General features: G+C 41.3%; 2 protein-coding genes and 1 pseudogene across 3 annotated transcripts; 2 read left to right on the top strand and 1 right to left on the bottom strand.

Moving 5' to 3' along the window:
* Positions 1-15,139: 15,139 nt before the first annotated feature.
* On the bottom strand, positions 15,140-16,913 carry LOC109219146. Of its 2 annotated transcripts, none has more exons than XM_019383574.1 (2): positions 16,565-16,913; positions 15,140-16,076 (listed from the first exon to the last, which is right to left on the bottom strand). In XM_019383574.1, exons 1-2 carry the CDS (start codon positions 16,713-16,715, stop codon positions 15,265-15,267), a joined length of 963 nt encoding a protein of 320 aa, XP_019239119.1. In that variant the 5' UTR covers positions 16,716-16,913; the 3' UTR covers positions 15,140-15,264. The 2 variants fall into 2 exon arrangements, with proteins under 2 accessions (XP_019239119.1, XP_019239120.1); XM_019383575.1 differs by having other exon boundaries at positions 15,140-15,926.
* A 17,630-nt stretch (positions 16,914-34,543) lies between these two features.
* Positions 34,544-35,625, top strand: LOC109219145 (annotated as a pseudogene).
* An 827-nt stretch (positions 35,626-36,452) lies between these two features.
* Positions 36,453-38,623, top strand: LOC109219144 (ubiquitin-conjugating enzyme E2 34-like). Its single transcript, XM_019383573.1, has 6 exons — positions 36,453-36,509; positions 36,977-37,031; positions 37,243-37,281; positions 37,451-37,514; positions 37,642-37,703; positions 38,610-38,623. Exons 1-6 carry the CDS (start codon positions 36,453-36,455, stop codon positions 38,621-38,623), a joined length of 291 nt encoding a protein of 96 aa, XP_019239118.1.
* The last annotated feature ends 24,701 nt before the right edge of the window (positions 38,624-63,324 follow it).

Here is a 63,324-nt window from a genome sequence, read left to right as displayed (position 1 = left end):
AAAGATCTTTATGCGTATGTGCGTGTGTGTTCCGTTGGCGAGGCAACAACGTTCTATGGCATTAGGGAGTCATTTGGGGTGGTCGTTTCTAGTTAACGTTGCTGAAGCTTAGGGGTGTTCATGGAGTTCTGTGGCGGAGATGGGGCGGGGATATGGAGGAGTCCCGTTGGTGGATCTGTTATTAGAGTGTATAGGTCTGTTATTTTTGGTTCTTCAGCTGAAGAAGAAGAAGTCGTGAGGGGAGGTCCTTGTATGGTGTATTGCGACTGTCTCTAGTCTAGAGTCTCTCTCCCTTTTTTTAGTTGTTTTGTGGTTATAAGGTAAAGGTCTAAATTTTTTAGTTTTTTAATTGTTTTGGTTGTTTCTTGCTCCTATTTGGTTTGCATGGTCGATACGNACGGGATAAACCAACCTAAAACTAATTCTTTCTTCTAAAATTATGTACAACTATAATATAAAAATATAAGACTAATTTTAATTAATTGAACTAAACTATAAAACATAAAACTACTTTTTTTTTTGTGTTTTCAAGATTATAAAAATAAAGATAGGGTACTATTTTGGTAACAATTTTTTTTAAGATTAAAAATGACTATAAAATATTAATAAACCTATTTTTTTTGTAATTTTTCATTTTCTTGTAATAAAATAAAGTAAAATAGTAAAAATTAGTTGAAATGGCAATATTAGGCCTAAACTAAATATTTACATGCTAAAATGGGTAAAATTTCGGGGAGGGTCAAAATCACATGTCAACACCTACTTGGACAGTTGTGAACCATGCACTTGCAATTTATCAAAATTCAAAATCCTTTACTCCGTCTCATGCCCATAATTTAACTAAAAAACTATAAATGCGTAGGGGGAATCTGTTTACCCTAAAATTGGATAACAAATTGAATTTATATGCGATTTTAAGGCACACGTGATATAACTTGGTACAAATTAAGAAGAATAAACTAGTATTGATATCAATGATGAAAGAAATAATGCAAACCACACGAATTGAACAGCCTTGGCCATCGAGTTCAGTCACCCTAGAACCAAATATGTTTCAATTTGCTTATGAACAAAACAACAAGATAATGAAAGCTAAAAAATGGCAGTATATTGCTTGGTACTGCGTGAATATAATGCCTTTACAAATGATCAGACCCCTTTATATAGTAGGGGAGTCCTACTAAATCCCATGATTGGCTCATTAATCGGCCTCTACTTGATACGTGTCGTAATGCGCGCCGTGATACCCGTCCGATTGCAGATATTTCAGCTTTTCGCTATTCGTCTCGGTAGCTTCCCTCAATCTCTATTTTGTTTAGTCTTGATCTTGGTCGATCTCGATCTTAATCGGTCTCAGGGTCACGAGCTCGACGATCTAACTTTGTATCATGGTTCGATATGATACGAGGCTGAACCTTGGCTTATCTCGTTCCAGTCTCGATCAGTCACACAAAAAAGGCAAGCCCAATTTTGACCGTATACAGATAGTCCCCTCGTTTCTCAGAGAGAAAATGACGAGAAACGATATGAATTTTTCTAATCCCGTCTCGATGTGCCATGACGTAAGTGACGAGACCGACTATGACGTCAGCGACAAGTGGATACTGAAACGTCTAATCGGTTCAGTTACCGAGGCATTAAATGCCTGTCAGTTGCTGTCGGCCACCACCGGTTTTGAACCACCACCAGCAAGCTATAACTATCTCCACCTTCTTCCATTCAAACTTTACGCTCAAAATTTCCCTCATTGTTGCTTTTCTTCAAAATCTCTTTGTTCTGCAACTCTCGCTCCCAAATCTCTTGAATCTTAAGCAAAAAGAACATCACCCTAATTCCCTTCTCTTCTCTTTTACAATGGCGAAACATCTAAAATCGTACGACAAAAGGAGACAACCTCTTCTTCACAGCCCGCCGGCGACGGAGCTATGGCGGAACCTCCATTTGAGGATTTTGTTCCGGGAGGGTGCCCTACTATCGCCGATTTTAGGGTTGAAAAAACCTCCTCAGTACCTGGTTGATGTGAACCAGTATCGAGGTATATATATGCACGATAACCGATGAATTCCTTGACAAAGTTAAAGAGGAGTGCCACTGGGTCGATAAACATGTCGTGGTACCTTCGCTCGAGGAGTCGATCACTACCCATCTGGAGGGTTTCCTAAGTGTTTACACTTATCCTTTCACGTTGGGTCCCTTAGACCCTATCATCGTTGCCTTCTACAAGAGGCATGGCGTGACCCTCAGTCAGATCCATCCTTCCCTTTCACCCTCGATCACCTTATAAGCCTTTACAATCCCCGACTCTATCGAGGAGGACTGATTAAGCTTGCTTGTCGGGCCGTCAAGGCCCCGTTGTTGAGCATAGATGAGTCTCGCGATCGAGGTTGGATGTACCTATTTCCGAATAAGGACTTCGGACCTGATCCCCACTGAAGACATTCCGTTTCCGGAGAAATAGAACATGAATCATGAGTAGTACTTTGTCTCTCTAATTTTGCTGTTTTACCTCTTATCTTCTTTCCTCATCTGTATTTTTTTTGGTGTTGCAGCTGTGACCCAGGCGCCGGAGGTAATCCCTGATCTCAAGCAATGGATCGAGAGCCTAGTATCACAAAGACCTTACTCTGAGCGCGCTTGGACGAAATTGTCAAAGGGTCGGTGGGAGGCCCGCAATCGTGGTAAGCTTCTTTCTTAGAACGGTTATCATTCGAGCTACTTTTCGAGCTTACTCGTCTTTTTTCCTTTGCAGGCCTCGGGAAGGATGTGGAAATGAGGCTCCCATCTGAAGATGAAATCCTTTCCCAACCACCTGCTCCGAAGCAGGCCAAAGAGAAGAGGAGAAAAGGGGCTCCGAGTTCCCCGAACTCGGAAAAGCAAAAGCCAAAGAAAAGGCAAGCCCGTAAAACCAAGGGGAGCACCATTGCTCTATCTTTAGACTCAGTCCGTCGGCTAAGGGACGAGCCCGAAGATGAAGATAAAGATGAATCAAATCTGGTAGCCCGTGTGTGGGCTGGGGCTTCGATACAAAAGCCCTCCATACCGGAGGAGGTTAATGAGGGAGCTTCGGCCGAGGTTCCTAAACCAGAAATAATTAAGGCCACTCCATCCCAGGCTGATATGGTTGAGAGAGAGATCGGGGGTGAGGCTTCCTGAGTGGCGGAAGATGTTTCGAGGGACGATCTTGGAGTGATCTAGATTTTTGGGTCCCCTCAAATTTTGGATGCCATGATCCGTGAGGCTAATACGTTGGGGGGTCGCCCTTGCGAGGGTCCTCAGGGAATGGTCAATATCCATGGCTTTTTGTATGGGGTTGAGTTTGATGCTTTGGGAGATGTCACTGGGCTTGGTGACTTACCGGTTCTGAAGAAAACATCATCCCGGGGCACTATTGGGTCTTCGTCGAGCCCAAAACTGGTGGACCGATTCCCGGCCCCAAATGTTAACCTCGACCGTAGGCGGAATATAGTGTTTTTCGTACCGAAGGATGCCTGGGTCTTCTCCCCCCTCCCTCCCGTGGGGATTTCCAGCTATCTGAGGTGCTTGGTGACTGGGGAGGACCAAGCTGTGATGATTGGGTGGGAGCCGCTTGGCTGTTCAACGAGGCCCAACATGCTTTGAATCGGGTAACTTCGAGGGTCATTCCATTATCTCTTTTAAACTTGGAGTCATAGGTAATTCTAACATTTTCTTCCTTGCTTGTAGGCTTCGCTGTTACATCACGAGGCTTTCCTTCGAATTCGGGAGGAGCGCGAGGCTGAGGTTCGGGACCTCACTGAGAAAAATGACACTTACAAGCTTCTTAGTGAGAAGCTTCAGGCAGATTTAGTGACGACTCGGGATGAGCATGTTGAGATGGTCGAACAGGTATTCCGAGTACTTCACGATAGTGAAGATGAATTGGAGATAACGACTAACGATATGATTATGCAGGTCCGGTAGAGACTCGAACAGATCGGGGTTCTTCAGAAACAAATAGATGTAATTCGAGCCGAGGCTGAAGAGTTCAAGAAGAATATGGATATCTTAGCCTCGAAAAAGGAGGTCGTCCAAGCAGAGTTGGAGTCAGCCGAGTCCCAGCTCTGGGTTACAAGAGAGAGAACCTCAGTGCAAGCAAAGAAAATCGAGGAGCTGCAGTCCCAGTTAGCTAACTTGGCTAATGAGCTTGAGGCGGCCAAATCCGAGGTGGCCACGGCCAACACTAAAGCCAATGCTACTATGACCCAGTATAAGGTCGATGTTGGGGCCATCCAGGCGTAGCCCAAAATCATGGTGGATCATGCAAAGTGGAAAGCTCGAAAAGAAGCCTTCGAGGAAGTCCATGCTCAGGGCTTCAATATACAGGCTGCACTCGAGAACGCAAAAACAGAGGAAGCTAGGGCTCGAAAGCTAGCCTTTCCTGAGGAAGACTCAGATAGTTTAAGTGAGTCTGAAGGTGGGGAAGATCTCGAGGATGGAGATGCTGCCTCTGAAGAAGACCAGGCCACTTAGGCCTTTATATTTTTTGTTTTTCCTTTGCGTTTTTTCTGAGGCTGTTTTGGCCGTTGTAAATTTTGTAATAGGCCGATTTGGCCTTTGTTAAAAACTATTGTATATAAATATAAGGCTTTTCTTTCCCTTTCGGCTCTCAAATTTTTTCCTTTGCTTTATTATTTGTATTCACGAAGGTTGGAATGCCTTAGCATGAAATAATAAGGTTGTGTTCGAGGGTTCGATGTTACCAAAGTTTTCTCCCAAAAAATATCTTAAGTTTGAGATTCAGCCGAGGGTAGCCTTTAGAACCGGTTGTGAAAGAATTTTCTTTTTTTTCTTTTCCGAAGGCCTATTTTTGTTACGAATTATGGGAACCGTGTTAAATTGGCCGTAGCCTTTTAGTTCGGGCGTAGCCCAGTGAGCTTGCTTTCCCCAGTTATCCAGGCTTGCCTAAGATAACAGTCCCCGAGTGGGTATGACCGTGGCCTTTATAATTCAGTGCCTAAGAGGTCTTATGCCCCCGATGCTCAATATTTCGATCTTTTCGAGTTTATTTTTTGGACGGCAGTCCCTGAGTGTGGGAGTGATCATCCGAACTCTATTTATAATCGTCCCTTGAGCTCGTTTCCATAATAGTTCGAAAGTACGGTTTAAAGTAAAAAAATTTCTAAGACATGAGATAATTGCAAGAAAAAATACTTCTCTTTATTCTTGTGAAAAATGATTACACATGCGTACATATTTTGTGTCAAGGCTCGAACAACCTGTGTAGGAATGGTCCGTTTGACCGTTTGGCCCTTACAACAAATCTCACCTACCGAGACCTCCGTTATTATGAAGTAATTTCCTCGCAAAAAGTTGACATCCAAATGCAATGCCCCCAGTATTCGAGGTTGATTATAGAGGAACCTCGGATACTTTTAGTGTTGTCTTTGACACCAATTCATGATCGGCCTTCAATTCTAAGTTAGCACTATCCACTGTTGCCTCATTAAAAACCTTGCCAAAAAACCCAATTGGGACAAAAACGGTTCAAGGGAAAAAGAGTGCAACGCGTGCTTTCAGACCTAAAGGCTTCGTGCCGCTCCTTGTCGATAACCTGCAAGTGTTAGTAAAAAATAAAAAGAATTGAAATGGGGTCATACCTTAGCAGTTGTATCGTTTAAGATGAGTTACGTTCCAATTGTTTGGTAGTTGTTCTCCGTCCATCATTCTGAGCTTATAGGACCCTTTCCCTGTGATATCGAGAATCTGGTATGACCCTTCCCATTTTGGACCCAATTTCCCTTCGTTTGGATTTCGAGTGTTTAATGTGACCTTTCTTAGCACTAAGTCCCTTACTTATCGAAGGTTGGCCCTTAGACTGTAATACCTTTAGATCCGTTGATTTTGGGCAGCCAATCAAACAAAGGCAGCTTCACACCATTCGTCGAATAGCTCCAGGCTTGTATTCATGGCCTCGTCATTCGATTCCCTCATTGCATATCAGAATCTGATACTCGTCCCCCCGACTTCGACCGGTATTAAAGCTTTGGCGCCATAAACCAATGAGAACAGGGTAGCCCTGGTACTGGACTTTGAAGTTCTGCGATACGCCTAAAGAACTTCGGGCAGGATCTCTCTCCATTTCCCCTTGGCGTTGGTAAACCTTTTCTTGAGGTTTTGGAATATGGTCTTATTGGTGGATTTAGCTTGTCCATTCCCACTAGGGTGATAAGGTGTTGATAAGATCCTTTTGATATTCGAGAAATTTGGTCACTTTGCTGCCGATAAACTGTTTTTCGTTGTCACGGGAAATTTTGGACGGTATTCCGAATCGACATATGATGTGGTCCCAAATGAAGTCGATGACTTCCTTCTCCCTGATCTTCTGGTATGCCTGTGCTTCAACCCACTTAGAGAAATAGTCAGTCATAAACAAAACAAATTGAGCTTTACCTGGTGCTGATGGAAGAGGGACGACGATCTCCATCCCCCACTTTATGAACGGCTACGGTGATAAAACCGAATGCAGAAGCTCCCCCGGGTTGATGAATCATCAGAGCATGTGTTTGACGTTTATCACATTTTTTCACAAGCTCCTTCACATCTTTTTCCATATCGATCCAATAATAGCCGGCCCTGATTACCTTTCAAACCAATGATTCGACGCTTGAGTGGTTCCCACATGTGCCTTCATGGACTTCTCTCAAAACATACTCGGTATCTACCGGTCCTAGACATATTGCTAGCGGACCGTCGAACGTTCTCTTGAGTAAGGTTCTATCTTCGGACAAGCTAAATCGGGCTGCCTTCGTGCGCAGGGCCCTCGATTCCTTCAGATCTGAGGGAAGTTTTCCGGTCTTCAAATACTCTATGTATTTATTTCTCTAATCCCAAGTCAAGCTTACGGAGTTTATTTTGGTGTGACCTTCTTCTACTACAGACCTCATAAGTTGTACGACCGCCCCCGAGTTTAGCTCGTCGTCCTCGACCGATGATCCCAAGTTCACGAGGGCATCAGCCTCACTGTATTGATCTCGAGGCACTTGCTGCAAAGTCCACTCTTTGAACCGATGTAATGTTACCCGTAGCTTGTCCAGGTATCTTTGCATTCGCTTATCTCTTACTTCGAACGCTCCGTTAACTTGGTTCACTACAAGGAGGGAGTCACACTTAGCTTCGATCACCTCCGCCCCCAAGCATTTGGCCAGTTCGAGTCCTGCAATCATCGCCTCATATTCGGCCTCGTTGTTAGTGAATATTATAGTTCTAATAGATTGTTTAACTATATTGCCTGTGGATGGCTTCAGTACGATGCCAAGTCCAGACTTTTACGTTCGCGGCACCGTCCATAAAGAGGGTCCATATTCAAGAAGATACCGAGTTTATCAACAAATATCTTTCAACTTCGAGTATCAGGGCCGGTATAAAGTCGCCCATGAAATCTGCCAAATTTTGAGAATTGATGGATGTTCGGGGTTAATATTCATTATCGACCTGTTGAATTCTACAGCCCATTTGGCCAATCGTCCCGAGAGTTCGGGTTTATGCATTATATTTTGTAAAGGATAGTTTGTCACAACACATATAGGATGGCACTGAAAATACAGTTTCAGTTTCCTAGAGGCACTTAGCAAGGAGTGTGCCAATTTTTCTAGGTGAGGGTATTTAGTTTCGGCCTTACCTAAGGTCCTACTGACATAATAAATTGGAAATTACGTACTTGTTCTTCTCGGACCAGGACTCCACTTACTGCTATTTCTAATACCTCTAGGTACAAGTATAGTCGTTCGTCTACCCTCGACGTGTGATATAGTGGTGGGCTCGACAAGTATCGCTTAAGTTCCTCTAAAGACCGCTGACATTCTGGGGTCCATGTGAAGTTGTTTTTCTTTTTCATCAATGAGAAAAATCGATGACTTTTATTGGACGACCTCGAGATGAATCGCCCCAGGGCTACAATGTGCCCGATTAGCCTTTGTACAACCTTCACATTATCAACTAACGTGATATCCTCGATAGCTTTGATCTTGTCGGGGTTGATCTCGATCCCTTGATTGGATACCATAAATCCAAGAAACTTGTCGGACCCGACCCCGAATGCACATTTTTCTGGATTAGCTTCATGTTGTACTTCTTCAATATACTGAAGGTTTCCTGCAAATGCTTTAAATGGTCCTTTGCTCGCAGGGACTTAACTAGCATATCGTCAATATAAACTTCCACGGTCTTTCCTATTTGTTCTTCGAACATTCGGTTTATTAGTCGTTGGTAAGTGGCACCGACATTTTTTTAATCCGGATGGCATTACGTTATAGTAGTATGTGCCATATTTAGTGATGAAAAAGGTTTTTTCTTGGTCTCCCGGGTTTATCCGTATTTGGTTGTACTCGGAATAAGAATCAAGAAAACTAAGAGTCTCGTGGCCGGCCGTGGCATCGATCATGCGATCGATGTTAAGTAAAGGGAAAGAATCAATGGGGCATGCTTTATTTAAATCTTTATAATCTACACACATACTTAGCTTGTTCCCTTTCTTAGGGACAACTACTACGTTTGTTAACCATTCCGGGTATTTGACTTACCGGATGAACCCTATTTTAAGGAGTTTGGTTACCTCGTCCTTAATGAAGGCATGCTTGATTTCGGACTGGGATCTCCTTTTCTATTTTATCGGGCGGAACTTCGGGTCCAAGCTTAGTTTGTGAGTAGTGATTTCCGGTGGGATCCATGTCATATCAAGATAGGACCAAGCAAAATAATCCATATTAGCTATAAGAAATCGAATAAGTCTTTTCCTAAGCTCGGGAGTTAACCCCGTGCCCAAGTACACCTTCCGATCGAGCAGATGTTCGATCAACACGACCTCCTCTAGCTCTTCGACTGTTGACTTGGTAGCATCGGAATCATCGGGGGCAATAAAGGATCGAGGAACCCCGAAGTCTTCATCTTCTTCAATCCCTTGCTTGTCTGATTGGGTTGAAGCTAGCATTAATGATTGCTATTTGGCTTCCTATTTCTCTTTCGAACCTGAGTCCTTTGTCGATGAAACTGTTGATATCAGAATTACTTCATCGACTACAAACATTTCCTTCTGGCGGGTTGTTCCCCGTAAACCATCTTTATCCCCTTTGGTGTTGGAAATTTTAATACCTGGTGAAGGGTCGAAAGTACAACCCTTATGTTGTGGATGCATGGTCTCCCGAACAGGGCGTTGTATCGCATGTCCCCCTCGATTACATAGAAATTGGTTTCCTGGGTGGTACCGGCAATGTTTACCGGCAACGTTATTTCTCCCTTTGTAGTTTTGAAAGCCATGTTGAATACGTATAGCACTCGGGCCGCAGGTAGGATCTGGTCCTGTAGGACGAGTTGTTTTACGACCCTCTACCGAATGATGTTGGCCGAGCTACCTGGATCAATTAGCACACGTTAACTCTAGTTTTATTCATAAGGATAGAAATTACCAGTGTATCGTTATGAGGCTGCATGATTCCTTCTACGTCCTTATCGTTGAAGTATAGAGTCCCTTCTGGTAAGTAATCCCGAGTCCGTTTTTCTCTTGTGATTGACACTTTGGTGCATTTCATCATTGGACCTTGAGGAATATCGACCCCTTCAATGATCATATGGATGACGTGCTGGGGTTCGTCTTGTTCATTTTGTTTGTTGGATTCCCTATTTCTAAAGTGATTCTTAGCTCGGTCACTTAGATATTCTCGAAGATGACCGTTGTTGAACAACCGGGCTACTTCTTCCCTTAATTGTCGACAATCCTCCGTCCTGCGGCCGTGTGTGCCATGGTATTTGCATATTTGGTTGGGATCCCTTTGTGTTAGATCAGTTTTCAAAGGTCGAGGCCACTTGGTTTCTTTGATGCACCCAATAGCCGAAACGATGGCAGCCACATCAACATTAAAGTTATATTCTGACAATCGTGGTGCTTCTTTGGGTCCCATAGATCTATCGAAGCTGTTCTTGCTCATGAGACCCCGTGAGCTTGAACCTCGATCATTTCTTCTTTCGTTTCGTGCAGGGTTTGGCCCAGACCCGCTGTTGTTACGGTCTCCATTATACGGTTGATATCGATCTCTATTCGACCTTAGTTCTCGGTCGATATCCCTCTTGATTCTATCTACAGGTCTGATAGGATAAACGGACCCAGAAGGAGCCCCCAGTTGGTCATCCTCGACCACGATCTTCGACCGATACTGATTGTGCACATCGGCCCAAGTGACTGCTGGGTATTCGATGAAATTCTGTTTCAACTGCTGTGAAGCCACTGAACTTCGAACGTTGAGACCTTGAGTGAAAGCTTGGACAGCCCAAGCGTCGGTGATCGGTGGCAAGTCCATCCGTTCCATTTGGAATCGAGACACAAATTCTCTGAGCATCTCGTTGTCCTTCTGCCTTACCTTTAAAAGGTTCGACTTCCTGGTTGCGACCTTAATTGCCCCGGCATGTGCCTTTACGAAAGAATCTGCAATCATAGCAAACGAGTCAATAGAATTATGCGGTAAATTATGATACCATATCATAGCACCCTTCGATAGAGTCTCCCCGAATTTCTTCAGCAAGACGGATTCGATCTCGTCATCTTCCAAGTCATTTCCTTTGATAGCACACGTGTAGGAGGTGATGTGTTCGTTTGGATCAGTAGTCCCATTATACTTAGGAATCTCGGGCATACGAAACTTCTTGGGGATTGGCTTTGGAGCCGCACTCGGGGGGGGGGGGGGGAAGGTTTTTGTACGAACTTTTTGGAATCTAGTCCTTTCAATATTGGTGGTGCCCCCGGGATTTGGTCGACCCTGGAGTTATAGGTTTCCACTTTCTTGTCGTTTTCCTCGATCTTCTTTTCCCCTGTCTCGATTCGCTTTGTCATTTCTTTGAGCATCTTTATGATAGCAGGATTGGTCTCCGATTCCTTCTCGTTCGATTTCCTCGAAATCGATTCGACTCTATGTACGATTTCCTGAGATGGCTCGAGTTCGACTCTGCTCGGTGTGTGGTTTTGATTTTGGAGCTGGGCTATTGCTGCCTGTTGAGCCTGCAACATTTCGAAGATCACCCGTAAGCTGATCCCGCAATATTCACCACCAAGTGGGCTCTGAGTAGATGATCGGGCATACCCGCGGACGCTGCTTTCGGGATCGACGACCGAATTTCTATTGATGGCTACATGTGAACTGATGTTGATTTGATCTACAAACGGGAATTCCATCGAGGCCAACAGGGGGTACAACGTTTTCTGGTGCAATGTTCTTATTTTCGCCGTGGTGGGAGAGATCATTGTCAATGTGTTGAGGTGCTGACTGAGAGTTTGACATTTTTTAATTCTATAATCAAAGATACTTCAAAGAACAAGTGTAAAATAGTGTGTGTTACGAAAGTTTATATCAGGTAACTACTATTATCCTTAGCCCCACAGTGGGCGCCAAACTGTTTACCCTAAAATTGGATAACAATTAAAACGCGGGTTTAAGGACACGTGATATAACTTGGTACAAATTAAGAAGAATAAACTAGTATTGATATTAACGATGAAAGAAATAATGCAAACCACACGAATTGAATAGCCTTGGCCACTCGAGTTCAGTCACCCTTGACCAAATATGTTTCAACTTGCTTATGAACAGAATAACAAGATAATGAAAGCTAGAAAATGACATTATATTGCTTGGTACTGCATGAATATGATGCCTTTACAAATTATCAGACCCCCCTTTATATAGTAGGTGAGTCCTACTCTAGGTACAATTCTATATGAGGTAAGAAATCCCATAATTGGCTAATTAATCGGCTTCTACTTGATACGTGCCGTAATGCACGCCGTGATCCCCGTCCGATTGCGGATATTTTGGCTTTTCGTTATTCGGCTCGGTAAGCTTCCCTCGATCTCTATCGTGTTCGGTCTCGATCTTTATTGATCTCGATCTTAATCGGTCTCAGGGCCACGAGCTCAGCAATCTAACTTTGTATCGTGGTTCGATATGATACGAGGCTGAACCTTTGCTTATCTCGTTCCAGTCTCGATCAGTCACACAAAAAAGGCAAGCCCGATTTTGACCGTATACAGAATGATTAGGAGATAATGAAAAGAGTAATGTAGCACCGAATGAGAAGCATGAGTATAGCGCCTCATTTCTTGGAATGGAAAATAACTTCCCTAGCCCCTAGGAAAGTCATTTTCCACTAAGGGTGTGTTTCGTGGGAAGAAAAATATTTTCTTGAAAAAGAAGTGATTTTCTTATTTATTTGTTGATATTAGATTGGTTAGTAGAAAATATTTTTTTTAGGAAATATATAATCTACACAAACACTATTGGAGACGAAAATTAGTGAAGGTGGGGGATGAGCACGGTGGGAAACTAGTCCGGGTTCGGGGGTTACGGTTTGGTGCCGGGATCGAGATCTAGGCCACCCCGACCCTTGACCCCGATCCAAAACCCGATCCTGACCATGATGCTCGATCACAAATCCAAACCTTGACAATGAACCTCAAACCCTGATACCTAGATCTTTGTGTTTGAATTTTGGGTGACGAGGTCCGAAGGCAGAGGGTGCGGTGGTGGGGGTGGATCAAGGGTGGTTGGGGTGAGGTTGTTGAATTGGTAAAAATAGACTTAACGAATATACCATTCAGAAGAGGACATGTGGCAAGAATTGATTAGTAATCTTACGCGACAACTAGAGTTTAAACCGAGAAGCTAGAAAATCGGAGATAGATGGAAGAGTCTTTGGAAGATCAACTAAAATACTCGGAAAGAAAGCCAAATATCCAGAGAATTTATAAAGATTAAGGAGTGCGCATATAAGCAGGATAGCAGATCAACAGGCGCCAAAGTATCCGAGATTCATCATCAAAACTACAGTTACGAGATTCAATACTAAAGCAGCTGTTACAAATAATTCAAATGACCAGAATAAAATGAGCGTAACGGCAACACAACTCAAAGAAACGGCAACCCAGATTCATCGCTATGAAAGCTAACGTTTTGTTTATTTTAGAGACAATTGGCACTCACCATAACCACTATTTATATTAGAAACCTTATCTTTTGACAGTCATACAAAATTCTCTGTAATAAAGCTCCATGCACTCAAGTCTCGAGTGATCATCGAACAACATCTCTCTTATTATTTTTTTGCTCTCTAATTCTTTATTTTGTCTTGAATTTTATCTTAATTGTCTAATTATTATTTAGATTGAATATTTTACTTTTAGCCCTCAATTATAAATTTAATTATTTTATCTTTGAATTAGTTTTTGGATTAAATAAGTTGACGTCCACCGTGGGGTTAGAGCAATTTTGATATTCATCCAAATATACTAAGTTACTAACAGTGTTTTCCTTTTGTATTTGCTATCAATTTAATCTAGCAACATGGTCGGAGATTTTCCGACCATTAATGCTAATGAGAAGAACCAAGTGGAGGATGGTTCCACTGAACATAACAACAATAACGGTAACCAATTTCCAAGAATTGATGGGTTGTCTTCCCCGAGAAATTCCCCACCATGATGTTCAAGGGAATTATAACCAGAACGAGCCGCAGGAGAGACATCCGAAACATAGATAGGCCTCTGTATCCACCAAACATGAAGGGCCAAAGCTTGCAATGCATAACTTGTTCGAACTGACTTAGTGAGTCGAATTGAGCATTAAAGTGTACAACCCTCAGCCCCAGGAGTAGTTCCTCAAATTGACATTAATGCAAATGCATTCTCTGTCACTTCTATTGTGTCTTTAGTACTGTACCATTGTTATTGCTTTCTCTCTAATTTCTGATTATTACGTTGCTGACATTATCTCTCTTTCTTTTTTGCTTACTCTGATATTACTACGCCACTGTCTCTTTTCATCTTCTTTAGTCAGGGTCTATCGAAATTAGCCTCCCTACTCCTTCGGAGTAGAGGTAAGATTTGCGTACACATGACTACCCTCCCCAGACCCCAATTATGGGATTTTACCGGGTTGTTGTTATTGTTTGTTGCATTCTCTGTCACTTGTATTGACAATGGTGTACTGGTAAGAAGTAAGACATCCAACAAATTACCTGGTGAGTGGTGATAAGTTGATATGACTTATGAAGCATTTTCTGTCATGTAAAATTCATGCCAATTTTACCTCCAATTTCTCATGCAAATCAATGAGGGAAGCTGTGAATGAATGAAACAGGCTGAGATAAATCGTCAAAGAATTTGCCCCAGGAAAGAAGAGTGATGTCATAGAACCAGGCATGTTTTGTTGTCGACCAGACTGAGAAGCAGCTTGAAGGAACTTGGACAAATTCATGGACCATGAGGGGGACCAAGTTTAAATTAATTAAGGCGATTTCTTCACATCTATCAAAATAGAATTACCTAACACCTGTGTTCGAGGGAGGTAGCAAGTACATAATGTATTAGTCAAGGTTCTCAAAATGACTCGAGTACCACTTTTATATATAAAAAAAATTTAGAAAAAGAAAGATTTAGTTGGGAATTCGTGATAGCAAAGGAAAAAACATCAAGCCCATACACATCTAGAGATTTTAGCAATAATGCATTATCTGAGAAAGTTATATTGAAGAACTGCTTGTATTAGGCTTCTATTTGTTCTTCACCCTCAGCCCCGAAACCTACTTATAGATTAATTCCGGTTGCTGATTTGAAATATTTTTGTTCTTCTCCTTAATATTTATTTAACAGTTGGGTTGGAATTCGTAGTGTGTTCAGTGATTGAATTTCGTCACTACACCTAAGAATAGTACTCTGCATATATGAAACTCAGATAGAGTTAAAGTCGATCATCTGGGCAGAATTTGATGATGATATTGGCAAATGCTAAGATAAGAATATGAAGCTGGGAAAAATAGGATATCTGAGGTGATGACCTATTGCAGTGAGGTTCTTAGGCATATGCTTATTAGAAAAATGCAAACAGCCATAATGTATGAAGGGGACCCTTGGCGTAACTGGTAAAGTTATTGCCATGTGACCAGGAGGTCATGGCTCGAGTCGTGGAAACACTCTTGCAGAAATGCAGGGTAAGGCTGCGTATGATAGGCCCTTGTAGTCCGGCCCTTCCCCGGACCTCGCGCATAGCGGGAGTTTAGTGCACCAGACTGCCCAAACAGCCATAATCTATCTTACATTGGTGTTGTATATAGTATATAATCAATGTCGACAGCCTTTATAGAACATGAAAAATTGATGCCCATTTCATTTGATGATATACGATAATAGTATGTACTGATCAGAAACACTCCACAAACATATGTACAAAAAGAGAGGTGAAAGTTGTTCCGGAGAGAGAAATGGAGAATTCAACTATCTGTTGATCCTGCAAGGGGACTTAGGGAATGGGGACTTGGAGAAAAGCTACCATTTCTTTTGTCCACAGGAGAAAGACTGTCTGTTCTTTCCCCATAATCCTCATAATGCATACATCCATTGCCCCGGTTGTGGTTGTGCCTCGTGGTTGAATGGTAGTAATGTGGACTATTATGATCCACATGGTATCTCATCCCCTCAGCTCGCCCCACAGACCTAACGGAGATAAGTCTTTCCGGATCAACGGGTGGAGGTTTGGCAAACTGATGGACTGGCGGCTTGTAGTTGTGGAATTGATGATGGAAGCCGTGTCGTTGTTGTTGGCTAGTCATATTGAAAATGCTCGGGGAGCTATGAACTTTGTGCATTTGACTTCTATTGTGATAGTTACTTTGCGTGAAGTTTTCCTGATTAACAACGCCTTCAGTCGTGCAACTCTCTGGAGACCTTGGGGAGGAACAGGCAGAGGAAATGCCAAAGGACGCGTGGCTTATGCCTGGAGGCGGATGTAACCTGAAAATTCCTGCTTCTGATATACGAACAATGCCATTGACAGCATCAATGTATCTCTGTTCTAGAGGTTCTGAAGACGCGACGTGGTGGTCCAGGACAATAGGCTTTACTGGGAAGAGAAAGGCTCGGAGCCGTGGGACTCCTGCAATTTCACAACGATCATATTCATCAAGCATGTGGCGTAGATCTTCGTCCGATTTTACTGAAACAAGGGCATCCAGGTCTTCAGGCACTAATTGATATTTCAGAACCATGTCACCCTCAATTGGGGCACTCAGTTTCTTCATTAACTCTACAAATGTACAAGCAAAACATGGTTCATTGCAAAATTTGGATCAGAGAACGGGGACTTTTAAGATTAATGCAATAGAATCTTGAAGCAACAACAACAACAACCCAGTAAAATCCCACAAGTGGGGTATGGGGAGGGTAGAGTGTACGTAGACCTTACCCCTACCCCGGAGTGGGATAGAGAGGCTGTTTTCGAAAGATCATCGGCTCAAGAAGAAGAAAATAAACAATAGACAATAGATTAGTGACAACAACAAAAGCTAGAAATATAGTATCAGCATCGTAAGCAACAGAAAAATAGATATAAAAGCGATAACAATAACCAGCCAGCAATAGAATCTTGAAGCAAAGTCAAGAAAGAGAGATTGAGAATGATGCCAATAGCTGGTAATTAGCAGACTCTAAGCCATCATTTTCCATGCATTAAATAGGAAATGGAATTACTATATACATGACAAAAAAAAAAGGCAAAAAGAAAAAGAAATGTACCATGAAATTTAATGTCCCGAGGAACGGAGATAACACGAGTCTCGCCTCCAACATACTTTAGGTGACCGTCGGCTGGCCGGGGAAGAATCTTGCCTCCATGGCTACATAAAAACTTTATCTTATTCTTAGGGGAGTTCGGTGGTGAAGACATAATTAAGTAATTAAAAAATAATCATGTGCTTTGCATAAGAAAAAGATTCAGGCTCAATCACACAATTCAACAATGGGATTCCTCCAACGTGATATGTCAAAAACAAAAAGGAGAAAAGATAAAACAAAAGGTGACAAAATTTATGTACACAACATAAGGATAGGGGGAGAAAAAAATAAAATGGTTTCAGAAATAAAGAACAGAAAAAAAATGTTCAGGCATGAAAGTGACTGGCTTGTTATATTTATACATAGAATTTGATTGGGTCCAGTTTCCTTTTCTATTCAGGCCACAGATTCTGTGTATGTCTGATTCTGACCCTTTGGAAAATGGTCAAATAATTAAGGACCTTCTGGTCAAATATTTGGATTTATTCTGAAGATTTCTTCATTAAATGTTGCTATACACCTGGTTTTGAGAGGGAAAATAATGGATTTTATACCTTTAGAAATCCCTGAATATTCTGGAAAATGAATAGAAATTATAGGATGCATTTTCACAGGTTCATTGTGTCTATTCAAGAAAGTAAACTATTCAAGAAAGTAAGGTATTAATACGGTCGTAATATTGCAAAATATGCATTATAGAAGGGGTCAAGAATGAAATGCAATTACTTAAATTAAAGGCTCATGAACCTTTTCACGTACCACTTTTTCTTTATGTCCCAACTTAATTAGTCATGAGATTTAAAACTCGTGATATTGTGAATTGAATTGACACCTTTTTTTCTATATTTAAATAATTTAAGGGGTTATCTTATATGGACCACATATGAATTTCTCTACAATTATCATTTGACAGAATAATAAAAATATGACACTAAAATTCCATGCACTCGTGGGTTTACTAATTAATTTCGATGTGAAGGCTATTGCTTCTTCAAAATTTTGGCTAACCCGCTGCAACAATGCCTTGCCACGCCAGACTCTTGTGTGGGTCAAAATTTGACCATGGGTTAATCATCCCTAAGAGGAACGATATGGAGTCGACCAAGTCGTAGTCGTGCCCACAAGGCAAGATGGCAAAGGACACCTCGGCCATCGTCGGGGCTAGACCGTAAGAAAGCTTACGTCGCGGAACCAGTGTAGCGATCAAGCAATTGAAAGAGGGCGTGGTATCGAGAAAGTACGCTGGTCAAAAGAAAGGGGGGAAATGTGGAAGCTGCTAATACAAATAGGGTAGCTGAACCCAAAAGAAAGGGGGGGGGGGGGGGAGGGGGAGCAGAATCAAGAGAACCTCTGAGGGAAGGACAACTCCTTCACTCTTTTTTTATTTCTCCCATATTCATGATACGAATCGGTTATAGATGTAAGCTTATCACATATGTTTGATATATAATTATGGTATGAAGAAATATTATCTGTGATTATTCTTCTTCTTCAGTTTTTCTCTATCCTGCATATCTAGATCTGGGATTAATTATGTTTAGCTAAGATTTACCTTCTTTAATTCTAACAACTAGTTCGATAAGAGGGTTTTATATTTTTTTGTTCAAACAATTTGGCGCCGTCTGTCGGAATTTCTTAGCCAAATTTCTTAGTTTCCTTTAGATCTAGAACCGGCGAAACGCCACCACCGACTTGAAAAAGCGGTAAATAAACCATCGAAGACGACAATACTAACCCAGGTCAGGCTGCCATATAAGAGCAGAAGTTAAAACCAATATCTCTGCAAAACCCACATCTCGCCAATAGCGATAGGGTTGGCACGACACACATACGCTCAAAATAGGATCATGGTCATCTGGCATGGACACATCCCCATTCGACGCATCTTACTTACCTATATTAGCTCGTATTCCTAACCTTTATGAAAGGACGGGAGCTTACCGCGCGGTCTTAGTGGGATGGGTACACATATTAGCCCATGTCCCTTGTTGCAGATATAAATCGAACGAGATCGGACCGGGACTCGATTCCAACACTTCAACAAGCAAGGTGGGTTCAACCCGTGCGAAGCTCAGACGCTATTACAGATGGATCCGTGATGTTCTAGACGTCAATACCACACAAGAGGCGGGGCGAGTGATTTGTGTGGTACCTAATTTTCGCCCTAGAAGAACCTGGTTCTTCTAGATGTACTTACTAAGACTGTTTGCGGAATTAAGAGTGCATAAAATAAAGAACACAGAGATTTTTACGTGGAAAACACCTGGCTCAAAAGGTAAAAAAAACCACGACCTACTACTCAGTAGGATTTTCCCAAACTTCCACTAGAATCACTGAGCCAAAACTGCATTTACAAAACTCTTTGTAAACCTAAGGATTAAACTCTAATCCCAGTGTGGCACACTGCCTCAACTGCTGCGACACTTTCAAGTTAACTCTAACTTGAATACTCAAAGTACCTAATACAATTGCTTCTATGAAAGCTGAAAAGTACAACTTTAAAACACCTACTACAATTGAACTAGATTAAAAGAAAGACACAATGGAATTGGTTCTTCTATCTTGTCGAAGTAGCTTCAGGAATGCACACTTGAATCTCACGTAAATTGCTTGCAAAAAGCCTTGCTATTTTGCTCTTCAATTTAGTTTCACTTCTGCGTTTGTGCAACACTTTAATGTGAGAACATCCTGCAATTTATAGAGTTAGTAGATGAAGAAATAACTAGAGTTCTGATGCAACTCTTCCTTGGTGGAAGAGTTCTAGTTGATTTCAACTTCTAACTCCTTCCCTATCTTGGATAGTGTTCTCTTTGATTAAGGAGTCCTTCTTCTTATCAATTATGCAACATTTTCGATCAGGAGATATTAAATACACCAAGTTAAGCTTATCTCCTTCACGTGTATCCCACATGCTTGAATCTGCCCGTTTTTGTGAACCTGAGGGATGGACCACTGGATGGACCTGGTTCATTTCTGAGTTCCTTTGTCAGTCTTCAAAACTAACCTTTACTTGGGCCAACAAAATGAACATGACCGTCAAATCAAAAACCGGGCAGGGCGAGTAACACTACAATGAAAGCTCTCTTCACTGACCCGTCAGATCGAGGTATGGAAAATTTCATTTTGGTCTATCCTCTATTGTTGATTTAGATAGGAACGCGGGCACTTTCCTGGGCAAGCGAGCAAGGGAGCAATCCAACTAGAGACAATGGAAGGAAAATCACTACCAAACAATTGGAACGTCGCTCGCCTCAAATACTTCGACTTCTGAAAAGAAAGCACCCCAAAATCGTACTCTTTTTCCCTCACCCGGATTTTGTCCCAATCGGGTTTTCCCGGGTAGGCTTTTAACGAGGCGACGAAGGGTCTAGATACAGGGAAACTTCCAATATATGTATGAAATGGACATGTATAGTACTCTCCAATGAATGAAACAAAGAAACATTGTTGCACTCCCTATCAAGGTAGTCTACAAAGCAAGCAAAATTAAGTACACTCGGACTCACCCAGGAAATACACCGTATTCTACAACGCAAGCAAAATTAAGCAAACTGAGACTCACCCAGGAAATACACCATATTCTAAAATGCATGCAAAACTAAGCAAACTGGGACTCACCCAGGAAATACACCGTATTCTACAATGCAAGAAAAATTAAGCAAACTGGGACTCACCCAGGGAACACCTAATATTCTTCGGTAAAAACAAAACCGAGAACGCCGTCCGAAGTATATACAAACAGTACGGCGACCTGTGAAATTCTTCGAAAATCTAACAGTATCGTAACGGGTTAACATTTCGACCTAAGCTCGAAATAACACCCCTACGGCCAAGGGCCATCGCCAAAAGAAGAATTCGACCTCATTCGAATCGCAACGGGTTAACATTTCGACCTAAGCTCGAAATAACACCCCTACGGCCAAAAGCCATCGCCAAAAGAAGAATTCGACCTCGTTTGAAGCACAACAGGTTAATATTTCTACCTAAGCTCGAAATAACACCCCTACGTCCAAGGGCTATCTCCAAAAGAAGAATTCGACCTCGTTCGAATCGCAACATGTTAATATTTCGACCAAAACTTGAAATAACACCCCTATGGACAAGGGCCATCGCCAAATGAAGAATTCGACCTCGTTCGAATTGCAACGGGTTAACATTTCGACCTAAGCTCGAAATAACACCCATACGGCCAAGGGCCATCGCCAAAAGAAGAATTCGACCTCGTTCAAATCGCAACGGGTTAATATTTTGACCTAAGCTCGAAATAACACCCCTACGGCCAAGGGCCATCGCCAAAAAAGAATTCGACCTCGTTCGAATCGCGATGACTTAACATTTCGAACGAAGATCGAAATATCACCCCTACGGCCAAGGGCCATCGCCAAAAGAAGAATTCGACCTCGTTCGAATCGCGACGGGTTAACATTTCGACCTATGCTCGAAATAATACCCCTACGGCCAAGGGTCATCGCCAAAAGAAGAATTCGACCTCGTTCGAATCGCAACGGGTTAACATTTCGACCGAAGCTCGAAATAACACCCCTACGGCCAAGGGCCATCGCCAAAAGAAGAATTCGACCTCGTTCAAATTGCAACAGGTTAACATTTTGACCTAAACTCGAAATAACACCCCTACGGCCGAGGGCCATTGCCAAAAGAAGAATCCGACCTCGTTCGAATCGCAACGGGTTAACATTTTGACCTAAGCTCGAAATAACACCCTTACGACCAAGGTCCATCAATTCGACCTCGTTCGAATTGCAACGGCTTAACATTTCGACCTAATCTCAAAATAACACCCCTACGGCCAAAGGTCATTGCCAAAAGAAGAATTCAACCTCTTTCGAATCACAACGGGTTAATATTTCGACCTAAGCTCAAAATAACACCCCTACAGCCAAGGGACATTGCCAAAAGAAGAATTCGACCTCGTTCAAATCACAACGGGTTAATATTTCGACCTAAGCTCGAAATAACACCCCTACGTCTAAGGGCCATCGCCAAAAGAAGAATTCAACCTCGTTCGAATCACAACGGGTTACCATTGGGACCATAGCTCGAAATAACACCTATATGGCCAAGGGCTGCCGCTACAAGAAAAATTCGTCCTCACTCGGATTTACACGACGAGATCCTACTCGACCCGGCCAGGGTCGGATTCCCAAAACAAGAAATCAGGGATTCGCCGTACAAAAGTCCGAAGATCTACGCCAAAACAAAAAATGTAAAGCAAAGGGAGAGGAGAGAAATTCAAAGGACGTACAACGACGAAACAATCCTTTTATTTAAATATGCCCAGCTGCACCTTACATACGGCCAAAACAGGCCCAATACACATAAAAAAAAGAAGAAAAAAGACCTACACTAAGGTAACAACTTTTCACTCGGCGTCATCACCGCTGTTCTCCCCATCGTCATCTCCAGGTAACCCCTCCTCAGCATTAGCATCCTCGCCGGCCTCCGGCATCTTAGGGTCGTAGGCGCAATTGACATGAGCCTCGCGTGCCTTTGTTCGGGCTCCTTCATAAATAGCCTCGAAAATATTGCCCGCCTCCCACAAACTCTTGTATATGTCCCGTTGGGCGTCGGGATGAACCCAAAGCTCGTACAGGTGGCGAGGGACAACAGCAGAGGCAGATTCCACCTGGGCCAATAATTGCGCCTTCTCAGCCTCGAGTACAGCGACCTAATCTCCCAAGTTTGAAGCTTTCCGATCAATTTCTCCAATACGCTCTTCAAGCCTCGCCTCCCTCAGTGTTGCCGTTGCCCTCTCAGATTCCTGCTCAGATTGGAGGACGCGGATAGTGTCCTCCAATGTTGCCGCCCTTGCTAAGGCCGACGCCCGGGCACTCTCGACGCTCTCCAACTCGGACACTTTCCTCTCCAGCTCGGCCAGCTCGGCCAACTCCTCTTCTCCAACTCCTCTCTGAGAGATTGATTGCCGGTGCTCGCCCTGAGCCGCTCATGCATCTCACGGCATTTATTGCGGTAGCGCTGGTACTTTTCCAGCATCTTCAGAAAAATCTTGGCCCGAGTGTCGGCCCTGCGAGCACTTTCAATCTCAAGCATGTAAGACAGAAAGAACCAAAAAAAAAGAAAAAACAGGAAAGAGCGAGGTCAGTGAAGGCCGAGGCTGCCAAGAACAAAAGGAACACAAAAAGAGGGGGAAGAGAAGAAGCTTACCCTCAAGCCCATAGCGCCCACTTCGTGCATTAATTCGACATCGTTGGCGTTCCGAAGAGCCTCGCGCTCTGCGGCGGAGCATAGGAGATCAAACTGTGGTACTAAATCCTCCGTATCCCACAGAAGATTGAGCTCCGAGGGAATCTAAAGTATAAGGGGGGGCCCACCAGCTCTTACCACAGTACGGGTAAAGCCCTCCTCGAACATCCTAACATCATCAGGATTAAGGTCGGAGACAGATTTGTAGTCGTCGACCACAACGCCCTTTCCCCTCTCTGCAGCCAAAGAAGTTCGATTCGGTCCGGATGAAGAAGGTCCGCCCAAGTCGGCAATAGTGGCCTCAGGATCCCGACTTCCTGTCGCAATAACCCGTTATCGTTCCCAATGACAAAGCCTCTACCGTTGGGTTGGTCTCTGCCAACTGGCTCACCTCTGGATAGTGTCACGACCAATTTCCGGCACCGCCAAGGGAAGGTTGCCCCCTGAAGAAGCTTCTACAGAAGGGGCCACTTCGGATTCCACCCGTCGTCTCTTCGACGGACCCTCTCCGCTATTAATACAGGAAGATTCACCCGTTGAGGACAGCAGAAGCCGGAGCTTCAAGATGAGGAACAGTTTCCATGAATACAACCTCGGCCATAGGTATAGATTGAGCATCCCATGACGTGGGCCGGGCAGTAGACCTTGGCGCGGGCCGGGCGGAAGATGCCGATCGATAGAACGTGAGCGGAGGGGCCCTAGCCCTTCTCACTCTCCCTGTTAGAAAAAAAAAATACGGTCATGTGAGCTATAAGTTTCAGTTACGAGGCAAAGAACAGGGAAGTTGCGGCAAACATACTTACCAGTGAGAGGCTTACGCCCGTATTTCTAATAGAAGGATGCCCATTCGCTAACCCCCACCATATGGGGAAGGATGGCATTCACCCATTCACGGATATAGTCAACAGGCGTGGGAGGTAACCTCTCGGCTGAAAAAGTGAAAACAATTTAACAACACCGCCCAAAGAAAAATAGTCGACCACCACTCCGACAGGAGGTATAAAGTAAAACAGGAAAGCTTACATGCGAAGTTCCACCTCTCAGGGAACCCTGCTGAGTCCGTCACAAGGTGCTCAGTCCGAACATAAAAGTAGCTTTCCCAGAAACGACGATTAGCTTTATCGTCCATCTTCACCACCAGAATCTTTATTCCTCGGTGGCGTATGTGGATCATCGTGCCTCGAATAAGTTGAGGGGCAAAAATATTGATCATATGTCCCAAAGTGACCTCTCGACCGGCAAGCTCCGCAAACTTAAGCAGCATGAGGAACAACTTATATACGTACGGCGAAAGCTGAGCCAGGAACACTTTGTAGAAACAGCAGAAGTCTACCACCAAGGAAGGGAGAGCAAGCGTATACCCGAAAACAAAAGGGTATGCGTAGAACGCGCAGTATCCTAGGCGGTCCAAATGAACAATATCATCTCCTGCGGCTAGCAACAGCTCAACATGGTTCGGAATCCTCCATTTGGTCTTAAGCTCCGTAATCGCCGCCTCATCCATAATAGAGGGAACATGATCCAGTTCCTCTCCGACAGGGCTGTTGAAATCAGTCCATAACTTCCCCGGACGGGGCAATATTTTGGCCGATGTTGGAACCCCCTCATCCTCCGCCACCTCCACTCCTCCGAGAGTAGGAGCATCATTTTCCGGTACTGGTAATTTGGCAAGTGTGTCGGCACGGGAAGAAGTGCCGACCATTTATTTCGATTGATCAGAATAAATAAGTAAGAGGAAGTTGGAGGGAAGACGGTGGCGTCAAGTTCTGGCTGACGAGAGAATGAACTCAGAAGTTGGCAAAGTTGAAGAAGGTAAAGGTTTGTAAAACTCTTTCGATGAATCGGAAAATATAGCGGCGGAATGGTGTTTTATCCCTATTTATAGGAACATGCATGTCCCTGGCGAGAAACCCAAGAGCCGCTAATCAAAAATTGATAAGGCATGGGAAATGATACGGTGCCTAGGAAACATGCGCCTCAACAATGCATAAAGGTCATTCATGATGCTGCAAACAGACGCGATGGTTCAGTTCCGAGCTGACATAACGGTTTGATAGTACCATCAAAACGCCATGCCGCCTTCTTTAACCTAAGGTTCTCGTTTGACGCGCCATGATCTGATTTCGCCTAACTTACAAATCAACAAAGTCCGTCCGTTGAGCTCGCCAAGAAGCGACCCCATCGGACGGAGGGACTAACTGTGTGGGTCAAAATCTGACCATGGGTTAATCATTACCTAAGAGGAACGATATGGGGTCGACCAAGTCGTAGTCGTGCCCACAAGGCAATATGGCAAAGGACACCTCGGCCATCGTCGAGGCTAGACCGTAAGAAAGCTTACGTCGCGGAACCAGTGTAGCGATCAAGCAATTGAAAGAGGGCGTGGTATCGAGAAAGTACGCTGGTCAAAGACCATTGGACAAATGTGGAAGCTGCCAATATAAATAGAGTAGCTAAACCCAAAAGAAGGGGGCGGGGCAGAATCAAGAGAACCGCTGAGGGAAGAACAACTCCTTCACTCTTTTTCTATTTCTACCATGTTCATATACGAGTCGGTTATAGATGTAAGCTTATCACATATGATTAATATATAATTATGGTATGAAGAAATATTATCCGTGATTATTCTTCTTCTTTATTTTTTTCTCTATCCTGCATATCTAGATCTGGGATTAATTATATTTAGCTAAGATTTACCTTCTTTAATTCTAACAGTTAGTTCGACAAGAGGGTTTTATACTTTTTTTGTTCAAACAGCTCTCTATTTCCATTTTTTAGTCTATTTCTATAAACAAATAAAATTTGAATTGTAACTAAAGAATAGTTAAAGGTATGCTAATTTGTTTTTTGAATAACTTAGGTTATAACACCTCAATTTTCATTTATAATATTGCTATCGTTTTTTCTTTAATTTATTTTTTTTGGGCTGCAGGGATGTGGGAAGGGGGGGGGGGGTGTGGGACTTGTGAATAATGAAGGATGGGAAGGTAATAGAAGTAAAAGACCTTTGGGAGGACGGAATGAAAAAAATAGTACCCGGTACACCATGCTAATCTATATATATTTCAAAATTTTGGAAAATAATTTGAAAAATGAATAGTTAATGGTAATGGTAAAACAAGAAAAAAATATTATCTTTTCTTGATTTATTAAAACGGACAAGTACAAGTTAAAATATATTTTTAGCATAATGGACAACTAAAAATGAACAGAGAAAGCAATTACGGTTAACTGATAAACAATATATGTAGGACATGTGTCAGGTACTCATGACATTAATGCACGTAAGGATGGAGCACCTAACTACTTAAGTGATATAGATTATAGCATACAGTGGTAAGCTGCAAATCCAGTCAGTAAATTGGAAGTTTCTTTAATTTGGGGTACTTATAAGCCGAGGCCTATTTTTGCGCTTAAAAACAATTGAATCCAAAACCTAATTGTGGTCTTTTTGGACTCAAAAGGACGAAATAAGTGAAAATAATTAAGTGACCAAACTATATAAAATGCACTTTACTTAACGTCCGTTTTGGATGTTAAGGTAAAGCGCGTTTTAAAAAAGCGTTTTATATCAAACGCGTTTTAGAAAACGCTATACGTATTTTTGTGGACCCACCAATAACTCTTTTGCGCTTAACTGACATAACAATAATTCAAATGGGTAAAACACGTTTTAAAAGGGCGTTTTACCTCAAAAATTTGACCCCCCCCCCCCCCCGGGATTGGGATTGCCTCATTTAAAGGCGTTAAGGATTTTGCAAAAATCCATTCAGAAATATCTCAACTCCTGTTAAATTTTTCTTCTTGTTAAATTCTCAAGCATTTTGTCATAATGTCTGAAGAGTGAAAAGTAAGGGTTTCATTATATTGGGAGGGGGGGTGAGGTTGTGGTGGCGAATAACTCGGTGAGCTATAGTTTATCTCCACAGAGTCATGTCAAGTTGCCACTTACAATGGAGTACGATAGACTGGTATCCTTGTTGTGTAATAAAATGAGTGTGAGAAAACGTTTGGTGAACCTTAAAGTAACCAAAAGATATCCGTATCTTGTCACTCCGCAAGGGGTTGCTTGTTACGCTGAGTTTAACATTGAGGATGATGTAACTCTGAGAGATTTTTTGGGAACTCCGAATGAATACCGGGAATTTATTTTGATAAAAATATTGGAAATGTACGTGAAGTTTGAAGACGTTCGCAATATTGAGGTTGCGCAAAGCAGGGATAACCCTCAATCATCGGGTGGTTATTCTGGAACAGTTTTAGCCGAACAAGTTCCGGCTGGAAGAGTTCGGCTGGATCTAAACTTACTCCACGGGCGAATGAGGAGCGAGGAAATAATTTCTCTCCTACTTTACATAATCCACAAGACGAGTGGTAAGCTTCAATTTTCATTTGTGTTACGATGTTTATTTTTGTTGTATTGAACTTATATTAACACCCATATATTCCATAGGGGGTACCGTCCAGATATGAATTTTACAAGTTATGAACCCACATCCAGTTGGAATAAGCGTAGTTTTAGTGTGTTGGATCATGGTGGTCCATCCGGGAGTCATCACCAACAGGATAATGTCCATCATGGAATGTCAACACATTACGACTTGTAATTGAAGTGATATAGTTATATGTAATGTATTTATCAATTTGAGTAGCTTATTATTTTGTTATTTGTGCAGTGAAAACGAGCAAGTTGAACCACATGTCCTGACTTAATTTCCCGAAGATGACATATTTAATCGGGATCTGGCAGATGCACAGAATCAGGAAGAGAACAGTGATTATGAAAACAATGCCGATGAGTCTGGAGATGACACACCCTTCCCCGATGAGGGTGGTGATGAGGAGGAAGAGAATGATGGACCTGATTTGATGAGGGAGCATGCTCCACCCCCCATTAGACCAAGAGTGTATGAGTCCCACGTGCCATTTCATTCAAGGCATATTCCCCACCTTGATCATTTTCCTGGTATGCCGGATGTGGATGCCCCCACAAGGGATTTTGACGAAATTCGGACAACAATGTGGGATGAGTCTAGACCAATGATGCTAGTAAAGGGCATGCTTTTTCCTGATAAAGCGCGCATAAGCAGGGCGGCGAAAATGTACAACGTAAAAGAGTGTCGTGAGATGACGGTATAGGAGTCAAGTCCGGATGTATACAAGGTTATTTGCCGTAGATGATTTACGGGTTGTCATTGGATGCTATGTGCGAGCAAGAAGAAAACAGGTTTGGAAAGTGGGTAAATATATTGGCACCCACACTTGTGAAATGGACACATTCAATATGAATCACTTCAACTCGGATGTTGACTTGATTTCTCTTGTCCTGATTCCACACATTGAAGCGTCCATAAGGTACAAGATCAGAGAGTGCATTACATCCGTCCACCAGGAATATGGCCATACCATTACCAAAAGAAAGGAATTTCTCGAGCGCAAACATGCGTTTGAAATTATTTATGGTAACTGAGATAAGTCATTTGCAGCTCTACCTAGGTACATGATCGCATTGCAACACTTTAACCCCGGGACCGTTGTTGAATGGAAACTTGAGCGGAGTTAGGGAATACCAGAATATATATTCAAATACGTGTTCTGGGCATTTAAACCAGTAATTGATGATTTTGTGCATTGTCGTCCGGCAATATCCATAGACGGTACTCATGTCTATGGAAAGTATGATATTAAGTTGTTGATCGCCGTTGCAGTAGATGCCAATGGACAAATATTTCCCCTAGCTTTTGCCATTTGCTCCAATGAAAGCCAAGAGACGTGGACGCTATTTTTGAACCACTTGAAGGAGCACGTTGTCAAACAACGTTCAGGTATTTATCTAATATCTGAGCGGCAACCTAGCATATTTTATTCAAGGTATGGATCAATAGTGTTAAGACGTGACCCATGGGAATCTGTTGAACTACCTTCACCCTTTTGCCTCTTTTTGAACCATTTGTAAATATTAGTGGCATTTTTTTATGGATGTTGAAATGTTTATTCAAAAGGTCTTTAAGATACATATGACTTGGTTCAGTTTAAGAAGCTTTCTTATACCCAAAATAATGATTAGCACGCGAAGCATAGCGTGGTTACATACCACATTATGTGTATTGTCTTGTCGGCCTGATAAAACTGTCGTTCTACAAAAGCTGTCTTCTGGAAAATCTGTATTGTACCGTAAAGAATTATTAGCACACGAAGCATAGTGCGGTTACATACCACATTTTGTGTATTGTCTTGTCGACATGATAAAGCTGCCTCTCTGCAAAAGTTGCTCGCCTGGAAAAGTTGTATTGTACTGTAAAGAATTATTAGCACGCGAAGCATAGCGTGGTTACATACCATGTTATGTGTGTTGCCTTGCCTATAAATAACTAGCACATTTTAGTTATTATCTGTGCTTAACCAAAACAAATAGCAACACTTTCCATAAAAGCATGCTTTTTTTTCATTAACAAATGTCAGAACGCATTTATGTACCAATGTGCTATTGTGACAAACGTTGTATGGTGTCAGACTGTTGGGAGGATGGTCATGTTGGGCGCAGATACTGGATGTTTATAAACATGTTTGGAGGCAACAACGGGAATTATTATAATTTTGAGGTATGGCTTGATGAACCCTGTAAGCAGGAATGCTACAAACGATCTTTGTAGTATTATTATGATATGAACAAAAGATACGAACGTGATGAGATTGAAATGAAATGAGAAATTGCTGCATTGAAGGAGAAACTAAAAGAGGCGGAAGAAGAAAAAAATAAGCTGGAAGAGAAATTTAAGTGGTTGGAGCAGAGAATACTAGCGGTCGTGACAAAAAAATGACATGTATGTGTTGAGTGTAGTACTTTATCTTTATGTTTTCCGTGTCATGTGTTTTCATTAGTTGTACTGAATTTAAATTATGTTAAGTTGCTATGTTTGTGTTTGTGTTGTAGTATTAAAATAAAGAAGAACTGGGGAAATAAAAATATAATGCGCATATAATGTAAACATAAATAATTATTGTTATTATTTACATAAAATAAAAAAAATCAATGTGTCCCACAGCCTGTGTGCTTCAATGCAGTCGCTGGCCTGAGGCACATCCCATCCCGCCCGGCTACGCTATCAGGATCATCCTCATCACGTCGCCTCTTTATCGTAGGATGCGTTGCAGCATGATCGTCAGTACTGTTGGCAGGATCAGTAGAAGGGGTCGTCGGTCCAGCAGCAACCTACAGAAGAATAAGTCAGCTCAGTATATAAAAATATATATTAGTAATGTACGTGTTAAGTAAAAAAAATTTAAATTATCTTACCATGGTCTCGTCGGGCTCCTGAATATAAGCACCCGTCGCATTTAGGTCAGCATCGCACAAATTGGCCTCCGTGACGGGTGGGGATGAAGCCTTAATGAGAAAATTATAAAGCTATTTATGGAGAATCAATGAGATAAAAACAAATTTAAATTTAATAGTAATACAAACATACATGCGCCTGTGAAAGATCCCCAGCACCCCTTGATGATGAGCCATAACTCAGCCGGCGCCCACTATCCACATCTCGGGTCGGCCGATCCTCAGTAGCGGTCAATGGGCTTGGAAAGTACTAATCCTAATCCTCTCCAGTAATGCTCGTGCCTGTGATCAACAATGAATGTGATGGGGTCACCTGCGAAGTCCCTGGAGAGGCAGCTGATGGTTGAATGACGGCATGCTGCTGTGATGCTCGTCTGGCTCATGAGGTCACCTGGCAGATCATCTCCAACATCCTCAACAAGTGCCTCAACGCCCCCTTGCTGGGGACCACCTCTTCACCTGCCCCCACAACCCCGTGATACAGCCCTACCTCATGGGATAGCCCTACCTCGTTGTTCCCTACCTCGTGGGATAGCCCTACCTCGATGGTACTGCTCTGGCACCACATAAGCAGGGTCGTGTACTAAGAGATCATCATCTCGGGCTCACTGCAGTGTCAGGGCAGCCAGCCCTGTAACCTGTCGGCCATACTCGTGCAAAATAGCCGGTCCCTCGCGGTATGCTGCTGCATCTGCAGTCCCAACTGGTGGAATAAATGTAGGCCAATAGCCTGCACAACGTGTAAAATATAATTTACAGAACGCTAGGTTACAGTTATAAGTAAGAATACTAAATAACATACCAGTGCCTAGTGCCTCCCGACGTATGGAACGTACCGACCGCCAGCTCGATGAATGGGATTACCGATGAAAAGTGGGGTAACGCCGCGGTACAGCCCATATAATCATGCTCAGTATCCGGACGTCTCGATGAAGGGGGGAAATCAGGTCAAATCATCGTTCCCAAGTATTGATCTGCACCTCTAGCCATGCCACATATGCCTGGTCCACCCTGGAACGATCATCCGCTAGAAATGTGTGGTCTGCCAGGTCGGCGGTGTTGGTACGAGCTGCGGACGGCCAAACTGCAAAGTACCCGCTCGGTGGCATGATTTTCCACAATATCAAGGCACATCAACGGGATGGAAGAGCCCCACATAAGTCGGTCGTGTCATGCTCGAGCCTGGGGGCAAGACCGGTACCCGGTGCCTTACCTATCCTTGTGTACCCCTTGCGACTAAGAGGCTCTGAATATGTAATGTCATACTCTGGCCATTGGCCACATTACAAGATAATGTGCAAAGCAAATATAAAACTGAATAGAGACTAACGTTGACGCCGTCATAACTACTATAACTGACAAGCCAACAAAATATACGTACAGGGCCTACAAGCCCAACATACTGCACTCACGATATGTCTACAAGCCTCTACTGATAGATGTACTGTGATCGGAATAGGGTCGCGACCTACCCATAACCTATATATATATATACACAAAACTTCTAGACCCGGCAACTCCGAAGGACGGGGAGCTTACCGATAAAGCTGAATTCGGGCAACACCTACTGAGGAGGTCTACCCGTCTGTCTGTCTGAACCTGCACGTATGAAATACAGCGCCCCCAAAAAGGGAGGTCAGTACGAAATAATGTACCGAGTATGTAAGGCAATATACTGAAAGCTGAAACTGGACCGATAATATAATAACTGAAAGCAACTGGGGGTTAAAAATAATCTGAAGATATGCTTGCCTGCTGATATTGACTCTGTTCTCTATTATAGTAAGTAAAATAGCTGTACGGTCTTATAAGGCTCGGTGTATATATATATATTTCTCGACCAACTGGGCTCGCTCAATGGCGCTCGGCCACAGTAAGCTCGGTATATAACTTACCATCTAATTTGAGGTTGCCCAATAGGGGCCTGCCCATCGATTATAGCTCGATGGTAATAAAAATACTGTAATACCGTATATAGACTTTCTGTTCTCTTAACTGGAAAAAGGAAATACTCAATTGAACATGAAGTCCCGGTAAGGAGAATATTGTAACTTACAAGACTAGAAAAATATACGTAAATTTCAGGACATGAATTTTTCTTTATGCCTCGTTATCAAACTCGTGTAATTACGAGATCATGCCAAAATGAAGAAAGGGCTTAGCCTTAACATACCTGGACTAGGGAAAAATTTGTATGATATTCTTGAGAAGGTTTACACCGTACTCCATTAAAATTGCAAAATCACACGTTGCTTACGATACTACGAAACCTCTATTTGAATTATTAAAGATCATTAGCTTCAGATGGCCTTCAACGTTGGCGTCAGGTGCCTTTTTCGTTAGCTTCAGATGGGCCTTTTCTATTCTCTCCAATGTTGAAGATATGCATCTCTTAATTCTTAAAAGATATGAAGCCTCCTAATGTTTTAAAAGATCTATTTAAGAGATTTGTTTAATTCCCTCAAATGTTGAAGGCTTTTCTCTTAATTTATTGCCACCTACCACACATGACTAATGAGTCATTTGTTTTGGGTGGTGGCTTACTGCCACATGGGGTGGGGGAGGTGTTTTTAATCTTATCCTATAATAATTAATTAGGTATTATCCCGCTACCCGATAATTAACCAATTACCCACATAATTAAGAATTATCTCAAATTACTTAAAATTTTACTTATTTTTAATATACTTTATACATCATACTATCATGGTCATATGGTACCTTGTGTGGTACTAGTCCATAAATATCGGTTATTATCGCCCGGCCCGTATTTTATCCCAAATCGACAACCTTCAACGAAACTCATTTTCTTTAATTCGTGTACCCTTTATCCTTCATGATACTTATCGCTTGTTATAAATAGCATAAATATTACCTCAAGATTATCCATCCCCGAGTCTATATCAATTAACTGAAGACAAAACTTTAAAGTACGAGAAACGCGAGATGTAACATCCTTCCCCCCTCAGAAACATTCATCCTCGAATGTTTACTCTTAGATACCTTGGAAAGATTTTTTTTGCCAGAGTCTCCTCCATACACTAGACTAAAACCAACTCGTACGCAGCCAGAAAACATACAATACATGCCACACTTGGGCTCACACAGCTGTCTATTATAAATTTGGAACATCGAAAGCAAGAGCTTACTTGAGGACCTACTGGCCTGAATAGGGCTTTTCTGAGGTATCACACCTCGAGCCATATCATTACTACAAAAAAAGGCCTTTGGCGGCAGTTATTTAGCGGCAATAAGGCAATGATCGCTAATAAATTCTTTAAACTTAAATATTAGCGGCATATAACCATTAGCCAGTAAAAGATATCCTTTTGCCGGCAATAAAAAATAATAGCCACTAAAAATTACTAGTTGAAATTAATCTTTTATTATTTTAACTTTCCCTCCAAACAAAAAAGAGAAACATCTTTCCCTCCAATTTTTTTAGATACCTTTTATCCTTTCCCTCCCCAATTAGAAAACAATAGAAAACAATTAGAAAAACCTAACTCGCTAAATCGACTGTCGCTGAATCAATTGTAACCTAAATCGATGTTGCGTCAATGGCAGTGCGTCAACAGCAGTGCGATTTACCGCGATTTACAGTGCATCAACAGCAATGCCCATCTTCTTCCCAGGTAAATTCTCTTATTCCCCTATTAACTTCTCTTCTTCCAATCGATTTACAGTAGATTTACAGTAAATCGGTTCCTTGCAATCGATTTATAGTAGATTTTGGATTGATGTTGGTCGATTGATTACAGTAAATTAGTTCCGAACTTGTTATTGCGCCAACAGCCTGCCGTAGTACCCGTCCATCTTCTTCCCATGTAACTTCTCTTCTTCCCCTGTTAACTTCTCTTCTTCCCCTGTTAAATCAGTCGCTTGTAATCGATTTATAATAGATCTTGGATTGATGCTTGTCGATTGATTTACAATATATTCTTTGTACATTAATCTGGTAAAAGTCATGTTATATCGTTGTTCTTATTTGGATGTAGAAAATCCTGATTTAGGAAGTTTGTTTCGGCCGCTTATCTCTTATATCTAAATTTTTCCTTTATTTTGGGAGACCTGTTTGATCCTTTGGCTGCCGTTTTAAAATTGTAACTGAATGTAATGACTTGTGGAAACTTGTTGATTGTTATCAAGAAAAAACCTCTAAAATTATAGTTTATTTGCATTTGGAATTTGGAGTATAGAATAAAACTTTTAAAAGGATTCTGATGCTCCCTGTTTATTGTTTTCTCTCAAAAGACACATCCCTGTGTAAGTTCTTTTCATCTCTTAATTCCTGGCTCCACCAATGTTCCTAAGCCTTAACTATTGAGAAACAGACCTAAAACTAAAATCCCAAACGCCACCTAATAAGATTTCTGACCCAAAGGTCGAAGCCATGTCGCAAAGGGTTCTTTGCAAGTTCTTTACGCATGGAGCATGTCTGAAGGGGGAGCATTGTGAGTTTTCACATGATTGGAAAACTAGTCCTAATAATGTATGCACCTACTACCAAAAAGGAGCTTGTGCTTATGGAAGCAGGTGTAGATATGAGCACGTTAAGTTGTCTCGATCACAGCCTTAAGCACAGTCTCAATAATATCTGCTTTCAAGTTCTGTTTCTACCAATGTGGCTCCTAGAGCGGGTGCACAAAGTGCGGGTCTTGTGCCTGGTATTTATACTGAGTATTCAGCTTCAAGCAAACTGGCATGGAACCAAAACTCAGAGCTTCACGATACATTGGATAGTGATGACATGATTGAGTTGAGGAGTGTTAGTCCAGATGATAGGTCGATATGTGCTTTTGCTGCTGCTGGTAATTGCCATCGTGGAGAAAAGTGTCCGCATATTCATGGATATTTGTGTCCAACCTCTGGGAAGCATTGCTTGCATCCTTTCAGGCCTCAGGAAAGAGAGGAGCATATAAAAACATGTGAGAACAGGCAAAAGCACATTGATTTATTGAAGCGCAGTCAAGAAATATAATGTAGTGTATGCCTTGAATGTGTTCTTTCCAAGTAAACGGCAGCTGAGAGGAAGTTTGGGATCCTTTCTGAGTATGATTATCCATTTTGTATATCGTGTATCAGGAATTGGTGTGGCAGTTCTTCCTCTGGAATGGATTTTAATTCTGCACTGAGGGCTTCCCCATATGCCGCAAGCTTTCATATTTCATCATTCCAAGTGTTATTTGGTACTTCACAAAAGAAGAGAAGGAAAAAATAGTTGACAGCTACAAAACAAAACTCAGATCTATCGACTGCAAGCACTTTGACTTTGGGAGTGGGACTTGCCCATTTGGGACTAGTTGTTTTTACATGCATCAATACCGTGATGGTCGTTTGGAGGAAGTGGTGCTGCGCCATCTTGGTTCTGAAGATGGAAACACAGTAATTGCTAAAGACATCAGGCTCTCGGATTTCCTTAGCAACTTGGAAATCAGATGAACAACTCTTTTTGTAATCTCAAGATTATAGCATTTACGGAATACTATGCTCTTTACGCGTGCCAGTGTAGTCCATGCGACCCATCATCCGAGGTGTCTCTTCCTTTGATCGGTCCATGATGGCTGAACCCGGCAATTTCCGCCACTCTTTGCTTCCTATTGTTCTTGGCATTGTACCTGAGTCAGACTGCCGGAGAAGCTGAAATGCCAGTGAAGTGGTTTGAAGGTCATTGATGAGGAAAAAGCCGGAGTTTCAGTAGTAATTTGTTTATTTTTCTCCTGACTGCCATGTTAATTATTACTAGAGAACTTGCATGATTTCATTCGAATAAGACATTAGAAAAGGCAGTGACAGGAAGCAGAAAAACTGCAACAGTAATATATTCTGATATGACGAGAAGCCTCAGCTAGCACCAAAAATGTGAAACCAATTGGAGACGATTATATATCCTCAAGAAATGGGGGATTGGAAACATGTATATTTTAGAACAGTTTCTGAATTACAATTTCAGAATTAATAGTTTGAAATCCATCAGTTTTACTTCAAAAAAAATATTGAGAAATAGATTACCAGGCTTAGCTGTCGCCTGTCGGGATAATAAATTAGAAATTGAGTTGACTTATCTAACGTCTTTGCCTCCTCTTTGATTCTTCATTATTCTACTATATCTCAATGATTTTTCTTTGGCACGTGTCTACTTGGAAAGTATGCCCTACATATTCTATGTTTCATCAATTTGAAATTCTTGGGTAATATGTTTATAGGTTGTAGCATTTCTTTGGTGGTCAAGAGAATAAGGGAAGGTTTGCACTATTATCACTTAGTTTTTACATATTCTGAAGCTAAAACATGACAGAAAATTCATGTGTAAAGCGCATTCAGAAGGAATGTAGAGCACTTTGTAAAGTACATAATCTTTTTGCTGCTGGTAATTGTTCTACATTTGAATCTTTACCTCATAATTTTCATCAGTCTAAAGTTATTTACTTCTTCCTCCAATTTCATATTTATTGAACGAAGGAATTGCTTCTAAAGTGTGAAGTTACCGCACTGTTCTAAATACTCCTCACATCATCAGGAATGTTCTAAATACTTATATTTACCTTTATGGATAGTACTGGATTGAAGTCATTAGCCATAGTATTTGTTAATTATAGATGATGGACTCTTTGCTTACCTCTACACCATTGCTCGCTATGAAAGCATGGCACTTGTATTCTTAATTTTTTGTCGTATCTTAGTGAAAGTCTTACTTAATGGACCAAATGATACTCGATGACATTCCTTATACCTGTTGTGGCTAGACTAATCCACTCCATGCAATTTGATTATGTTCTACGGTGCTCTGATGTCATGATCATGCTCCATTGCAGGAACCTGTCTCCTATGTTGTCGCCCGCCCTTCTCCAAATGATATTATTGAGTGGCGTGAGTCTACTTCTGCTCATATTCTTGTAGTCAATTTTGGAATAAAATTGAGACTTAAAAATGATGCTTTTTTCAAATAAATATAGTTGAATAGGCTTATGTGCTGGGAGGCACACCTTCTGTTTTTCTTTTCCCTTTGGCTTTACTTTATATATTAACTCATCATTTGGTTGCTTGGATATTCCTAACTTCTACCTAAATTTGTGTCCAGATTATATTTTGGAGGGGAGTGAAGGAACACCATTTGCAGGTCTGTATTCGTATTATATGATTAGCTAATATTGTTGGCTAATATTGTTCCTCCTATCCATCTTGTTAGAATTTTTATTGTCATGATGTCATCATTGAATATTTTTCATTTGCCAGAACTATGCTTTTGTTGTTATTGTTCATGAAATGATACCATCTCCTATAACTAGGTGGATATTATTACGGGAAGATCAAGTTTCTTCCAGAATATCCGTTTAAACCCCTAGGAATCAGGTAATCTAATTCATATGAGTTTGGAAATTCCTGACTTGTTTCATTTTTGCAAGCTAGGTTGTCTCCATGCGTTTGAGGGTTTGGTTCCTGCTGATTTTTACATCGTGTATGTTTTCTTCTTCTGTAGTATGACTACTCCAAACGGAAGATTCATGACACAAAAGAAAATCTGCTTATCTATGAGTGACTGTAAGTGCTTATCTCCCCTATTAGCAGCAGTAGGTATAATTGTTGTTTGTGTAACCTGTTGATCCTTATCTTGCCCGTGGCTATTAGAATATTTCCCATACCTTTTAACACCTGATCATATACTAACAGCAGCATCTAAGCTAGAATATAAATACTTTGTTTAGAGGTATCCTCTTCCAATACAAGCATAAGACAATAATATGGAAAACTATAGCTAATTTATTTTCAAAGTTATTGCATCTTTCTCAAAAAAGAGTAAAGAGTTTGTTAAGCTTGATAACTAAGCTTAGTTTTTCATGTTTAGAGCTATTAATCTAGTGAAATCCTACTATTACCAATAAGAGGTTTCATTGTTGTGAGTGTTGCTTTTGATACCAATGTTTTTGTAACAGACCTATTCTTTGTGTTATATTATGATACTTGAATCTTGAAGCTTATACAATAGCCGAATAGGAAAGTGCTCAATTTCTTCTCATGGCAGCATATTTCCTTTGATGGCAGACAAGATAAAGAACATAGTGCTCCAAATTTTCTTTCCTCTAGAAGTACCTCTTCGTAATTAATTCTGCTCTTGTTCGTCAAATCTTATCTCTTTGACAATTATTCTTTGCACGAAGCCACCTATGAGGGATGTTTTGAATACCTAGCTTCCTTAATTTTATGAGAGACTGCATAGTGGAGGAAATTTGATAAATAACCTTGATGATAGTCGCTTTAAGTTTACTTTATTTTTCCTTTTTCCCTATCTGTTCTGATCAATTTGATTGAAATGTTCATATTTTAGCTTAGTTGTTTTTGCTTATAGATGTTAGGTGAGGAAGTTGGCTACTCTAATAGTGATGGAATCTTCAAGATATTTTTTCACATTATACTTTATCTTTTGCTACAATTATTTTATAATTTCAGGTTATACCGTCTGATGTTGGATAATTTAGCGGGTGAAAGATTTCAAAATAATGAAAAGTTACGAAAATCATTTGAAGACCATCATTTGGATTAGTTATATAATGACATTTGCTATTTAGTCTAAATAAAATATTTTTATATTTTAAGTTACTGTGATATTAATATTTTTTATTAGTACTTTCTTTTGTTTGTTAAGATTAATGAGATACATTTTTTTTGTTTGAATTACTATTAATATATTTTATTATTGAGTCATATTATGTACGAATGTAGTAACTATTATTAATTGTGGCTAAACTATTTATAATTGATGTAAAACAATTACCGTTAAAGATATTGAGTTTTAGCGGCAATTTAGTTAAACATATTACCATTAGAATGGAAGCTAAAAGGGTAAACTAAGATGTTTTCTGAAGGGATAATATAGCCATTTTAATTGCAACAAAATAATTGCCATTAAAGATGCAAACTTTTAGTGGCAATTATTTTTAATTTAGCGGCTATAAAAAATAGATGCATGTAACTACCCGATCGGTCGTTTTGACCTCTAGCGCGTCGCTCAGCAGTCTGAGGCCATGAGCATCTTTATTTCAGGTATTATGACTTGTACGCGTGGTTGGAATTGAATTTCGGGAAGTTCAGAGTTGATTTAGAAAGAGAATTCTCATTTCGGAAGCTTAAAGTTAAAAGAATTAACAAAGATTGGATTTTTGAGTAAACGACCTGGGAATCGGGATCTGAAGGTTCCAGCAGGTTCGTATGATGATTTCGGACTTGGGCGTATGCCCGGTTCAGATTTTGGATAACCCCGGAGCGTTTTGGCGCCTATTGTGGAAGTTAGCATTTTGGAAGAAATTTCGTAAGTTTGGCTTGAAGTTCATTTCAGTGTTATCGATGTCCATTTGGGATTCCGAGTCTGGGAGTAGCTCTGTATGGTGATTCGGGAGTTGGGAGAGCAATCGGAAGTGAATTCGGAGGTCCGTAGGTCATTTTGAAGTCATTTGGCCAAAGATAGAAATTTGAAGGTTTTTGAGAAGTTTGACCGGAAGTGGACTTTTGATATCGGGGTCGGAATCTGATTCTGGAAGTTGGAGTAGGTCCATAATGTCGAAAATGACTTATGTTCAAAATTTGAGGTCAATCGGACGTGATTTGATAGGTTTCGGCATCGAATATAGATGTTTGAAATTCTAAAGTTCATTAAGCTTGGATTGGAGGTCGATTCATGATTTTGGCATTGTTTGATGTGATTTGAAGCCTCGAGAAAGTCCGCAATGTGTTATGGTACTGGTTGGTATGATTGGTTGGGGTCCCGGGGGCCTCAGGTGGAATCCGGGTGGTTAACGGATCAAAAATGGGATTTTTGAAAGGGTTGAAGTTTGCTGCTTCTGTCATTACCGCACCTGCGGTTGGTGGACCGCAGGTACGAGACCGCAGATGAGGTCCTTGTATCGCAGAAGCGGCCCAGGCAAGCCAGGTCAGGAACCGCAGAAGCGGCTCCGCAAATGCGGCCTCCAGACCGTCGTAGCGGTCCCAGCCTTCTCTCCCCATTTCGCAGATGCAGTCGCCTTCTCGCAGAAGCGGGACCGTAGATGCGGTCCCCTGACCGCAGTTGCGGAAATGCTGGAGGCAGTGAGGTTCTTTTAAATCGGGGGTTGGGTTTATTTCAACCCCATTTTCTTACATTGAAGCAACTTTGGAGTGCCATTTTCATCACCAAGCATGTGGTAAGTGATTTCTACTAGTTTTGAGTAAATACAAGGTTTATATATGGATTAAGACAAGGAAATTGGTAGAAAATTTGGGGTTTTGGTGGAAGGACCTAGAAATTTATATTCTTGGAATTTGGCCACGATTTTGGCTATAGAATTTACAGAAAATTATATATTTGAGTTCGTGAAGCTATGGGTAAACTTATTCTTCGAAAATTTTGGAAATTCGGGCACGTGGGCCAAGGGCGTTTTTGTCAACTATTCGATCGGGGTTAGGAATTGTTATATATTGAATTGTAAGGAGTAATTGAACATATATTAATGGATTTGCATAACTATTGGCTAGTTTTGGAGCGTTGTGCATCAATTAGAGTTTTCGGAAGGGCGTGGAATGCCGGTTATGGATCTTCGGAGCGAGGTGAGTCTCCTTTCTAACCTTGTAAGAGGGAATTGTCCCCATAGGTGAGTTAAGTGGCTATGTGCTCCTATTTGTGGGGGCTACGTACGCACGAGGTGACGAGAGTCCGTGCGTAGCTACTATTATGCTATTGTCCGGTAGTCTAGGACCAAAAAGCATGCTGTACTTGGATTATTTGTAAACTTATTAACAGCTTGAATTGCTTAAATCACATCGAATCAGTAAATGAATTTCAAAAAGGATTTAACTTCATTTTTCTTAAATCATTAAAGGAAAAATTGGCTTTTTATTGGAATAAACATTTCCCGATAAACTCTTAACTGGTTGTTTGACCGTGTGTATATATATGTGCCCGCGTCACATGTATGATTCGCGAGCGGGATATTTGTTTAATTAATATTGACCACGTCGCATGTACGATACGCGAGCGAGGTAATAGATGCATCAATGGTTCGTGTCGTTCGACCCTCGGCAGTGCACATTTTACATTTATGTTGGTCCGGGCAGTACGACCTCGGCATGAGTTGCGCATGCTGGTATTGCTTGCCTTGAGATTTATTGATATTGATATCCGCTCTCCCCGACTTGAGATAATTGTTAAGTAATGGATTACGAATCCAGAGGCTTCTAATAAAAAGGAACTTTTACCTGTTTCGCGACTTCTCTGAATTTACTGTTGTTAATAAATTCGTGAATCATTGCATTAATAATATATCATTTAAGTGTCGAAGTCGACCATCTCGTCTCTACTTCTTCGAGATTAGACGGGATACTCATTGGGTACACGTTGTTTTCGTACTCATACTACACTTCTGTGCATTTTTGTTGCACAGGCATACGTATCTTTAGTGGCCTACTGGGTGTGGCAGCATGGTTGATACGGAGACTTAGGTGAGCTGCATTTCTCGAGGCGGTCCGCAGCCAGTAGAGTCTCTTTCAGTTATCTGTATTTATTTTCTGTCCTACAATGTACTCCGGACGGTTGTTGCATTTTATTTTCTTATTAGTGAATGCTCATGCACTTGTGACACCGGTTTCTGGGATGATTATTGGATATCTTGTATTTACTTCCAAACTTTCTTTTATTTACATTGTATAGATTGTCTTCTACTAGTAAAATTGAAGGAAAATCTTAGTTTTCAAAATTGTTAAAATGAGAATTTAATCAGGTAATTTGGTTGGCTTGCCTGACAACAGTGTCCAGCGCCATCACCACCCTTAGTGGATTTTGGGTCGTGACAATATGGTATCAGAGCACTAGGTTCCTAGGGTCTCACGAGTCATGAGCAAGTCTAGTAGAGTCTCGCGGATCGGTACTGAGACGGCTGTACTTATCCTCGGGAGGCTACATGACTGTTAGGAGTACTTCCCTTCTTGATTCCTTATCGTGCGATTTGATCCTTGGGGGCTTATGCCTTTAATTCATTCCTATTCAATCTTGTGCGATGCGAACCGCTTCTTATAAATCGAGAATTGAAGAATTGTTATGGTACTACCGATGCAGTGCGGGGTGTTTCTCCCTGTATAGTTGTCTGAGCTATTATCGTCGCCTTGTGGAAGGATATTCTATCGTTTCAGCTCAGTAGCGGTACTTCTGATAGCTCTGAGGCTAGGCACGAGTTTCCATGAGGCTATAAACTATTGTTTCGCAGTATTGATATGATGGTAGGACATTTGCCTACGTGTCAGGGCGGTGAATGACCTGAAGGGAGGTTGACTCAGTGCATAATCTAGAGGTTCAATATTTTTATTCCCGATAGGGGAAAGGCAATCAGACTAAGAATGGTCAGATGTGGGCTGGTGGAGTAATGAGACTTGGTATTTGCGAGCGTGGTGGAGCTTTCTTCTATGATGGGGTGTCGTCGTCCTAATTGAACGTACTAAGTTCGCCGGTGTTATGACCTTCTACAATTCGCCTTTGGGGCAAGCTATTGTGAAATAGTATTGAAAATGCGGCTGTCAGATATCGCAGAGTGCGGTAGTTCAGGGTTGAATCAGTGTTTCTAATGTCGACGGTATGAGAAAGATGATCTTCCGAAAGGTGTAAAGTTAGCAGCAATTGTGGGTTCAAGTGCCACGAAGATAGATTTTATGTAAGGTAGCAACTGAGCAGCAAAGGATGAGGAAAGACATGTAGGAAGTGTCAGGCGGTGGCTAAAATTTCTAGAAGGCTAAGTATAAGAGGAAAAGGTCGAGTAGTCGATTAAAGGGATGAGTTCCGCCAAAGTGGGAGAGTGGCGGAGTTGCATATGGGCATTGGGGTAGGATGACTATGCGCCTTAAGGAGAGTCTGGGATGACTTGGGAATTTTAGTGATTGGTGATATGGGGTCTACGAATTTAATTTGGAGTATGGGCTATTATACGACAGGAGATTTGATATAACGGGAAGGAGCTGCTTGAACTGAAGAAGGATACAACATAACCTTGAATTGGAGGGATGTTGCCGCACATTTAATTGATGTCCACAAGGGGTGAATGGACTTGTGCAGCTAGATAGTGAGCTCGGACTCGGGATGGGTTATTGATGTCGTAGCGACTGTACCCTGTGCAGCAGCATTGGAAGATGTCGGGAAGTGATTTCCACAGGTGGGTTATTCCTTGTGAGCAGGTTAGCGGTCACATGGTTGGCGAGGCTTCTGCGAAGAATTCTATTGGTTGTACAACAAAGAGATCGGTCGTATGAATGTGGTAATGATTCAGAGTATAAAGAGGGGTTTTACAGAAAGATTCCGAGAAATTTTGGCGGTTAATTGCGTAAGGTGATGTCAATAAGAGATTAAAAATCCTGGTGAATTCCAGAGTTAGGTAATAGTGGCTTCAAGCTAAGTGGGAGAGTCCTACCGCCTACGATTGGATTGTATGGTTATCTTCTTGCGAGGTTTCTGATTATTAGCATATTGATGGCTTATTTCAGCTACAAGAAAAAGAATATAAGTGGTAATTCGAGCAAAGGAATTGTTAGAGGCGTGCTAAGGATGGCCTTATTGGCCATGTTCAGACTTGGGGAAGGATTCAGGACTTATGCCTTGTATAGATGTGGGTTTCAAGGGAAGTGATTCTGCCGGGTGCTTCGCCGAGGGGGTATTCATGTGCTAGAAGATTTATGGAATTGATTATATTCGGGGCCAAGTCAGAGCGAGTGGCTCTCAACAACGGTCCTAGTGGGTTCAGAAGAGCAAGCGTGGTGATTAATGATTGCCAGCCTATAGGTGCGGTTAAGAATCAAGCTTGGTAGCAGCTTATGAGAAGGGGTACAAGATGTTCTATGATGTTTTAACTTGCAGTGTAGCAATTGGGAGGTACGAAATGGTTCGTGGGATTTGAGACAGCATGGTCTCGTGATTCAGGGTCACTCAGGATGAGCGCGAATGGAGTGTGTTAAGTGTTGAGTTATCATTGTTTCTATGGCAATCAAGGACAAATTGGAAGAAGAGGGATTGGTAAGCCATAGTCGAATTGGCATGTTTCTGGTAGTGATCAGTCCTTTCAGCATGATCAAGTTATGCAAGTGAATTGTGACGGCGCGTGCGAGGCTTGTCGGCCGCCGTAGTTGGTGTTATTCAGAAAGTATTCTACCGTTGTGGCCTATTATGTGGAGGTGGGCCCGGAAGGGCTATGGTGGCTTAGACCACTACTTAGAGATTTGCATATTCTACGGTTATGAGAATTCACCTGTGTGTTGCTATGGTTCTCCTGAAGTGAGTTAAGTGGAAAGTTTTATATGATGAAGTGTTAACCTAATAGTGGTTCCGAAGCTATGATGAAAAACGTGTTCTATCGTATGTTGGCATGTTGGGTGCAGTGAGTGGTATGGAGTTTGAAGTGAAGATCAAGGCAACAGTTCGGTGTTGACAAGGATTGCACGAGCTCGGATGAGCAGGAAAGGAGTTTCGATGTTTAAGGTAAGTTGGTATTGTCTTCAGCGTCACCTGAGATCTGTGTTTTGTGAAAAAGGCTTTGCATCCTGGTTAATGATTCTTGATCGCTTTTCAGCGTTAGTGCCGCCGGTGGTTTGGAGGTACGGCCCAGTTATTTGTTATGGTAGGTTGTGGGAGCGTGTCCCACAGGAAGATTGTATAAGTGTGGCATGTAGTCACTTGATTGATTAAAGATTTAAACCAAGTATGAAGGCTGTGATAGTATCGTTAAATTGGGAATTTGATATCGGGAGGGCACTCAGTTTATTGTGTTGTGGACTGTGGGGGATTACTCCGGTTGTGATGGTTGTTCTTGTGTGTTATGAGAAAAGGGAAGTTAGTATGGACCTTTGAAGGGTTATTGGCCTAGTTTGGTACGATCAGGATCAACTTGAGGTCAGTGGATGGATTTGAATGTGAATATGGGCTCTATATCAGGCCAGATGTGTTCATTTCAACAAAGCGCTCCTTATGGAAGAGTAGTCGGGGTGTTATTCTGTCGTCGGCTATTTCAGGTAATGATGTATTGCGCCGTGCGAGTTGTGAGACGGCTTGGTGAATTTCTTATGTGTTGCGGCTCTGCGTAGAGGTGATGTTATATGAGCAGGATGGCTTTTGAGATTAAGATCGTATATTGCACCTCAATTGTGCTTGAGTGTTGTAGCTTATGGCGCTATATGTCTCCCCAGGGATGGAATTATGCACTTAGCGTGCTTGTGACTGAAATTCGGTATTTTATTGTAATGAGTAATTTAGCTCGATGTGCATCTCCTTAGGTGAGTGTTATGTGTGGATCGGGTGGCACGCTGTCATGGTTATGTTGTTTGGATCGGGTTGCGCGCCGCAGCGGTGTGATGCTGAGTGCAGTTCCCCGTATCCGTTTTTATGTGTTTGTTTAATTAAGTTGACCGCGTCGCATGTATGATTCGCGAGCGGTGTAATTGAATTTCCTTCTCAAAGTTTTCTTTCCCTTGTATTGCGTTCGATATGGTAGCCTATGGGCACATTGTAGCATCATATGAGACCTTTGGTCATGTCGGGGTGGCTTATTGCCTGAGCAGTTTGTACTGGGTGAGACGAGATCATTGAATTCGAGATCAGTGCAATCTGAACATATGAAGTATACTGAAGAGTAAAGACCATTATTTGGTTCAGAAGGAGGTGATGGTTCTTGTCAGGAGTATAGACTCAAAGATTTGTTGATTCGGCAGTTGGTTATGAATTTCCACACATCTCTTCCGTCATGGCGGTATTGTAAGAATTTGAGCAAGACCTATGTATGTAATGAGGTGCAATGGGAGCATCATATTCGTGGAATTTCGACTAAATTGATTAGAGAATGTTATTATGGTCCTGTGAGTAAAATGGTGCAAGGGGTAAATTCAGCTAAGGTATGCAGTCGTGTTTTGGTGCTGCGTGTAGATATTGATATGGTGAGCGTATGTTGGAAACAGGTCTGGTATAGAATTCCGGATGTTGGAGTTGAGCTCTAAGGCTTATTTGCTTGAATAAAAGGGAATATCTTCAGAATTGATCGAACTAATGTGCTCAACGGAGTTGTGGTAGCACAGGAAGGTGCATGAAGTGTTAAACAATGATTTCGGACAGCTCCAGCACAGTTCTTAGCACGTTCGAGGACGAACGTATGTTTAAGTAGGAGAGAATGTAACGACCCGACCGGTCGTTTTGAGCTCTAGCGCGTCGTTCAACAGTCTGAGGCCATGAGCAGCTTCATTTCAGGTATTATGACTTGTACGTGTGGTCGAAATTGAATTTCGGGAAGTTCAGAGTTGATTTGGAAAGAGAATTCTCATTTCGGAAGTTTAAAGTTGAAAGATTTAATTAAGATTGGATTTTTGAGTAAACGACCTCGGAATCGGGATCTGAAGGTTCCAGCAGGATCGTATGATGATTTCGGACTTGGGCGTATGCCCGGTTCGGGTTTTGGATAACCCGGGATCGTTTTGGCGCCTATTGTAGAAGTTAGCATTTTAGAAGAAATTTCATAAGTTTGGCTTGAAGTGCGTTTCAGTGTTATCAATGTCCGTTTGGGATTCCGAGTCTGGGAGTAGCTCCGTATGGTGATTCAGGAGTTGGGAGAGCGATCGGAAGTGAATTCGGAGGTCCGTAGGTCATTTTGAAGTCATTTGGCTAAAGATAGAAATTTTGAAGGTTTTTGAGAAGTTTGACCGGAAGTGGACTTTTAATATCGGGGTCGGAATCCGATTCCGGAAGTTGGAATAGGTTCGTAGTGTCGAATATGACTTGTGTGCAAAATTTGAGGTCAATCGGACGTGATTTGATAGGTTTCGGCATCGAATATAGAAGTTTGAAATTCTAAAGTTCATTAAGCTTGGATTGGAGGTTGATTCATGATTTTGGCGTTGTTTGATGTGATTAGAGGCCTCGAGCAAGTCCTTAATGTGTTTTGGGACTAGTTGGTATGATTGGTTGGGGTCCCGAGGGCCTCGGGTGGATTCCGGGTGGTTAAAGGATCGAAAATGGGATTTTCAGAAGGGTTGAAGTTTGCTGCTTCTGTCATAACCGCACCTGCGGTTGGTGGACCGCAGGTGCGAGACTGCAGATGCGGTCCTTGTATCGCAGAAGCGGCCCAGGCAAGCCAGGTCAGGAACCGCAGAAGCGGCTTCGCAAATGCGGCCTCCAGACCGCAGAAGCGGTCCCAGCCTTCTCTCCCCATTTCGCAGATGCGGTCGCCTTCTCGCAGAAGCGGGACCGCAGATGCGGAAATGCTGGAGGCAGTGAGGTTCTTTTAAATCGGGGGTTGGGTTCATTTCAACCCCATTTTCTTCCATTGGAGCCGATTTGGAGCAACTTTGGAGTGCCATTTTCATCACCAAGCATGAGGTAAGTGATTTCTACTAGTTTTGAGTAAATACAAGGTTTATATATGGATTTAGACAAGGAAATTTGTATAAAATTTGGGGTTTTGGTGGAAGGACCTAGAAATTTATATTCTTGGAATTTGGCCACGATTTTGGGTATAGATTTTAGAGAAAATTATATATTTGAGTTCGTGAAGCTATGGGTAAACTTATTCTTCGAAAATTTTGGAAATCCGGGCATGTGGGCCGAGGGCGTTTTTGTCAACTTTTCGATCGGGGTTAGGAATTGTTATATATTGAATTGTAAGAAGTAATTGAGCATATATATTAATGGATTTGCATAACTATTGGCTAGTTTTGGAGCGTTGTGCATCAATTTGAGTCTTCGGAAGGGCGTGGAATGCCGGTTATGGATCTTCGGAGCGAGGTGAGTCTCCTTTCTAACCTTGTAAGAGGGAATTGTCCCCATAGGTGAGTTAATTGGTTATGTGCTCCTATTTGTGGGGGCTACGTACGCACGAGGTGACGAGAGTCCGTGCGTAGCTACTATTATGCTATTGTCCGGGTAGTCTAGGACCAAAAAGCATGCTGTACTTGGATTATTTGTAAACTTATTGACAGCTTGAATTGCTTAAATCACATCGAATCAATAAATGAATTTCAAAAAGGATTTAACTTCATTTTTCTTAAATCATTAAAGGAAAAATTGGCTTTTTATTGGAATAAACATTTCCCGGTAAACTCTTAACTGGCTGTTTGACTGTGTGTATATATATTTGCCCGCGTCGCATGTATGATTCGCAAGCGGGATATTTGTTTAATTAATATTGACCGCGTCACATGTACGATACGCGAGCGGGGTAATAGATGCATCTATGGTTCGTGTCGTTCGACCCTCGACAGTGCACATTTTACATTTATGTTGGTCCGGGCCGTACGACCTCGGCATGAGTTGCGCATGCTTGTATTGCTTGCCTTGAGATTTATTGATATTGATATCTGCTCTCCCCGACTTGAGATGATTGTTAGGTAATGGATTACGAATCCGGAGGCTTTTAATAAAAAGGAACTTTTACCTGTTTCGCGACTTATCTGAATTTACTGTTGTTAATAAATCTGTGAATCATTGCATTAATAATATATCATTATTGGACCTCTAGTAAGTGTCGAAGTTGACCATCTCGTCTCTACTTCTTTGAGATTAGACAGGATGCTCATTGGGTACACGTTGTTTTCGTACTCATACTACACTTCTGTGCATTTTTGTTGCACAGGCATACGTATCTCTAGTGGCCTACTGGGTGTGGTAGCATGGTTGATACGGAGACTTAGATGAGCTGCATTTCTCGAGGCGGCCCGCAGCCAGCAGAGTCTCTTTCAGTTATCTGTATTTATTTTCTGTCTTACATTGTACTCCGGACTGTTGTTGCATTTTATTTCCTTATTAGTAAATGCTCATGCACTTGTGACACCGGGTTCTAGGATGATTATTGGGTATCTTGTATTTACTTCCAAACTTTCTTTTATTTACATTGTAAAGATTGTCTTCTACTAGTAAAATTGAAGGAAAATCTTAGTTTTCAAAATTGTTAAAATGAGAATTTAATCAGGTAATTTGGTTGGCTTGCCTGACAGCAGTGTCCGGCGCCATCACGACCCTTAGTGGATTTTGGGTCGTGACAATGCTAAAGAAGTATAATTAACCGTTTGGATTGGAATTAATAGCCATTATATTTGCCACAAACAATTGCCCTTAAAGATGTGAATTTTTAGCGGCAATTATTTTGAATGTAGCGGCTATAATAATGGACGCTAGTGAAGTATAATTAGTCATTTTGGATTGGATTTAGTAGCCATTATAATTTCCGCAAATAATTGCCGTTAAAGATAATAATTTTTTGTGGCAATAAAATATACCGTTTACCAGCTTTAGCGAGAAAAGCCGCTAAAGCCTTTGCCGACCCCGGTTTCAGCGGAAAAAGACTAATGGCCGGTAAAAGATATAGCGGCTATTATTATTGCCTCTAAAGCCATTTTGTATTGCCGCTAAAGGTCTTATTTGTAGTAGTGTATCCCCAGTTTGAAATAGGTGGGGGTATTTAGACTTCATTTCTTCCTCCGCTTCCCACGTCATCTCTTTCACATTCTTGCTTCTATATAAGACCTTCACAGATGCTATCTTCTTATTCCGTAGCTTGCGGATTTGTCGGTCTAGGATGGCAACCGGAATTTCCTCGTATGACAAGTCCTCTGTAATCTGTACATCGTCCGTGGGCACCATTTGGGTAGGATCGCCAATGCACTTCCGTATCATAGATACGTGAAAAACCGGATGGACAGACTCCAATTCCGAGGGCAATTCTAACTCATAAGCTACTTGGCCCACTCTCCGAATGATCCTATTAGGCCCAATATACCGTGGACTAAGTTTGCCTTTCTTGCCAAGCCTCATCACACCCTTCATAGGTGACACCTTTAGGAATATCCAGTCATTAACCCCGAACTCTAAGTCTCGTCGCCGTACGTCAGAATATGACTTCTGATGACTCAGCTGTCAACAGTCACCTCCGGATAAGCTTTACTTTTTTTATGGCCTGCTGAACCAGGTCTAGCCCATATAATCTAGATTCTCCAATATTAAACCACCCTATATGAGATCTGCACTTACGCCCATAGAAAGCCTCGTACGAAGCCATCTAGATACTGGAGTGTTAACTGTTATTATATGCAAACTCGATAAGAGGTAGATGTTCATCCCAACTTCTTTTAAAGTCCAACACACATGCTTGTAACATATCCTCGAGCTTCTGAATTGTGCGCTCGGCTTGTCCATCAGTTTGTGGATGAAAAGTTGTGCTGAGATTCACCTGAGTTCCTAGACCTCTCTGAAATGGCCTCCAAAAATGTGCTATAAACTGGGCCCCACAGTCAGATATAATAGATATTGGTACTCCGTGTAGTCGCACTATCTCCTTAATATATAATTTTGCATAATCTTCTGCTGTATATATAGATCTGACCGGTAGGAAATGAGCTAATTTCGTGAGCCTATCGACTATCACCCATATGGAATCGAACTCACGATGAACGAGGTAAACCTGTAATAAAGTCTATGTTTATCGCCTCCCATTTCCATGTCGGGACCTCTATGGTCTGCATTAGCCCTCCGGGCTTCTGGTGCTCTATCTTCACCTGCTGGCAACTAGGACACTGAGCGACATACTCAGCAATGTTCTTCTTCATATCGTTCCACCAGTACACATCCTTAATTTCATTATACATCTTCGTCGACCCAGGATGAATGGAGTACCACGAATAATGTGCCTCTGACATAATCCTATCTCGTAGCCCTGCTCGACTAGAACACACAAACGGCCCCTATATCTAAGAACCCCATCTCCCTTGAGCTCTAACAACGGCTTCTTCTGCTGCAAAACTCGCTCTCTTAACTCGACCAACTCTGGGTCCTCGTACTTCCTCTCCTTTACTTCAGCTATAAAAGATGATTTTGCAGTATTTTGGAGTACAACTCCACTGTCGCCAGAGTGTGCTAACTGAACCCCCAAAGAAGCCAATTGATGAATACCCCTAGTTAATTGTCCTTTCTCGGCCTCTATATGTGCTAAGCTACCCATGGATCGGCGACTTAAGGCATCTGCTACCACATTAGCTTTCCTTGGATGATAGAGAATCTTAACATCGTAATCTTTCAATAACTCAAGACATCGCCTCTGTCGCATATTCAACTCTTTTTGCTTGAAGATATATTGCAGGCTTTTATGATCTGTGAATACATCAACATGAACACCATATAAATAATGTCGCCATATCTTAAGTGCATGGACAACCGCAACTAACTCGAGGTCGTGGGTCGGATAATTCTGTTCGTGTTTCCTTAACTGCCTTGAAGAATACACAATTACCTTCCCATGTTGCATCGGGACACATCCTAACCCGACACCTGAGGCATCACAATACATGGTATAACCATCTGGACCCTCTAGAAGTGCTAGAACTGGTGCTGAGGTCAACCTATTCTTAAGCTCTTGGAAACTCTGCTCACAAGTCTTTATCCACTGAAACTTAGTTGCTTTATGCGTCAACTTCGTTAGTGGTACTGAAAGAAAAGAAAAACCCTCAACGAACCTCCAGTAGTATCCTGCTAAGCCTAGAAAGCTACGAATCTATGTCGGAATGGTAGGTCTAGGCCAGGATTTCACAGCCTCAATCTTCTGAGTGTCTACCTTTATACCTCCATCGGATACAATGTGCCCCATGAATGCTACAGACTTCAACCAGAACTCACATTTAGAAAACTTAGCATACAATTTATTATCATGGAGGGTTTGGAGTACCGCTCGCAGGTGGTCCACATGCTCATCCTATAAACGTGAATAAACCAGAATATCTTCAATAAAGACTATCACGAACAAATATGGCAGGTGCATTCGTCAACCCGAAGGACATGACAAGGAATCCGAAGTGGCCATATCGAGTCCTGAAGACTGTCTTGGGAATATCTTTCTCCCGAACTCTAACTTGGTGGTACCCCAACCTAAAATCTATCTTTGAAAAGCATCTAGCTCCCTGCAACTGATCAAACAAGTCATCTATTCTTGGAAGTGGATACTTATTCTTAATAGTTACCTTGTTCAGTTGCCTATAATCGATACACATCCTCAGCGCGCCGTCTTTCTTCCGTACAAACAGTAGCGGTGCACCCCAAGGTGAGGTACTGGGCCTGATGAAACCTCAGCAAATCTTTTAACTGCTCCTTCAACTCCTTCAATTCAGCAGGTGCCATTTTATATGGAGGGATGGATATTGGTTGAGTTCCCGAAAGCAAGTCGATGCGAAAATCAATCTCTCGCTCTGGAGGACTACCTGGAAGTTCATCTGGGAATACATCTGCGTATTCTTTGACTATTGGAATAGACTGAAGTGTAGGTATCACCACATCTACATCCCTAACTCGCACAATATGATAAATGCATCCTTTGGCGATCATCTTCCTCGCCTTCAGATAGGAAATAAATCTACCTCTGGGTGTCACTGTATTACCTACCCATTCAAGGACTGGCTCACCCAGAAAATGAGATCTAGCTATCTTGCTCGACAATCAACTGTGGCATAGCAAGCTGCCAACCAGTCCATGCCCATGATAGCATCAAAATCCAACATCTCTAGCTCAACTAGGTCGGCTGAGGTCTGATGACCACAAACTGTCACCGTACAACCTCGGTAAACCCGTCAAGCAATAATCGATTCTCCGACCGGTGTAGATACCGCAAAAGGATCACTTAGTATTTCAGGCACTATACCAAACTTCCCCGCGACAAATGGGGTAATACACGACAAAGTAGATCCTGGGTCTATCAAGGCATAAACATCGTGAGAGAAAATGGTCAACATACATGTCACAACGTCTAGTGAAGACCCCTGGTCTTGTCGACCCGCTAAAGCATAGCTACAATTCTGGTTACCACCTGAACTGGAACTTTTACCTCTGCCTCGACCTCTACCAACCAAAGACTGAGACTCGCGCCCTGAAGGATGTAAGGACATAGTTGATCCTGTTGCTGAATTCGTTGGTTGCACCATACCCCCAGAATCTCTATTTGGGCAATCTTGCATCATTTGCCCCGGACGTCCACATGTATAACAAGCATCAGAACCGGCTTGGCATTGGCCCAAGTGTCCTCTACCGCAGATGGCACACCGCTGCAGAAATGACCATGTCTGCCTTAGACCTCGCTATCGCTGCAAACCTGATGCGTGGTAACTTTCACCTGGTCCTGACTGAGTGTAACCGTCATTCCTGTAGCCCTGTGACTGAGGTGGCGGAGGCCTAGGTGGCCGTTCAAAGTACTGGGGACTATAACTACCCTGAGACTGCTTTTGAGGCCAGAAAATCTCATCCTCTTACGTTTCCCTGACTCAGTCCTCTCCGTACCCTACTGCCGATGCCCACCCCTTTCTATATTCTAGGCAAATGCCTGAATCCGGGATATATCCATACTATCCTGCAATGCAGCGATGGCACATGCCTCGATCAACTATGGGGCTAACCTTGCTATAAACCTATGGATCCTGTCCCGCATAGTAGCAACTATGGATGGTGCATATCTGGCCAATGAGTCAAAACGGAGACTATACTCTCGAACACTCATATTGCCCTGCTTGAGGGCTAAAAACTGATCGATTTGGGCCTGTCGGATCTCCCGTGGTAAGTACTGGTCAAGAAAGTCATCTAAATTTTTTTTCCAAATAGCTGGAGGTGTATCACGTCCCCTGGACCTTTCCCATCCCTCGTACCAAAGGATGGCTATATCCCGAAGTCGAAAAGCTGCTAGCTCAACTACCACTTCTCCGTGGCATGCATAGCCCGAAAGATCCTGTGAAACTGATCTATGAAATCTTGCGGGTCCTCCCTCTGATCTGTCCTCGTGAACTCTGGGGGACTCAAAGCAATAAACTCTCGGACCCTTGAACTCCCAGACCCCTCAAAAGGTCCTGCACTAGAGGATGCCCTAGATTGTTGCTGGGTAGTTACCAACTGTGTCAATAAATGCACCGCACTCGTCAAGTCCTGATTGGATGGAAGCGGAGGGGAACTGGATGTGCGGTATCCCTAGGAATCTCCTCAGGTGGCGGAGGAGCCGGTAATGGCTGGTAGGGGCCTCTCCCTGGGCCTCAGATTGGGCCCCATCTACTAGGGGTACCCTGCTAGTCCCCTCCCCTACTGTTGTTTCTATCCTCTGGCTAGGCATAGTCTTTCTAGTTACCGTCATCTATGCATGCAAACGCCAACACGTAAGGTTAACTCAAATTTCCCATAACTTAGTGCTACAACACGATTTAGATTTGAAAGAAGGGTAACCAAATCCTAAATGCCTTGTAGTCCCCTGCTTATATAATGTGGTGCACCACACATCTATAAACAAGACCCTACTAGACACGGCTTGTAGACTCCCTATGACAGAACTGCTCTAATACCACTTTTGTCGCGCCTCAGGCCTGGGGGCGAGACAGGCACCCGGTGCCTTACCTATCCTTGCGTACCACTTGCGACTAAGAGGCTCTGAATATGTAACGTCATACTCTGGCCATGGGCCACATTACAAGATAATGTGTGAAGCAAAATATAAAACTGAATAGAGACTAACGCTGACTAAATGTCAACATAAAGCTGGGCCGGCAAGGCCGTCATAACCATTATAACTGACAAGCCAACAAAATATACGTACAGGGCCTACAAGCCCAACATACTACACTAACTGACATAATATGTCTACAAGCCTCTGTAATCGGAACAGGGCCCCGACCTACCCATAACCTATCTGCATATATACACAAAACTTCTAGACCCGGAAACTCTGAAGGACGGGGAGCTTAGCGATAAAGCTGAATTCGGGCAACAACTACTGAGGAGGTCTACCCGTCTGCCTGTCTGAATCTGCACGCATGAACTGCAGCGCCCCCAAAAAGGGACGTGAGTACGAAATAATGTACCGAGTATGTAAGGCAATATATTAAAAGTTAAAACTGAACTGATAATATAATAACTGAAAGCAACTTGGGGTTAAAAATAATCTGAAGATATACTCGCCTGCTGATACTGACTCTATTCTCTCAATATAGTAAGTAAAATAGTTGTCCGGCCTTATAAGGCTCGGTATATATATATATATATATANTATATATATATATATATATATATATATATATATATATATATATATATATATATATATATATATATATATATATATATATATACACGATGATTTAATCATCTAAGTTTATCATTTACGCCCATATAGCGCTTAAATATTTTAATTGCATTTTTAAGGCTAGAATTGTACATTTTGCAATAATAGCCCATATATATGCATAATTATATTATCTATACAGAAAATGACTTTCTATATTTTTATAATGTTAAATAATTATATTAAAATCATTTTCATATATAAGTGGCATTTTATCATTTGCTAATTATTTTTTATAAATTATTTTACTAGTTTAATAGGGTATTTAAAACATAGCCCTTTTTTTAATCAATTTTTCGGACCTAGCCCACTATTCATTACCCCCAGCCCAATAACATAACCCAATTACCCTTACCCAATTATCTACCCGACCCAGAACCCCTTTAATCGTGACCGTTGATCTCTGAGATCAACGGTCCATATCCCTTCCCCTTATTTTAATTACACCCAAACCCCTAACCCTAATTCATTCACCCAAATCCGCTGCCTCTGTATTCTCTCATCTCCTCTCCTCACCTCTCTCAAACCCTAGCACCGTAACCGTAATTCCCCCTTCGATTTCAACCAGATATGGAATCAACCATGGATTCCCTTACCTTATTGGTCTCTCCTCACTAGTGGCTACTCGTTTATGACCCTATTTAGTTGCTTGCCTAACATGGCAAGCAAATCTTGCCAAAATTGAACTAAATTGGTTCAACTCTCTGTTTTCTGTGGCTATTCCGTCTATATTCATCTCTTCTTTGTGAGTAACGAACATGTTCATATCTTCTTTGATCCTTACATACCCCAAATTAGGGTTTCAAATCCTCTTTGATTTGAACCAAATATGGTTCAGACTCTGTCTTTTAGAACATTTTCTTCGTCTATATTTGCTCTATTATTTATGGACCTGTTGATTTTTTACCGATTCCATGATTTACTTGAATCTAGGGTTTCAAACCTTTTCTTTTACTTGAACTAAAATTGATTCGACTATGAGTTTCCATTAATAAACTCCTGTATATGTTTATTTGGTACGAATCTGTGTTATTCTCTATACTCTGGTTGATTTGAGTGTCTTACCTTAAAATTAGGGTTTCAGATCTTTCTCTAGTCCGATTCTTTAATGCTTTTTGAATAAATCTCCTGTCTATTTTCATTGTACACAGTATATGATTATTTTGCCCTTGTTTCTCTGCCGATTTTGTGGTTTACCTAAAACTAGGGTTTGAGACTTTTACTCTTTCCTTTCTCGTATAGTACTGATACTTTCCTTACCTTGTTCCTTTATTTCTTCACCTTGTTTGCTGATGGAAAATTAATTCTTACCTTGTTCTAAGTAGCACTTGCCTGATTACTCGTTAATTGACTGAACTCTGTACTATCTGTCCCTAAACTAGACTTCAAATTGATCCTAGAATTATTTCTTTACCTTATTTTGATCTGGAACTTGACTACTGATTGATTCCATATAATGCTTACCCTAAAATCAAGTGGTACTAGCCTGATTTTATGCTATTATGTCTTGTTAATTGATTGAAGCCGACTCTAGTTGATTGTGAAGTCATTCTCATGCCTTATTTGTGTAGGACTGATTCATTACCTTAATTGTCTACCTCATTTAGCATTATTTAAGCCCTTCCCCTTCCCCTTTAGAATAACTCTCGAACTCTCCTATTCTCACTACTAAACTTAAGCTCTCTCTCTTGCTCTTGTTCTAATTTCTGCACTAAGTGGCTATTGTTTGGCCGGCTGAAAGCCAAGGCCAAATTATTCTGGAACTTAACTGTTACTGCATCTTTACTTTCTTTCTTCTCAATTGGTATGCCCTAACCTTTGCAATTACCTTACTCTATATATTGTTTGATTAACCTGTTTCAATTCCTAGCATGATTCTGTCCTCTATCTGGTAATCTGATAATACTGTCAACTTAAGGCTAAAGCATTTAGAATAACAGGAATCTTCTCAGAAGTTAGTTTAAGGTTTGATTTGTTTGTCAGCTTTATACTTGTCCTGAACTATGAGCATGTAATCAAGTATGTGTGTGCTTAATTTATATGTCCTATCTATTCAATTCAAATGCTTTTGCCTAATTACTTCTGTGACTAAACCATGACTGTTTCAAATTCTAGTATAAGCACTTATCTTCATTAGACTTCACCATGTTTGAACTGTATGCTGAACCTTGTTTGTTTCTTGGAGCAATCCTGCCTGCAACTCTGTATCTGAATTTTTTCTCTTCTGAAAATTGAACTATTTCAAAAATTTGCCCCTTACCTTATGTACTGATTTTCCAAAATCGTACTCTTAGTCATTTAGGTTCTCACCACCCCCAGTATGAGCACTGCCTAGGGTCCCTGAGACTCCTTTGAACTCTGACACATTGGGGCTGGTTTTCCAATCTTTTATGAACTCTATGCTGAACGTGTGGTTCTGGTGTAAGCATTTCCCGGGGTCCCTGAGGCTTTTTGGGAACTTTGACACACTGGAAGCCTGGTTTCAATGTGCTATGAATGGATCACTGCTATGCTTCAGAGTTGTTGTGCTTGAAGGCCTGATTCTCATATTTAGATTAGGCCTATGAAGGCTCCCTATAGTGTAACCATTATTATTATGCAATTCATTCATTCTGGGCCGTAATAATCTCTGTAATAACAGATTTGGGGTTAATTAGTAAAAGCTGGGGGGGTCTATTCTCATATCTTTGTTGAAATTGGGTAGAAATCCTTCCAATAGGACATAACTATGCTGATTGAATTATGTGGATACTGTATTGTGTTTAGAGATCCTGCCTATAGGATTTTTATAATCATTTGCATGCTAGAAATCCTGCTTATAGGACTTCACTTTTGATTCTACATTAGAAATCCTGTTCATAGGATCTACACATATTTCCAACTCAATGTGCATTAGTGACCATGCCTATAGGATCTTGTTTGTTTGAGTCAATTATACTTCCTGGAAATCTGTTAATTTTTGTCTAAATATGATTAATAGATATCATGCCTATAGGAATAAAAATCGGTTTCAAACCTAGAATTCATGCTTATAGGATTTTGAAACTAATAGATATCATGCCTATGAGGTGAAATCAGTTCTGAAACTTAGAAATCCTGCCCATAGGGGTTTAAATCAAATCAGCAATTAGAACGCATGCCTATAGGATCTAAAAGAAGTAAAACTGTCTTTCGAGTTAAAGTCAGTGCTACACTTAGAAATCATGCCTATAGGTCTGTGATGATAGGCTATAATTACGTATTTTAGTCGCTTATTACACTCAAATTTACTGCACTTTAATTGAGTTTGAGCTTTAATCGCTAGTGTCTTGCACTAGTTGTGTGTTTTATGCCTTGTAGGTGTGATTCCGAGATATGTATATGTTATGGAATGAATTAACGTGATTTGGAGCTTTGAAGTCTGAGTAAAAGCCCAAGGAATTAAGCCGGGATCGTATTCGGGGATCAACGGATGAAAGAACAACAAAACAAAGAATCGAGTAGGCATATTGCGCATTGTCTAGTAAAATGTACATAAAGTTTCGATCAGAATTCCATTTGGGCTGCACAATATATGGTTGGAAAGCTAACTCAAAGAATACAACTTTCATGTTTTACATTTTTCTAAACTCCGAACGAAACAGGGTGAACAACGCGGTCGAAACCGCGACCGCGGACCTGACGCGGACTGAGGCAGTACACTAGGAAAGTACCGCGCCCGGACCGCGGGTGCGGACATCCAAGCCTACTTGTCTTTTTTCGCGTTGGAGAAGGGATAATTGTTTGGGCCCGACCCTACTTGATATATATACATGGAAAAACGGTACTTTGAGGAGAGGAGACCAATTTTTGACACAGATTCGACCTAAGGAAGCAGAGACACAATAGGAGCAAGGCGGGAAATTCTTCTACGAGTTTTTCCTTCCTCTTCCTATTTTTCATTGTTGGTTATAACTTTTAGTATTGTAGTTTTACATACTATTATGAATAGCTAATTTGTTATCTAGAGTTTTGATGGAACCTTTTGTAGGATAAATTCTTGTTATGTTTTTATATAATTGAGCCGTAGTATTTTCTCTATTTGTTCAACTATATTATTCTTGTGGTTGATTGAAGGGCCCTCAATTAGCTGTGCCTATTTAGTATGTATTACTCGGGAGAGAGTGCATATTTAGATAGTTGATGAACAACATCACTCCCGACGTTTGTGAGAAATCAATAACCAAGGGTTTAAAGGTGGGATTAGGGATAACAAAACCTTGGGTGCGATCTAAGTGAGCTGTAACTAAAGCCAGCTAGCGTAACTCGGGAGAGTATGTCTAGTAAATTATCGTAATTACTCGGGAGAGAATTACAACACGTAGAGCGCTCATGATCGGTAGAGAATACTTAGGCGAAATTATAGAAGACATAGCGGGAAGGATTCCGACAATTGGGGAAATCATAACTCTAGACCTCCTTAATCTTTTCTCCAACCTGTAGTATCTTTAGTGTTAATTATTATTTTAATTTGTTAGTTAGTTAGTTAAACACAAGAATCTTAATATCAATAAGTTAGGAATTGTTCAAGATTGTATTCTTGGTGATAGTGAACAACTGTAGCTAAGCCTTAGTTCTCTGTGGGATTCGACTCCGGACTTGTAAATCGGATTATATTTGTAACGACCGCTTTGTCCTTTTTATAAGGCATAGTTCGGCGTGATCAGTTTGTCATTTACAAACTCGTAGAAATCATGCCTATAGGATCATGTTAGTCTATTCTGAATTCAAGCGCTCTTGTCAAACACTTAGGCAACAAATCCGCAGAACTTGTTAATGATTCTGGGTTTAAAACTGTGACGCATTTTCTGCCTGAGGTGCCCAGATCCAGGCCGAATAATATCAGTAGGCAAACAAGTAGGTCTTAATGCTCGCCTTAACAAATCTGTTTCTGAACCCTGTTTTCTCACATAGATATCCTGCCTATGGGATCTTAAATTAATAGTTTGCTGGTTCAAATGCGTGCTTTTGTTGCTTATGTGTGGAGGTTAATATGAGCCTATACTTGCTCTTTACTTGAAAGTCCTATTTGCTTTTTGAGTATCGCCTAGATTTCACATTTGTAAGAAACATAGAGTGGTCTAGAACCATCCCAAATAGAGGTCGTGATGCCTCCAGGACTATAGGTAAGGGACGGGTAGTGCACGCATAGGATACGGTTTAGAATCAATTAGTGCGCTTAAGTAACAACTTGAAGATAGTAATTGGGTAGTAAAGGAAATGATAGCCCATGCGCTAATGCTATGAATAAAACCCCGACTTGAGGAGTTGCAAAGCATTGCATGGAATGATCCTATAGGCTAAAAAACTTAGGACCACCCCTATACTCATATTTGAAATAAGCTGAATATTGTATTTGTCCAAATTATCTTCCTTCCCTTTTAAGACTAATTCGCTTAATTTAAGTTCGGTTGGGACCCACCGTTGTGGACCTCGAGGGGTGCCTAACACCTTCCCCTCAAGGTAATTTCGAGCCCTTACCCGATCTCTGGTGATATAGACTGGTTATATGAGTTTATTGCTCTAGGTGCCCTAACGCACCTTAATCCGTTAGGTGGTGACTCGTTCAAATCCAATTCCCTACCCTCACGGAAAGGAGTTGTCCCACAAATGTCGAAACCCGATTTCGCGAAAAAAAGGGGGCGCGACAATAGTAAGGTGTATACGGTGTGTTAAAAGTGAGTAGTATTTTAAATGATTTGAGATAATTCTTAATTATGTGGGTAATTGGTTAATTATCGGTAACGGGACATTACCTAATTACCTAATAAGTGGATAAAGATTAATAATTTTCACCCCACCCCTCCAAAAACGTGGCAGTTGGCCACAACCTAAGGAAAATGACTCCTTAGTCATTTTGAAAGGTGGCAATTAAGTAGCAAAGAAAGAGACACTTCATCTCTTATAATTATTATACCATTCCTACCATTAGAACATTAGGAACCTTTACAATCTAAAGACATTTAGCATTCTGCAAATCCAAAAAAACGTTAGCAATTTCAAAGCTTTAACAAAGCTTCCTTTATTATCTTGAAAACAAAGTCAATCAAAACCTTAGTCATTTTCCTACAATTAGAACTTAGGAACGAATGATCAGTTAAAGAAGTTCTACAAAAGCAGAACGTGAAATTTTTCAACGAAAATTCCTGCAAATCTAATTCTCCTACAAGGTTCCAATGAGAATTTTTAAGAATCGTAGCAACGTAAAATTTTACGGGTCTAAACGTGTATGGTACAATCTTTTCCAAGAATATATACGGAGTTTTTCGTACTCCAGGTATGTTAAGGCTATCCCTTCTTTCTTTTGTCATGATCTATACGACACAAACGAAACGAGAAAATACACAACTTCCATAAATGACTCTATTCATAGAAGATTAGAGGTGCCTATGTTCTTGAATTTTCATGTGTCATGTTATTCTATCATCTGTTCATGAGTCTCAGAAAAATACGCAAGTTGAAAAAGAAAAGTTTACTTCATGATATTACTCGAAGGCATAATGGTCTTATGACGTTCCAAGAGATTTTATTGACGTACTTCTCATGCATTGCATTCATGTACATTGACCCATGACCAAATAGCGTTATATACGCGTATATATGTATATATATGTATATGGGATATGGGAAAGGGTTATGGCGTTATATACGCACCGCCACCTGATCAGCTGGTATATGTTGATGATTACAGTAGCCGAGATGATATGATAGGATGCCCTCAGAGGCTTGATGATGTTATGAACGCATATACCCATGCATGGTATGACATTTATACGCATATGCATGACATTATAATATTAAATGATTCACAAAGTTATTCAGATATACATGTTGAGTCTTTTACTCCATGTTTCTCTCATGTCTACTAGTTACTGATTTTCATTCCTTACATACTCGGTACATTATTTGTACTGATGTCCCTTTTGCCTGGGGACGCTGCGTTTCATGCCCGCAGGTCCTGATAGACAGGTCGAGAGTCCTCCAAGTAGGCTATCAGTTCAGCGGAAGGTGTTGGTGCGCTCCATTTGCTCCGGAGTAGCTTCTTTGGTTAGTATGATTAGTATATGTATTGATTGGTATGGCGGGACTCTATCCCGACCTTTATGATATTATGTATTCTTAGAGGCTTGTAGACAGATGTCATGTATACGGATACTTGTATGGCATTGTCGGCCTGTGTTTCGAGTATGTAAAGAATCATACCGGCCTTATAGGCTCGTACTTCATATGTATAAGTTTGTATTCCTCTATGCTTTACTCCGGTTCATTTCCCGTCGCGGCCCATCGGTTTGGGTCGTGACAGTGTCCCTAAGGACAAGCAAATGAGGATCATCATACTGCCGATCTCTGATACGCTCAAATAATGAAGACCAGTGTTGATACCCAATTTTTCCCTATAATATTTTTTCAAAATGCATATATACCTCCTAAACTATGCATTAGTATCATTTACTCCCTCCGTTTCAAATTAGATGAGGTGTGAACACCTAATTTTTGACCACACCCAAATTCTATTCTATTTTAGTGTAAATATTTCTTTTAGGCCTAATCTTAATATTTTAAACTTTTGTCTTACTCTTAATAGGTTTTATTTAAAAGAAAAAACTAAAAAAAAATAAATACATTCTTAGAATATAAAGTTTATTTCTAAAAAGAAAAAGATTAAAAAATATATATGTACATATATATATATATATATATATGGTTTCTTTTAATAAGTAAACTATAGAATCTTTCTTAGTATCATTTAAAATGCATGTAAATATTTAGTTTTTTTTCTATATTGTGAGAAATGCTAGTTAATCTTTTTATATTTATTGTTTAATTTATCTTTTAAAATAAAAGACAAAAAAAAATTAAAAAAAGAAGAAGAAGAGGAAGTTACGTTAAAAGAGATAAAAGTTTGTAATATCAAACTTTATCTCAAAAAATCTAGCTAACAAATCCCAACTTCCCCCTACCCCATGATCACACACCCACAACATCACAAACACACGACCATCACGTCCCCACTCCAATCACGTTCCCTACTC

Source organism: Nicotiana attenuata, unplaced genomic scaffold (genome assembly GCF_001879085.1).
Source record: "Nicotiana attenuata strain UT unplaced genomic scaffold, NIATTr2, whole genome shotgun sequence".
Taxonomy (NCBI): domain Eukaryota; kingdom Viridiplantae; phylum Streptophyta; class Magnoliopsida; order Solanales; family Solanaceae; genus Nicotiana; species Nicotiana attenuata.
Note: the sequence above shows the minus strand (reverse complement) of the source record. Positions and strands in the feature narration are given on the sequence as shown.

Coding starts and splice junctions, on each gene's coding strand:
- LOC109219144 (XM_019383573.1), top strand. CDS start 36,453: ATGACAGAAAATTCATGTGTAAAGCGCATTCAGAAGGAATGTAGAGCA. Junction 36,510..36,976: donor AATGTAGAGCACTTTGTAAA/GTACATAATCTT, acceptor GCTCCATTGCAG/GAACCTGTCTCCTATGTTGT. Junction 37,515..37,641: donor TTTAAACCCCTAGGAATCAG/GTAATCTAATTC, acceptor CTTCTTCTGTAG/TATGACTACTCCAAACGGAA.
- LOC109219146 (XM_019383574.1), bottom strand. CDS start 16,715: ATGTCTTCACCACCGAACTCCCCTAAGAATAAGATAAAGTTTTTATGT. Junction 16,077..16,564: donor TCGGGACATTAAATTTCATG/GTACATTTCTTT, acceptor GTACATTTGTAG/AGTTAATGAAGAAACTGAGT.